Source organism: Camellia sinensis, chromosome 9 (genome assembly GCF_055761805.1).
Source record: "Camellia sinensis isolate YWXY chromosome 9, ASM5576180v1, whole genome shotgun sequence".
Taxonomy (NCBI): Eukaryota; Viridiplantae; Streptophyta; class Magnoliopsida; order Ericales; family Theaceae; genus Camellia; species Camellia sinensis.
The window spans coordinates 182,155,213-182,226,473 of NC_138969.1; the positions used below are offsets into that span (position 1 = coordinate 182,155,213).

A 71,261-nucleotide genomic window follows, 5' to 3' on the forward strand; every position below is an offset into this window, starting at 1 on the left:
TCCACCCACCTCCAGAGGTATCTACACCAGTCTTAGAAATTGAACACGGCATGGAGGACATGTTTATATTAGGTTTCACCCGGCTCGAGTTGTACAAAACATCATGGCTACTAACGAGGGGATATATGTCAGTGCTCAAGCGGTATACCTCATGAACAAATTCCAACACATCCCCGGGATGGGGTTAGGAAGGAGCGGCCGGAAGAGCGTTGCAGCATTGGCCGAAGTGCCACATAACCCTCATACCTTTGGCTTGGGTTATCTGCCCACCAAGGAGGATTGGGTAAGGAAAGGAAAGGAAATGGCTGGAAGAGCCAGAGCGAAACAGATGGGGAAGCCTTTTGAGTTGATGCACCGGCCCATCTAGGGTACCCTAAACGGACGCTTCGTCCAGGAGGGGGAAGATTTTCCATTCTGTGGTTTTTCGGAGCCATGGCTGAACGTGGAGAGGAAGCACGTACCGGGATTCGAGATTTTCTTTGACCTACAATTATCTGGGGACGATGTTGCCGAAGAGCAGACAGGCTCGACAGTCGAGGTTGAGCATAGTGGGGAAATGGAGTCTGAGGACACCGAACTTGAAATGGGGGTAGCACTGGCATGTCTACTTTCAGCTCCTTCGATCGAACGGAAGTGCTTGGGGGATGACTTCTCGATGTCCATGATCGGGAATGAAATGGCTGGGGGCCTACCATCAACCATTTTGGATGCATCCATCACACCCTCTCTCGTTTGGCAATATGAAGAGGGATTTTTGTCCAGCAGCACCAGGTCAGGTAGTGAGCCGGAATCTGATTCCACCGAGTCTCGTAAGTCGGAATCAGGTTCCAGCTCGACTAAGTCTGAGTCCGGTATTCCTGGGGGTGATAACCCGGATGCCACAGTCCTGTCCAGGTCGTCTTTTCCTTTCTCCTTTGAGTCTGTTGTAACAGAAGAATCAGACGGTTTGGAAGTACTTAATGAGAATAATGTGGATGTGGTTTCCGAGTACTTTTCTGTGCCTTTGATATACTGCTTAAATCAGGACTTTCAAAATTTTGACGAAAATGACGAGGGAGAAATTCCTCCGGTTTTGCAACGATTAATTGATCAAGAGCAGGAAAGATTTGTTAAACCTTTAGTTGATGAAATCACTACTGTGAATATTGGTACTGAGAAGGACCCGCGACTGGTCCAGATCGGGTCCACGTTGTCTTCGGAGGAATGCGAGCGCTTAGTCGCTTTATTAAAAGATTTCAAAGATGTTTTCGCGTGGTCCTACGAAGACATGCCTGGAATCGATCCTGAGATTGTACAGCACCGGATCCCTCTTGACCCCGAGGCCCGACCTGTCAAACAGAAACTCAGAAGAATTTGCCCTGACTGGGCCATCAAGATTAAGGAAGAGGTCACCAAGCAAATCGATGCAGGTTTCCTGCTGGTATCCGAATACCCAACTTGGTTGGCCAACAGTGTTCCAGTGCCGAAGAAAGATGGCAGAATCCGAGTATGCGTGGATTTCAGGGATTTGAACAGAGCTAGTCCAAAGAACGACTTCCCCTTACCACATATTGACGAGTTGGTGGATTTCACAGCGGGGCATGCTTTGCTTTCGTTTATGGATGGCTTCTCAGGCTACAATCCGATAGTGATGGCACCAGAAGATCGGGAAAAAACTGCCTTCACCACCCCGTGGGGGACATACTGCTACAGAGTGATGCCGTTTGGGTTGAAGAATGCTGGAGCTACATATCAACGGGCCACGACCACAATATTGCATGACATGATCCACAAAGAGGTTGAGGTGTACGTGGACGACATGATTGTCAAGTCCAAAGAAAGGGAGGGCCACTACACCGCCTTGCAAAAGTTCTTTCAAAGGACCAGAGAATTCTAGTTGCTGCTGAATCCTCAGAAGTGTACGTTCGGTGTCACAGCAGGGAAAATGCTAGGGTTTCTTATTACACAGAGAGGTATCGAAGTCGACCCTTCCAAAATCAAGGCCATCCTAGAAATGCCACCACCAAGGACTGAAAAGGAGGTGCGAGGCTTTCTAGGTAAAGTGCAATTCATAAGACGGTTTATCTCAAAATTAACCTTGACTTGTGAACCACTTTTTGGTTTTCTGAAGAAAGGAAAGAAATTCCAATGGGACGGCCGATGCCATGCTACTTTTGAACAAGTCAAGAAATACTTACAGAACCCACCCGTGTTGTCACCACCAGAACCGGGAAGACCGTTGATATTGTACCTTTCGGTAACCAAGACCACAATGGGCTGCATGCTCGCGCAAGAATCAGAGGACAAAGTGGAGAGAGCCATCTACTATCTGAGCAAGAAGATGCTAGAGTATGAGACTCACTACACACCATTGGAAAAGGCTTGCTTAGCTTTGGTATGGGCTACCAGGAAGCTGCAACACTACCTCTTAGCTCACTCCGTAATGTTGGTTTCACGACTCGATCCCATCAAATATCTTTTCGAGAAACCAGCACTTATGGGTAGGCTAGCTCGTTGGTTGCTGTTGCTTTCCGAATTCGATCTGAAATATGTGACGCGCAAGTCAGTCAAAGGAAGAGCAGTAGCAGAATTCTTAGCCGACCATCCAGTTGAAGGGGGCAAAGCAATTGAGTACTCATTCCCAGACGAGGCCATTTTGCATATCGACGATGAAACTTGGACGATGTACTTTGACGGAGCGTCAAACCAGTACGGGTATGGAATAGGGGTGTTACTGATAGCACCCGACAATTCCCGTATCCCTCTAGCATTCAAACTCTGATTCAAAGTCTCGAACAACGAAGCAAAATATGAGGCATGTATTGCCGGTCCAGAAGCAGCCCTGGAACTAGGGGTAAGACGGTTGGACGTCATCGGGGACTCGAACCTTGTCGTGTCTCAAGCAAAAGGAGACTGGAAAGTCAAAGAAGAAAAAATGATGATGTATCACCGGACCTTGGACTTCTTAATTCCTCGGTTTGAGAAGCTAAATTTTTCTCATCTACTAAGAGAGAACAACAGGTTCGCAGATTCTTTAGCAACTCTATCTTCCATGATAGACATCCTGTCCGGAGTCCGGATGCATCCAGTCATCATTGACCAGAAATTTGCGCCAGCCTACGAGTCGATCGCCGCCATAGATGAGGTTCAGGATGAAAACCCCTGGTATTACGACATTTGGAACTTCTTGGAGAAGGAAATGTATCCACCAGAGGCAAACGCCAAGGATAAAAGGGCAATTAGAAGAATGGTTGTTCAGTTCATCATCTGCGGGGGTAAGCTGTATAAGAGAGGTCACCTGGGAATGCATAAGCTATGTGTAGAAGCTGATGAATCAAAGCGCCTGATGGAGGCCATCCACGGAGGAGAATGTGGGGCACATATGAATGGGGTAATGCTAGCACGGAAGATCCTCAGACAGGGTTACTACTGGTCCACCATGGAGGAAGATTGTATCGGCTTTGTTCGGCGATGCCACAAATGTCAGATCCATTCTAATCGCATGAACATTCTGCCGTCGAAGTTGTACAATATGACTTCGCCATGGCCATTTTCAGTTTGGGGGATCGATGTGATCGGGGCTGTTACTCCGAACGGGTCGAATGGGCATGAGTTTATCCTGGTCGCGATAGATTACTTTATGAAGTGGGTCAAGGCCCAATCTTACGAGGTGTTGAAGGCTTCACATGTTGCGAAATTCATCAGAAACGACATCGTCTGCCGCTATGGGGTCCCAAACGAGATTATTTTAGACAATGGTTCCCATTTCAAGAAGGAGGTGATTGATTTGTTAAAGAAATACAATGTGGCTTTTCATAAGTCGTCCACATACCGGCCGCAGACCAACGGAGCAGTTGAGGCCGCCAACAAGAACATCAAGCACATACTGCAGAAGATGGTGGAAACCTACCGGGACTGGCCAGATAAGTTGCCGTTTGCTCTGTGGGGCTACCGGACTTCAATTAGAACTTCTACTGGAGCGACTCCGTATTCATTAGTCTATGGGATGGAGGCCGTTCTACCTATCGAAATTGAGGTTCCGTCATTACGAGTATTGGCTAAGTGTCAAATAGCCGAAGCGGATTGGCAGTAGAGCAGATTCGAGGAACTCATGCTCTTTGATGAGAGAAGACTGAAAGCATTGTACCATGTTCAAGGTTATCAGCGCAGAATTGCCCGGGCTTTCAACAAGAAGGTTAAGTCCAGGAATTTGAAAGAAGGAGATTTGGTACTCAAGGATAACCGAGCTCCCATCCATGACCCAAGGGGCAAGTTCAGACCCAATTGGACTGGTCCCTACATCATTAAGTCTATTTGGTCGGGTGGAGCTGTCGTTCTGATGGACCTAGATGGCCTAGAGTTCTCCCAACCAATTAACATGGACAAGTTGAAGAAATATTATCCCTGAGAGGCTCGCTAGGCCGAAAACCCGAAAGGGCAACCTAGGCAAAAGTTAGAGCATTGAAAAAATTGGAAAATATAAAAACTGAGCTCGCAAGGTTGAAAACCCGCAAAGGGCGGCCTTGGCAAAAGTTAGAGCGTAAAAGGAGAGTGAAAATACTCGAGTGAACCTAAGCCTGAACTACGTAAGGCTTGATTCCCATCTTTAGGATACGTAGGCAACTTCATCTTGGAGTTCAGCCATAAACACTTCCCCGATCAACTTTGTTCATTTGATCGTCTCGGCCATCTTTGTCTATTTAGCATTCAAGAGTTCGGTTATGATCTCCGGTGCAGTGCTCTTCAGACAAGGGCAACTTTCTGTTGCTGCGCAGTGCTGCGGTACTCTTTAAACTAGGGGTAACTTTCCAGTTGCTGGGATCCGGGGTTGTGCACCTCAGTGACTGATTTCAGACATGTCCAGTTCTAATCCATATCGAAAATGGTTTTGAAAAGTTTTAAAAAAAGTTGACTTTGTTCAAAATTAATCTTTTTACAACTTAGACCATTTTTGAACCAAAGCGGAGAATTTTCAGTACCCACAACCTTCAATTTCATTGATTTCAATACAGAGTTCTCCTGCTCTTGCATACAAATTGAAGTTACTTTTTATTACATTCATAAAGAAAACTTGAAAGTTCTAATAAAGCAATAAATCCAGGGCATAGCTAAGTCAGATGTTCCTACGCCCCCTCCTAGAGCTGGTCGAAGCCTCTGATACCAAAGTGGGCCCTTCCTGTGCCTCTTCATTGAGCCAATCCAAGCACTCATCAGATAAGGTGCAACTGAAAGTGGGAGCAGGGGCCAGGAGCTCTCTAATCCTCCATGCTTTGGCATACCGGGCAAGTTGTGCACCTCGAACCGGGGATGCAGCAGGATACTCTATCCCCTCTGGTGGGCAAGTCTAATCATGACCAAACTGGCGCCAAAACCGGAACGGAAAGTAGAACACACAGTGAGTCAGACCAATCAACTGGATCCCGGTCTGCCGAGACATGCTATAGCTCATTGCCGGAAGATTGAGCCAAGGACAGCGCCAAGCAATGCGATCTGCAGACAAATTGCACATCCAGTCGAACCACCATCCCTCATCAAGGGCATCAACTAGTCCTTGTCGGAAGAAGTAGTCGCGAGCTGAGTAGGCTGGGCAAGAGTCCACAACCTGCAATTTATCCATCAACCATAGCTGGGGAGGGATGAAAAATGAGAGAATAAAGAATAGAGAGATGTACGATAAGAGAAAAGTAAGAAAAGGGTTTTGTGAGAAAAACCGAGCCTGAGGGCCGAGTGATGTGAGAAAGGTATATGTGAGAAATGGTGGGAAACATTACCTGCAGCAGTAGTGGACTCCCCACGAATCTGGTCGTCTCTCGGCGATAGAAAGCATCCAAGCCCATCAGCGTCTCGGCCAATGTCATGGAAATGCAGCTCTTTCCTTCTTTCAAGCCTTGAGCAACTTCAATCAGACGAATGCTAGATCCGCTAAAGCCCGGGGCAAACAGAAAATGAAATAGCATGCACAAACAGAGGGCGTGTCGCCGGAAGCCTTGCCAATGATGGTCGCCGCGGTTACCGGCATCGAAAAACCGATAGATCAAGCTGGGAATGTCCAGCATTCCGTCATAAATCAGAGACCGAGCATCACGCATAGTGAGTCCACACATTCGCCCTAAGGCTTGGACATGGCCAAAATTAAGATGGGGCAGGATCTCCTCGTCACGCTCAGATTCCAGTAAAGCTCGGAAATCTTCGAAGGTAGGATACACTTCTTGCCCGCTAAAGGTAAAGACATGTGTCACCGGATTCCAAAACCTTGCCGCCACATGGAGAAATGGGAGGTGTAACGAGGTACGACCCAGAGTGAATAGTGCGTTTATGCCGAAACCCCGAAAATTCAGCTTTTCCGAGCCATCCAAGTTGTTAATCCAAGTTGTGAGATTTTAGGCAAGAAACGCTTCCATTTGGGGCAAATCAGTGTTGAATTGGGAAGAACCACGAAGCTGAGGCCTTTTTTGTAGAAGATAAGGTTGAGTGAAGGACAGATGTCAACATTCTGTTGATTCTAACAATTCACAGCCGGCCGACCAAATATAGTGCCGATCGGCCACCACTTTTGGCCAATTGATAAGAGTTTCTGGCCGATGGCCATTTCTCACGGCCGATGGCCTTTATCTCTGGCCGGTGGTCTTCCTCCTTGTTGTCTGAGCTGTTTATGCTGAGGATTGGGGAATTCCACCACCTCCAATGCCCTCCGGTGATCGATTCTCACGGAGTCACGCCTATTTGCTTATCGAGTTATTGTACATTTGCTTATTGAGTTGTATGTCACTCTCTTCAAGTCTTTGATTTGCTTATCGAGTTGTACTCACGCTTGTTTGGTTATATCGAGTCTCTCTGTTTTGCTTATCGAGTTGTAAATCGGCTCACCACCTGATTATTACGATGCAAATGCTTAATTTTAAAACGAATCTCATTCACATTGTTACGTGATGCCACGCGATGCGATGCATAGAACGTACAAATGCAACACCTTTTTGAACAAAATAGTAGTTTCATTCCCATCACATGCTTTACAAAAATATGCAGTTTTGAGAAAAAGTAAAACCTGCCTGAGGCAGTGCAATGTGCTTAGACTACCAGTAAAAAGGAAAGTAAAGCAAAAAGAAGGAGCAAGGCAGCAAAGTATCAGGATTGATGCCGGTAACCCCTCCCTTGTGGTCAATACATCTCTCGCGTCCTTGTTTAGATCAATTGTATGGTTCGGCACCTTCATTTCTCGAGGCAGTGCAAGGAAGTACACCTTCGGAACATTCATAGATCTCCGAGTTGACCTCAAGTTATGTTTTCTATGAACAATGCTCTGTACATACGAGAAACATCCCTTCCCGTATCCTTTATGTATCTTATGAGCTTCACGAATCCTTTCAGTCATATTGTGTTGCAGTACTTTGCATTTCAGCATCATGAATAGCTCGTCTTTGTTCAATTTCAAAGTTTTTACACACATTGTGTGCATACGTGCATTGCTTTACTTACATGTGTTCAAGTTCCTTTTTATACACATTGCTTGCGTAGACCGCATGCTTTACTTACATGTGTTCAAGTTCCTTTTTATACACATTGCTTGCGTAGACCGCATGCTTTACTTACATGTGTTCAAATTCCTTTTTATACACATTACTTGCGTAGACCGCATGCTTTACTTACATGTGTTCAAGTTCCTTTTTATACACATTGCTTGCGTAGACCGCATGCTTTACTTACATGTGTTCAAATTCCTTTTTATACGCATTGCTTGCGTAGACCGCATGCTTTACTTACATGTGTTCAAGTTCCTTTTTATACACATTGCTTGCGTAGACTGCATGCTTTACTTACATGTGTTCAAGTTCCTTTCCATACACATTGCTTGCGTAGACACGCATACTTTACTTACATGTGTTCAAATTTCTTCATACACATTGTGCACGTTGTCACGTGTTCTTTACTTATATGTGTTTGTGCCTTCACAGCATTGTTATGCGCTCCACTCGACTTGCGTTGTCATGCACTTTCGATTGCACTATTAGGCGTGTTGATAACAATATTGTACCTGTTAAGTTTGCTTTCTTTGCAGGCATGATATTGTATGTACGGTTCATTTGAGGCTGGTGCAACCAGACGAACCAGACAGGTACTGTATTCTCCGAGTGAGACGTATCGAGAATTGCATAATTCTCTTACATCCTTTCTGCATTGTAGTGTAGTTTGGTGTATGCTAGCTTAAAACGGTCGCATGTTATGCTTCGTTACAGCTTTCTTTGCATGATTATAAGTTATGCTCAGCTTTGTGCATTGTCTTGCATTCTGCCCCTGCCCTCGGGCACATATCTTTATCTGCAGCTTGTATGCCTTGTCTAAGTCTTCGGCCTGGTCAAAAATGGGTCGTCTCTGGGCTTTGACAATCACTCTCGTCATTGTTATGACTTTCGAGTTCTGTCAAAGAGGGGCAACTGTAGACACCCCATTTTTGACCGTCCTCAAGACTTGGACATCACTGCTCGAACACTTGGTGATTACTCATGTTTGTGTTTCGTTTTGAGTTCCCGGAGGTCTCGGCTACGCGCCTTGCCTCAGGATCTCTTAACTCGACTGTTCTGTGTTTGGTTTTGCACCAAACACTTGTGTTTTTGCTTCTGAGGGTAGAAAGTAGCTTGTTAGCTACCCCTGACACCCACCGGCCTTGGTTTGAGGCCACCGGCTATGTTTTGAGGCTACCAGCCATTAGCGAATTATATCATTGGCTAGTCGGCATTAAGTATGGCCGGCCGGCAATCTGTTTGGCCGGTAATCTCCTTTTTTGGCCGGTAACACCTTTTTACGTTTTTCAAGCATGGTGCATGCCAGCTATGCCAGCTGGAATGCACCAAACCTACGCCGGGGCATACATGTGGCTGTTTTGCCCCTTTTGCCCCCTTTTGGTCAAAGCTTCTTGAGGAAGCTTGACCCTTTGGCAAAGCTTCCTCAAGAAGCTTGCCAGCTACCCTAGCTTCCTCAGGAAGCCTTGCCCCCTTTGACTCTTTTTTGTTTAGCTTCTTCGTGAAGCTTCAAAGCTTTCCCTTGTCTATATAAGAGCCACTCCTCCTCCTTTGTTAAGGTTGAGCAAAAAAAACAGAGCTATACACATATATATCTGATATATATCATCCTCTCTCTCTATATCTCCCTCTCTCTCTCTTCATTTTGTGTGGTTTCAGGGCCTAAAGTGTGTGTGTGTTCTTAGTTTTGCACACAAACACACACTACTACACCATACTTCAAATTTGAGAGGCTTTGAGGTTTTGGACTGGTTTTGATCAAAAGAAGAAGGTTGCACTTGCTGTTCATCAAGGGTTCTTCAAGGGTAACTCCTTTACTTTAGATTCCCCAATCTTGCACTAGACTTTTGCCTATCTTGCTCATTGTTTTAGACTTTGTGTATAACTGAAAAAAAAGGCTTGTATTTGCATGCTCAAGATATCTTGTTAAGGTTGTTTTGGCATTGGGGGTCGACCTCCCCCTCTTAGGCCTTGTTTGGCCCCTTTTCGAGCTTCCTTTATTAAGTTTTGATTTCTTTGGTGTATTAGTCTTCTCACCATTGAAATCCAGTGGATTTTTAGTGGTGAAGAAGGGGGTTTGAGGTCTTGCATAGGGAAGGGACACCCCTCTCCCTTGGTCTCTCCTTTTGTTCATGTTTTGGCTCATAAGGGTAGCATGTATGCCTAGCTTTGTTTGGATTAATTCCAGAGGTTATTTGGTGTTTATTTAGCATGTTTTACCTCTGTTCCATGTTGGTTTGTTGGTCCCTCTCATGCTTAATACACTGGCTTTGTATTCCCCCATTTTGCCTAGAAATGCATCTAACCATTAGACCATCATGCTTGCATATTCTTGCCTAGCTTTGTGAAGCTTTTGGTCATGATTTATCATGATTGAGGTCTGTTGGGTGCTGGTTTGGTCGTAGTTGATATGTTTTGTATAGCCCCTTTGCATTCTAGCATGTTGGCATCAGGTGTGTGAGTCATGAGCATGCTTGAGTTGGGTTGTTTCAGTTGATTTGGAGTCATTTCACATGCCATTTCAGTCCCTAATCCATGCTTGTATGCTTGCATTCATCATCATTTTCATGCTTTGAAGGGTTGTTCTTTTGTGCCTTGGAAATGGTCATTGTGCATGCCTATGTGTTTAGACATTAGGCTGCCATATCAGTGGGTTTTGAGGGCCCTTTTTGCATGCTAAAACTCTGTTTTGTATTGAAAAATTCATGCCATGTTTGCTTGGGGAAGGTGTTGAGTAATGCTCCCTTTTGTGGCCTTGAATGCCCTTGTTTTGGACTCATTCCTTGGCGTGTTTTGACCATGATCTATGTATGCTTTAGTCTTGTTTTGGAGTCCCTTGGGACTGTTTTATGTCATTTTGATCCTTTAAGGTTTGGTTGACATAGCTTTGGTTTGCCCCCCCTTTATTGGCTTCAAGTGTTGGTCATTGTTGCATGCCTTGCTTGCATGTTTTGTTTGATTTGGCAGCATTCTCTATTCAATTTCAGAGCTTAGCATGTTGATTTAATGCCCATATATATCGCCTTTAAGTATGCTTAGAGTTGTCCCCTTTTATGCTTACGTGAAGGACCTTGATGTGTGCATGCTTGCATGCATCATTTGTGCTCTTGTGCATCCTCTTAGGCCACTGTTTTGGGGGTGGACTGAGGTCCTCTCATTTCATTATAAGTCCATCTTTGCATATTTTGCATGTTGCATTGCATTGGTTGCATGCTTACATTGTATCATTTTTGCATGTTTGCATGTTGTTTAGTTAATGGCATTACATAGTCTTGCTGTATGCTTGCTATGTCCATATTGCATTAGTCTAGCTTGCAGGATTAGATAGTGTCATGTTGCATTAGCTTAGCACGTTCATGTTACCTTGCATGAGTTGCATCACTTTGCATTGTATATTGCATCCATGCATTACATTTTGCTTGGTTTGGGGTGTCAAACCAAGTATGAGGATTGAGAAGTGTTCATATTCCAAGTGATGTAACACGTCTCAACCCTCGGTCGTCAATCCCCTTGACCTCAACATGATAGGGTGTTGGCATTCATCTCTTTTGGTTGCATGCATTTACATCAAGTTGCAAACTTGGCCTCTTAGGCCATCATGCATCAAAATGCATTGTTGATGGCCCGAGGGTCGAGGGTCATGCTCCCTTGAGTCCCTTGCATGATTGGGAGTGTACCCATGCTCACATTTGCTTGAGAATTCCATGCCATACACTGCTTGCCCTCTGTTGCTGTCAACTGCAGGTTTCAGCAGGAGGATTTGGCCGGCCGGCAGTGTTGAGTGCCGACCGGCAAAGAATTTTGGCCGAGAGCACAATATTTAGCCGATAACCTCATTCCCATGGCCGGTGGCCTTTTGAGCTGGCCGGTGGCACTCCACTGCACTCAGAATGAAGTTCAGAGCAGTTCTGGAGACTTTCATAAATTTCAGAGAGGTGAGGCAGTGTAAACGGAGGCAACAGTGCTATGGCAGCGAGTTTCCGGGCGAGACGAATCAAGCATGCATCATCTACGCATCCCGAAGCGGGCTATGGCCACCTTCTTTCTGCATTTAATTTGTTAATTAATTAGAAATTCTGTAATAATAAATTTAGTATTATTTATTCGGATTGTAATATTTATTCGGACCCTCCGAGCGAGGGCAATTGTGTAATAAGTGCGCGTGAGTGTGTGTATGTCTCCCAACCCCACGTCTTTCTTCCCTTTTATTTACTAGCTTTCGATGTTTAGCCTAGGGCATGTTTCAATTAGCATACAGTATAATAGCATGCGTGCATCATTCATTAGTCTTGCATGCACCAGGCTTGGTACATCATACTAACTGCATAAGTATTTCAAATCTAACTTGAATACATGCTACTTGTGCACTTTTACATATCATCTATAGACTAGCCGAGCCTACTCTAGTGACATTCCGTATGCGTTGCATTAGCCGCTTATCATAGACTTGGATCATGCATTGATTGCTAACATGTTTTTGTTTTGGCTCGGAGTACTAGGTAAGAATTTATGCTTTAGCATACCGCATGCGTGTGAGTGTTTCCATAATAGTATGATTACCATGAGGCTAGATGCTTATGTGATATAAACTGCTTGAATGCATGTGGGTGAAGGTTGGATTGTTTGAGTTGGAACAACTCGTTTAAGTCCGTGTTTTAGCCTACTTACGAGTAGCAAATTTCAAACTATTTTTCAAACAAATGGATATGCAATGCTTCGTTCCAATTCAGGCGATTTGGTCTATACTTGTTTGCTATGCGCATAACGTAGTAATCCTAGGCTAATAACCGGAATAAGAACACATAAACGTTTTCAAAATCGGATATCACGGTTAGTAGAGGCTATTCTTCGGATCGGGCGAGAGGGGGTGCTCATAGCTGACCTTCCCCAATCGTACCTAAGCTCCCGGCCGAGGCAACTTTGGTGATGACGGACACGTGGCCTTTGGCACCGAGTCAGGGTTTCCTAAATTCCCCCATAAAAAATATTTACGTGGCGACTCTGTATCTGGCAAAGCAGTCCATGTTTGGCACTTCTTTCAAAAATCTGTTTCTCAAAACGATTTGCCGGATTTGGACTCTTTGGTTCAGATTAAGAACCGTGACAATTTGAGAGTCCTGAACTGTAATGAACCCAAAACGAACGGAACCGGGGGGGGACTCGCCCTCCCGGGGCGTTCGGGCGCGTCTACAGATTGATATAACAAATATGTGTATCTATTGTGAAGTACAGAAGTGTTTTGATATGAGTGTTATCTCATTTGAAAATGAATTGTGGATAAAGAAATTTTTTTAATATGAGATGTAATCTCATTTAAATTGTTTGGCCAGGTTTTGAGCCATGTTTATAAATCAAAATTTGTTAAGTAAAGGAAAGTAAAATGAACATGGACATATTTGTCATGGGATTGGATGGTGTTGTAAGTTGGTTGACTAGTGTTAACATTTATCGAATGCTCATGTTTTAGTCATTGTTCATATTATGTTTAGCATATCTCTACTGGGCGTTGGCTCACCCTATATGGGACATCATTTTCAGGTGCAGGTGATATGCCGCCTCCAAGGACTTAGCTTGGGAGGTTTTAGAAGCTGAAGGCTTACTTTTGTAATTATTTTGTTTATTACATGTAATCCAAGCCAAGGGCTTATTTTGTGTTTTGAGTTAGTACTCTCCTTTTTGTAACCAAGTGTTGGCTTGGAAAGTTGTAAGCCTGTAGAGCATTTACTTTTGTTGTCAAAATGTAATACCTTTGGGTTAAATACTCTGATGAATGGAAATATGTTTATTCCCCTTATATTTATGGACGTCACGAATGTATGATTTATGGGTTTATTTTGAGGGCGTTACATAAGCAAAAGTGCAAGATAAGTTCTTTGGCCCTTGGCCTTTCTATATTGCTTAACCAAGAACTGGTTCCACAGTGCTTATTAATGCTAAAAGAATAGGCAAGAACCATATTCTAATCATATGTCATTGCAAAGATCCCTTCAAAGGAAATTTCATTTGTTGGAAACTCTAAAAGCATACCTCTAGGATTCTTGAAGTGAACAAATATCAACTATGCTTGAATATAAGGTATAAGACTGGCTTCGAAGCCAATTACCTACTTTCAAAGCTAAGCTAAGTGTTTGAAAACTGGCTTCGAAGCCAACAAACCATTTTTGAAGCCAAGCTAGGTGTTTGAAATGTGTTTCCCTCCTTCATAAGATATCCACATACTGGTTCGAAGATAGTTTTCTTCGTTATGTTCTCAGAGATTTTAAAATAAAAGCCTTGATCGCACATGGGTTAGAACTTAGGTTCGTTTAACCCGTTATATTAAATGGGTAACTTTGGACAAAAAGATTTAAAACCCCCTCTTCTCATGCTTTATCTACACGCTTGTCCAAAGTTTCCCTTTCACTCATGTTGCACTCATCTGCAGCTATTTGCCCTTCCGCTCACTTTCTTCTTTTAATCCCTCGCTAATGGCTTCTTCTTCCAAAATACCATTCGTCAAGTGTGTGAGCCCATCTGTGGCCTTAAGGAGAATCATTAACGAGAAATGTGACAAATACAAAGCCGGTAAACGTTGTGCTATCGATGGGCACATCTTTATTCCCCGTCATCATGCTCAATGTGAGTTTGTTCTTGGTCCTATTTTCAGAGAAGCTCTTGCACAACTCCCTGCTCTGTACCCGTGCTCAGAGGATCAATGTCTCATTATCAATGCCTCCTTTATGGGGGTGGCCTTGATTGGAGAAGTTGGAAAATGAACCGTCCCATCGTTGCTGGCCCACATTGAGGCCCGAATGAGAGGAATGGTACGACCGAGTTGTTCCTGCCAGGATAGTGGACCTCCAAGAACTCTGTCTCTTCGACACCCTTCGACTAGCTAGGTTTTCCATTCCTGAAGACCCTTTTCTCATACTTGCTGCACTTTGTTTTTCAAACCCAACTTTCAAATTTTTTCAATTTCGGTGTGGCATGATAGCACCCACTGTCCTTGATATGTGCCATCTTCAAGGGTTATCATCCGCTGGTACTCCTTTTGGTCCTGATTATCCTGATCTTAATGTTCCCTTCTCTATTCCCCCTCTGATCTCTTCCTTTAGTGATTTTGTGAAGTCTGAGAATAAAAAGGAAGGTCTTGTGACCAATTGGGAGTTCTTTTCTTTTCTCTTATATTGGTCCTGTAGATTTTTATTTTGTACCTCCACACAGAGGATTATGCCTGAATTTTCCCCTCTTGCCAAGGTTCTTGCTTCGGCTAAGAAGATAGCTTTATCTCCTTATGTACTGGGTCATGTATATAGAGCTTGCTCTCAGTTTTGTGAGAAACCTCTAGATGCCAACCAAGGAGAACTAGTCTGGGTGCTGCAACTATGGCTTTTTGCTTACTTCACTGACTTACATTCTAGGTGCTTGAGATTCATGGTGCAAGGCCCTACTACTTATGGAATGAAGTATGCCAGAGTTTCACTCTACCCTTCTAGCTTTGCTTATTACCTCACTTTCTTCCATCAAATCCTAGCTTCCTCTCTTTCCACTTTCTTTCGCCATTTTGTTGCTAACATAGGGCCATGAATGGCTGAGGACTTTCCTGGCTGGCAGCACCTGGTCCAACCTCATTCATACAGATATGTGGGCCTCAATTCTGATTCCAAAGGAGCTCTACCTTGGTACCTTGAATTTTTGAGCTTATAAATGTATTGCTGAACCCTACTGCCCTGCCCAATTTGCTATGCAATTTGGGCTTACTCAAGGAATTCTTGTCTCTCTCTTCAGCCAAACTAACCCCAATCTTGCAACCAGAGAACTAAAAGTGCCGAAAACCAGGTTGGATGAGGCAACTTCCAAGTTGGCACAAGACTTGGTCGAATTCAGGTTCACTCCATTCATTTCACACGACACTGCATTGAGGAGGTATCACAATTGGTGGATAGCTAATATGGAGGTGCTCCTAGCTATCTCTCATCGTGATCTGTTGGTAGGGATAGATGTGCCCTCTTAAGCTAAGTCCAAAGAGACTAGGACCACTGCCTCTATTGCCCCTGTTATCTCAGTTCCTACTCCTGTTATCTCAGTGCCTGCTCCTGTTGCCTCACATTTTCCTCCAAGAATTACTAGGGCTACTTTGAAGAAAGGTATGCATTTCTGTTTTCCTTTTCTCTATTTTTGATGCCTTGCTTATTTACTTATAGCTTCTATTCTTGGTGCAGGAGCTCCACAAAGAGACTCTCCTCAAAGAGCTCAAGCTTTGAACATCCTTAAAGGCAAGTAGCAACAACAGAAGAATAGAAAACTTTTGCTTGATCCTGAAGAAGAGGCACCTAAAACTCTTGCAGAAGAGGGGGAAACAAAAAAAGAAACACCATTGAAGAGGTAGAAGAAAAAGACATTCTCTCCTGTTGAGCTTACTGTAGACTCTACCCATGAGGCAAATGCCAAAGTAGCGGAGAAAAAACAATCCAAGGAGATTATTGTCTTCCAGAGGTCAAACAAGAGGAGGTAGCAGCAGATACAAAGAGATGAAGCTACTACTGTTGATGCATTACAAAAGGAGACTATAAGGAAGAAGTAAACTGCTAAGCATTATGTCCTTCGTAGCTCTCCAACCGTCACTTCTGCAGCAGGTAATCTTCCTTAGTGCCTTTTGATAATTTCCTTTCCAGGATTTTAGCATAGAATTAACATTTACTCTTTGTTTTTTGATATATAGCAACAATCATTCCAATTACCCCTCCTTCGACACTAGCTTCCTCTACTTTGCCTATAGATGAAGGAGCCTCCCTAACTTCTGCAAAGCTAGAAGCGACCTCAAAAGGGAAAAGGAAGGCTAACACTGAAGTGTCAGTGAGTGTAGAACCCATTTAGATGATGCTCCCACTTCCCAGCTCTATGCTCCCCATGCTCTATTCCCTTCCTTCTTTGAAGCAAAGCCTCTCACCTTCCTTTTGCCCAGGCCTAACTCCATATTTGCCCCATCTATCTTTCATTTCATCTCATTTTACTCCTCCTATAGTCCTGGCTGCCCCTCTATCACTTGAGAGAACTCCAGTTGTCACTTTATCTTTAGTGGTAGCTGGTACCCCCAAAGAAGGCACTGGTGGCTTTCCTTCTCTACCATCTAGCTCCAATCCCTTTTCTCTAGACTTGTTGGTAGCCAGGACCATGGACACTACTGGGAAATCCTTTGTTCCTTCTCTTATCCCAATGTTTCCATCTCTTCCATCAACTAGTGACTCCTCTGTCTCTATGCTAATAATGCCAGAGGAAGAGATGGACATCTTCGAGGCTCAATTGGCCAGTTTATTTGGCATATCTTCACCCATCCAAGCACCAAGCAATGAGACTGAGCCATTGGTCCTTGCTGATTTTCTTCTGGAGATCATTGAGAGCTCTTCCACTACTACCCAAGCCTCCTTGCCTCGGGTGGACTTGGGCACCTACTTGGACCTACTGTAATCATTCTCAAGGATTCCATTTGATGCCTTACAAAAGCCTATCATTAAAAATGGTTTCCTTAAGTGCTACAAAGTTTTCGAGCAGTCCAACATGGCCTTCTTAAGCCACCTATCCCAAGTAGCAGCTACTTTAGATTTCTATGTCAATATCTACCAGATGGCCAGAGCTGCAGAGCAGAAACTGCTAAAAGATAAGGAGTTCGTCTTCCATATACATGCTGAGGTGTTTGAATTAAAGGGACAACATTCTTATGCCTTCCAATTTCGAACCCAACTCTTGGAGAAGAAAGCCCAACTGGAAGAGGACCTATTAGTAGTCAAGCTAGCTTTGGATCGAAATGCTAAAAGCTGCAAATTACTAACCAAGGGCTAACTGACAGAAGGCAGGACATGGCTACAGCCATTTAGTTGTTCCCATCCCTTAGAAGTATAGTATCAATTGTAAGAGAACAACTGAAACATTGTACTAATTTTTGGGTCAATTCGTGGCTGCATGTACTTAACTCCTTATGAAATGAAAAACCTTTTATTATCTATCTGAGTGTCTCATGCTCTTTTATTATTCTTGTTTAGCACTTTCTACACTCCTTGTGTCTCCCACACAGTTGGATAATAAGGCTTCAAGTATCTGCCATTAATTTTCTTAGGATGCTCATAACCATTTAGATTTCTCAGATGGTAGGCTCCCCCAGGCAAGACTCTGTGAACTTGATATGGTCCTTCCCAATTAGGTGACCATTTGTCAAATTTATGGCTCTTGATGCCTATTAGAAGTATTGTCTTCCATTCCAAGTCACCTTTATCAAAGCTGATGTGCTTAACTTTCTTGTTATAGCTTCTAGCTGCCTTTTTCTTTTGAAAATGGATATTGTTTAATGCCAAAATTATGGCCTTATCCACATGTTCTATCTCCAAGAACATGCTTTGATGATATTGCTCAGTAGTTAACTGGCCTTGGCATTTTACCCTTAAGGACCTAATGTTAATTTCTACAAGCAACACTGCATCATGTCCATATACTAAGACATAAGGAGTGATCCTTGTACTTGACCTTGGAGAAGTCCTATAAGCCCACAGCACATCTAACAACAAGTTATGCTAATCCCTGGGGTTGTCTTCCACAACTCTTTGTATCCATTTTTTCAAGAATTTGTTAGATGATTCAACGTGACCATTTGCTTGTGCATAATAAGGGGTGGAATTAATAAGACTAATCCCAAATTCTGCTGCGAAAGATTTCACCATCTTTCCATCAAACACAATCTCATTATCTACAGTTATGGTTTGTGGGATGCCAAATCTATGGATTAATTCTTTAATGAATCCAATAACTTCAGTCTGATCTACAGCCTTATAAGGCTTAGCTTCGACCCATTTAGTGAAGTAATCTATGGCCACGAGAATGATGCAATGATGCTTCGAAGAGGGTGGATATATTTTTCCTATCATATCTATTGCCCATCCTCTAAATGGCCATGGATTTATCACTGCATGCAAATCAGTTATTGGCACGTGTCTTATCATGCCATGCTTTTAGCATGCTTGACATCCATTTGCATATTCTATGCAATCCTCAAGGATGGTTGGCGAATAATAGGAATGCCTTCGAAGCAACCATCTCATCTTCATACCAAGCGGGCACCACAAATACCTTCATACACTTCCACCATAGTAGTCAATGCTTCTTTTGGCCCTAAACACTCCAATAGCAATCCATCTGCTCCCCTTTTGTAAAGAGCATTACCATATACTATACATTGTATGGATTTTAATGTAATTTTTCTACTGGCCTTCGAAGAAGGGCCAGTTAAATATTGAATGATTGGATGTCTCCAATCATCCTCTTCTAAGTTATTGGTTAACTGCTACCATGATACCCCTTTTAGCCAAAGGTAGTATTAACTTTTGATATGTTGCTTGACTTATGTCCACTTGGGTATCCCCATTTTCTTCTGAAATTCAAGGCCTTCTGAGCTACATTATTGGCCTTATGATTCATGAATCTTAAGATATAAGTCACATTGGCTATCTGAAATTGAGAAAACAAATGCAATGCAACAACATTATATGACAACATGCTTGCACTTTGACATTTGAAAATTCCTTTTACTTGGTTGATTACCAATTGGGAATCCCCAAATATATCAACTACATAAGCCTGTAATCCAATAAGTATCTCAAATCCCATTATTAAAGCTTCATATTCAGCTTGGTTATTGAAACAAGTAGTTTCATCAACTCTGAAACCATGTGTGGTTTCTACCCCCTGTGGTGACTTAATTACAACACCAATTCCAACCAGATCATTGTCTTTTCATCCATCAAACCACATTTGCCATGGCTCAACATTAACCATACCAAGATCCATTATCACTTGGCCTTCTGTTTGATATGGATGATCTTCCAGAAAGTTAGCCAAAACCTGTCCTTTTACTGCTTTTTGGGGGACATATTTTAGATGAAACTCTGAAAGAGCTAATATCCATTTGCTAGTTCTTTCTCTTAGCATAGGTCTAGATAACATGTATTTAACCAAGTCCGTGGTTACAATTACCAAGACAACAGTAGACAAAAGATATTATCTTAATTTCATTGCTGCAAAGTACAATGCGAGGCACAACTTTTTTATAGCTGAGTATTTATATTCACAAGAATTTAAAAACCTACTAAGTTAATAAACTGCTTGTTCCTTGCCTTCTTCATTGTCCTGAGCTAGAAAAACTGCCAATGAATCTTCTGCTGCATCAATGTATAACTTCAAGGGTTTATCTCTCCTTAGTGGCATCAACACTGAAGTCGTGGCCAAGTAGGCTTTAATTCCTTTGAAAGCAGTTTGATGCTCTGTTATCTACACAAACTCTTCTTCATTTTTTAGCTTTAACAAAGAAGAAAATACTTTAGTTTTCTCGACAGTGTAAGAAATAAATCTTTGAAGGAAATTAACCTGACCAAGGAATTTTTGTAATTCTTTCTTACTTAATAAAGGTTTGGCCTCAATGATGGTTTTGGCTTTATTCTGATCAATTTGTATTCATTTCTTGTGCACTACATATCCCAAGAAGTTTCCAGCTGATATACCAAAAGTACATTTGAGGGTTTAAGTTTCAACTTGAACTTTCTCATTATTTCGAAGGCTGCTGTCAAATTAATTAGGTATTCCTCCATAGATTGGGACTTTACAACAATATCATCAATATAACACTGTAGGTATCCTCCAATGAGGACATCAAAAATAGTATTCATTGCCCTCTGATATGTTGCCCTAGCATTCTGTAAACCAAATGGCATTTTAACCCATTTGAATGTGCCAATATTTCCAGGACACCTAAATGCTGTCATATGGACATCCTCTTCTGCAATACAGATCTAGTTGTAACCAAAATGCCCATCTATCATAGACAAAATCCTGTGCCCTACTGAACTATCCACCAACAGATCAACTATAGGCATGGGGTATTCATCTTTTGGAGTTGCCAAATTTAGATTCCTAAAATCGATGCACACCCTCATTTTTCCATTCTTTTTAACCACAGGCACAATATTAGACAACCATTCAACATACCTAGCTGTTCTAATGAAGCCTGCCTTAAGGAGCCTAAGAATCTCCTCTTTCACTTTTTAAACCACTTCAAAGCTCATCCGTCTTAGTTTCTGCTTGTGTGGCTTGAAATTAGGCCTTATAAGGAGCCTATGTTCCACTAATGACCTGTCCAATCCAGGCAGTTCATTATAAGACCACGCAAAACAATCCTTATATTTCTTTGGGACCACCAACAACTGGTTCCTGTCAATGAGACTTAGCCAAGCACTGATGTAGGTCGGCTGCTGCACAGAACCTTTCCCTAAGTTAACTTCTTCCAAAAGGTCCTGCACTTGAGCACTTACTGATGCTTCCCCTTTGACTTCTTTTACCTTCGAAGTAATCTTTTCATTTTGTTCTGCTCCCACTTTTCCTGGTTCAACATCTTTGTTTTCTTCCTCATAGACAAAATCTATCCATAAGGCTTCTTCTTCCTGTATCTCCTAGACTTTTGTTTCAATGTCCAATGAGCAGTATTTACCCAGAGCCAAAAATCTAGCCTTTTGTTGCTCTTGATTACAGCCAATCACCATGGCTTCTATCTCTTGTTCCTACACCTTCTGGACTATTTGACTTTACGTCCAATACTGAAAACTTGATTAAAGCCAAGGGTCTAGCTTTTTGGTCTCGATCTTCTTGCCTACAACCAGACAGCGTTGTCATCTTTAGTGATGAACCCTTCATCAGCATTCTCCTGAGCTAAGTGCTTCAGGTGTGCTACTTCCTCATCAACCGTCACTTCAGTTGTTCCATCAGGCTTCCTCAGTACACTGAGTGGTACAACCCCTTCAGTGTATAGCTTGGCCTTAGCAAAATCAACACAAGTAATAAAAGGTTGGAAATCGGCATTGATTTCCTCTATTTTCCCATTGGAGAGAGTTACCATCATCTTCTGATGTAGAGAGGAAGGCATACACTTGTTGGTGTGGATCCAATCCCTGCCAAGCAAAGCATTATACTTGGCATTACTGTCTATAACAAAGAACTCTATAATGTAATCTCCGGTTCCCACACTCTGGTTGATGGGCAAAATTCCCTGAGCTATTTGTTTATCCCCAGCAAAACCAACAATGGTTGTGCTGGTTGGGATCAACCTAGGGTTTCTTTTCCCCAACTTCTTCAAAGAGGACCTTGGAAGCAGGTTCACTATTGCACCATTGTCCACTAACACTCTATTCATTTGTATCCCATCGAAGTAAGCCTTGATATACAGGGGCTTAACGTGCTGGGTCATAGATGTTGTGGGGTGTTGTGGGGTACTCGAAGGGGTATAAGAGGTTAAGGCTTACCTCTTCACTTTTTTCATCAGTTTCTATTAGCTTGGCCACTTTTGACTCATCTTGAATCATGTTGGCCTGTAAATCTTCACTAGAAATTGGAATGAGGTCATCTTCCTAACCTTCTTGGTTTTCATTTTCAGCTTGGAATTCATGTGGCAGTATATATACCATGTTTACTAGTACTGGAGGGAATAAGCCAAACTGTACCACTGGTTGCGATTGCTCTCCTCCCGCTTGAGTCTGCTCTGAAGCTTGGGAGGCATTCTCCATATTACACTCTGGTACCTTAGTACTGGTGGTTTCTTTCGAAACAATTCATTTGTGATATGCTCATGTTGGCTTTTTGACCAAGAAGGTCTGTTCAGCCATGAAAGCTTCGAACATTTCATCTTCAGCCAATTCCCTCCCTTGGCCTAGTTCAACTTCTCCTTCTGTCTTATTTTCAAGACCTACTAGGCTAGATCTTTCTTCGGCTTTCAGTTCATCATGAACTTTAGCCAACTCCTCTCTACTGGCACCCTCTTTGATTTTAAGAGTAGGCCTTGAACCTTCTCCTTCTTCTATTTGGCCCTTTGACTGTGCCAAAGAAGTACTCTCTCCACTTTCTTTCAGGTCTCTCTGATATTGAGTGTACCTTCGCTGGATCTTTCTCCTTTGGGACCTGGAAATCATTGGAACTGTGTCTGGCTCCCTTATTTTTAGGTTTTTGAGCAAAATCCAATTATTTGGAGCCACCAAAGGAGGCTTGATCATCATTCCCTTGTCTCTAAAAGTCTTTTTTTGTGCTGGTATGACTTTAGGTTTGCTCTGCATGCAAACCAATCTGGAACCCTAAGGACCCATGAACACACTGCTCTAGCTGCTGGGCCTACTACCCCTATATTCACAACTGTCTTCGAAGCAGTTCTTAGAGGCCAATCACTAGGCTTGGTTCCCTGTCTTGAGCCAAATTTAGGCCTCCCTTCCGGCTAATTGCCCACCCTGTGATAGTTAGGTGGCCTGGTTTCATACAAGGGCCTCTTTACCTTTAACTGCATCCTGGTGTCTAGTGAGCCAACCAAGGATGAATGTTGTCTGAGACCAATTGGATATGGCCTTCTGTTGTAGGTGCTGGCTGGCTTTCAATCCCTCTGCACATCTTTATAATACTGTTTCCCATCAACTGAGAGCCCCTTCATCCATTTGTAACTCATCCTGCATCTAGGACGCATCCTCTGCACTACAACTGCTTTAAGGGAGTCATCATCCAATATCACTTCACTAGAGCCATTCCTTTGGCCTGTAAAGTTCTGTCCATTGACTGTGAACTTTTGGTGTCCTTCTTGAAAGTAGCCTAGCTAGCCACATACATCTGCATAGTGACTTCCTCCAATTCCTTTAAGGATAGGTTTTGGAAATCTGGCATGTCAACATTAGCTGCAACCTCCCCAATCTCTGGGAACAGTTTGATGTCAATTCCCATGGCTTTCTCAATCTTGGTTGGAAACTTTAGCCTCCCCTTCCGAATCTATTTTGGATCCTGTCTCAGAAAACAATACAGTTTTTAGTTAAGTGAGACCAAGAATTGTGCCATTTACAGTACAGTTTTCCTTTAAGTTCTTCAGCGGTAGGGATCTTAACTCCCTTTGATAACTTTAGGAAATTTGCTACAAGTAAATGATCAAAAATGTCATCTGCTTTTGTTAAGTCAAAAGAATACTTCCTATGAAGGTCTTTCTTTTTAAACTGTTGGTATATTGTACTGTCTTTCTAAATTAATATCTCACAGGTCATAGGTTCTTTTCCTATGATCTCTGTTCCATCAATTTCATAGTTAGGGTCTCTATAGTAGGTCTTATATGATGAATTACTTCGATCTTGTTCTTCCTCAAGTAAAGTTTCATATCTGGACACTTTATAGGTTAATTCTACTAAGTCTCGAAACTCAGTTGAATCAAACTTCTTTCAAAGTCCAACTCCAACCCAATTTGAGCCAATCTTACAAATCATGCTCGAGTAGCATGACCCTACATTTGTTTTGTGCCCTTTTAAATCTGGCAATAAACTGAGCAAGCTTCTCATCAGGCTTTTGGCTCAATCTTGCTAAGTCTGCCATGGAAACCTCAGGTTTTGTTTGAAAAAATTGGGCATGAAAAACTTCTTCCATCTGCTGCCAAGTTTGAATAGAGCCAGGTGTAAGGTTTATATACCATACGAAGGCTGCTCCAGTTAAAGAGTTTGGAAAGAGTCTCAGTTTCATGTAATCATTATTGGCAAACTCACTACACTGGCCTGTAAACCTAGCAATGTGTTCTACTATTGACTGGTTTCATTCCCATAAAAGAGGGCAAAATCTAGTATTCTAAACCCCCTTGGACATTCATGTACCCTATCCACCCACTCTGGGTAAGGTTTTCTATATACTAGAGTCTGAACCCCCCAAGTTATAGGTATACACATTTCTCTAATAATATCAGCAATTTGGTTCCTTGAAACCATATTTTGTGTTGGTTGAACCACTACTGGAGAAACAAACACAGGGTTTAGAGGAACTCCATGTGCCCAAAGGCCTCTTAGTCCATATATAGATACATTCAAGACTGGTTGTCCTTGTTGTACTGGTTGCTGTTGGAGGTATGGCTATTCTCTTAGAATCTGTCCTAGGAAAGGCCCTACGAAAGGTGCTACAGGAGGAGGAACACGTGTTGCTTCTCTTCTAACCGCATGAAATCCTTTCAAGCCCCAGGTGCAAATTCAAACACAGGATTAGTGAAACCCCGTGTGCCAGGTATGGCTTCGAACATAGCATTTGAAAACATTCTCATACCATTCCCTTGTGTTGGCCCAGATCCACCAATTTGTATGGTTTCACTGGTGGGTAGTGGTACATTTTGGTTTGCTGGTGGTCTCGAAGGAGTTTCGTCCCATGACTGAGGCATATGTGACATTCTCTCATGGTTTTGATTACTAGTCTGACCATTAGTTTGTCCATTATTTTGCATAGGCCGTTTGTCTCAAGCTAATCTATGCTGAAGAGAATTCTCATTCTCTTTAGCTTGTCTTGCAACAGTTGGTTGATGAGAGTTCATTTGATCTAAAAAGGATGTTGCCCATCTTTCCATTGTATACATTAGTTGCTGTCCCATGGCATCTACCAAACCTCCCTATGGATTTATTGGTTGGGTAGAAAGGACAGTTGAAGGTCCAGTTTCATGGCCCTATCTAGTATGTTGGACGTGTGTTCTATATTCTAAAGTACTGGTCTGTTCGACCATTTGCGGAGGATCTGATGGAATAGATGCATTGATTACATTATCCTCTAGGTTAGGCACTTCTACCTCTACTTCCACACCTTCTTCCAGGCTTTCATTTTCTCCTCTTGCTCTACGTTTAGCCATTTTTAATAGTCCCGCCGGGCGTGCCAAAAATATATGTTGGCTTTTTTGGCTTTTGAAGGTTAATAGTGTACATTTAAGCATGCCAGCAAGGATCAATCAGTCCTTACAGAATTTTAATTGCCAACCAATTATCAGACGGCTGTGTTAAAGTTCTTTCAGCCTTAATGAAGAGGACTTTTACTGGTGGCTTATTTTAAGAGAAATTTATAAGAAATAATTAAGTACAGAACAATTCAGAAACTGAATTTCATTGAGTAAATAGGAACTTACAATGAAATGACCCAGCCTTGAAAAGGTTTACAATAACGACTACTTGAAACTACTCCTAGGAAATGAAGGGCAATACATGAATTCAAGTGCTGAAAATGTAAAGAACCGGAAATGTAAAAATTGGAAGGAAATAAGAAGTAAATAAACTGATTTTTTGGATCTGGGTCTGGGTCCTCCATTCTTGGGCCTTCTCCTCTATTTATACTTTCCAATGGTAACCGTTGAAATGGACTTCCAACCGTCGAAATGCACTTCCACGATCTCTAGTTATGCCCCTGAACAATTTGCTCCCACAATGCTTTCTTTGCAATTAGGCTTCCCTCTTTAATTTAAATTTGAATTGTGAGTAACCGTTGAGCTACGCCACTTCGCGCCTTCTAACTGCTTCCATACAACGTAGACCCATCATTACCAATATGACTTGCCACGTGTCTGTTGTTGGTTGGAGACTTGCATTAAAGCCCTAAATTATCCTTTTCAAGCCACTTGTTAAGCTGTGATTGGCATGTACAAAATATGTAGCCAACAATATCTTAAATTAAATGTATCGTACGATACATTTACGATATGTGATGTGATATACGATACGCAATACATAATGCGATACGTATGTTATACTTAAATTTCTTTAGCAAATTTGAATAAAAAATATTCAAATTAGTTTCTGTAAATTATTATTGTCAAAAAATTTCATTAACTTATTAGGAAAAAGCTATTTCTGAGATGAGAATGATACTTTTTAGTTTATTTTTGGGTAAATTACACTTTGTGCCCCTACACTTTACACAAAATTTCACTTTAGTCCCTACACATCAAATTGTAACACTTAACCCCCAGCACTTTTGATCAAGTGTCACATTGTCCCTTCGGTTAATACTTTCTTTTTTCTAATAAGTTAATGTAATTTACCTGACGGCTGACGTTGCTGGCCTGAAGATGGTCCGTGTTCACAAGGGATCTTGTTCTTCCCCCAGCCATATTATTTCTTTTATTTGAGGGTTAATAAAACTACCTATATAATGTAAGTTCATTTTTTTGAATAATTAACCCTGAGCCATATTATTGATTGTATTTGTGGTTTGTTCGTTTGTTTTTTATTCAAACAACAATGAAAAATAATGCAGGGGCACACTACAAGAAAAAGCACCTTTGGCGACTAAATTTTTAGTCGCCAAAAGTCCGTTTTTAGTCGCCAAAAGTCGACTTTTTACTTTCCCCGACTGATTTTTTTAGTCGCTGGTTTTGTCGCGTATAGATGGTCGGCAGAGGTATTGGCGACTAAAACTTTTTTAGTCGCCAAAAAGCAGCACTTTCGCGAACAACATTTTAGTCGCCAATACTCACTGAATAGCCGACTAATCCATTTAGTCGCCAAAATAAAGACTTTTGGCGACTAACAATTTTAGTCGCCAAAGGTGCTTCCATGAAAAAAAAAAATTACCAACTTTTTTGCTTATTCTGAGATTCAAACCACAGACCTTCTACTTTGTACACCTTTACCAACACACTCCCTCCACTATGCCACCACAAGATCACATGAATATATATGCAATATATATTATTTATATAGTATATTGACCCGTATTAATTTAAAACTATATATATAAATATAATTATTTTTATTCAATATTAATTTATGTAAAAAATAAATTAATTATTAAAAAAAAAAGGGGAGCCACTTTTGGCGACTAAAGTTTTTTTTAGTCGCCAAAAACCTTAGTTTTGGCTACTACCAATAATTTAGTCGCTAAAAAAATTAATTTCCGTCTAAAAATAACCACTTTCGGCGACTAAACTGATTTTTAGTAGCCAAAACCGCCACTTTTGCCGACTAAACTCAATTTTAGTCGCCAATTGTCCACTTTTAGCTACTAAAAATTTTTTTAGTAGCCAAAAACCTTTACATTTGGCTACAACATTTTTTTTTTGTCGGTAAAACACCTACAATCGGCGACCAAACCATTTTTTAGTCGCCAAAGCCTATGCTTTTGGCTACTAATCTTTTTTAGTCGCCAAAAACCTTCACCTTTGGCTACTAAAATTGTTTTAGTCGCTAAAACCCATGTAATCAGCGACTAATCTGATTTTTAGTCACCAAAAGTCTTCACTTTTGGCTACTAATTCAATTTTAGTCGCCAATTGTCCTACTTTCAGTGACGAAATTTACATTTTTGGTCACCAAAACTGCTTTTTGTTGTAGTGGCAGGCCAACCTAAAATTTAAAGACTTAACTCTGTTAGGCCCATGGACTTTTATTGGTTAACAGACTATGTTTGGGGTTGGGTTTGGTTGACGAATTCTAGATTTCTAAAGATCAACGTGTTATGGACCCTAATCTGGGCGTATTTTGGATTTTAATTCAAAATTATTATTTTTAAGGAAAATCAAAGTTCATTTGAAAAAGACTAAAAAATATATATGATTTAATAACATAATGGATATAATTTTTTACTAATAAAGTTTACTTTTTATGTTTTGCTATTGAATTTAAAATTTCAAGTGTGTTTGGTTTAAATTTTTTGGATTAAGTTTTTTGAAAACTGAGTTTCTTGGTTTACATATTTTTTTATTTTTAGTGAATATTTTTAAAATTTTAAACATTTTTGTTTACTTTTTTTTTTAGATGCATCTTACTTAGATGTATCTTAAAAGTAAAAAATTTGTGAAAAAATATTTTAAAAAATTAATAAATACATAAAAATATAAAAAATGTACTGAATTCTTGTTTTTTTTTTTTTTGTATTTTTGGTATTTAGTGAATTTTTAAAATATTTTCTTCACAAATTTTTTACTTTTTAGGTATATTTATGTTAGGTATGTCTAAAAAGTAAAAAAAAAATGCTTAAAATATTAAAAATATTAAGTAAAAAGAAAAAAATACGGAAAATAAGAAAGTAGAATTTTCTGAAAAGTGTTTTTGGAAAAATGTAACCTAGCAAAGTGTTGTTTTGATGCTCTTTAAAATTTGGAATCTCCAAAAAATATAGTGAAAGGACCTCACGATATACCTTTTCAAATTCAACGGGACTTAATAGTTTACAAGAAAATTCATGAGACTTTTTTGTACATACTTTTCTAGGATGGAACTTTTGAGTAAATTTCCTTTGGTTGTTTCTAAAATTTGATTCTTCTAATGATGGTGAGCAACTCCAACAGTACTTTTTAGTTTTTACTAGTTTCAGTGTAAAAAAATGTACACTTTATTTTATACGCTTCTTTTTTCTTTTCTTTTTCTCAAAACTTATCATCTTTACAAACCGTATTAATTAACATAGCCTGATGTCGCTGTGATGAAGTGTATTATTTTCTGTAAAGTTCTCTGGATATTTTTTCTATTTAAAAGTGTGCATTCTATCATCTGCCGCCCACATAACGCAATTAAGTTCGAATTTGTATCTAGACAGCCAAGTTACCCTAGATATGAACATGGATAGAATTTGATACAGTTGTTTATGGAGAGTTTGGTGGGTGGGTGATTGTGTATATCCAAGATTCAATCTATAAAGGTGGATATACCCGACCTTAGAGAGATCCCTCGATTAATAGCAAAACATACTTTGCCTAAAGATATATATATATTTAAATACTGGAATCCATGATCATTGCTTCTCAAGATTTCCATTTTTTTTTTTTGGGGGGGGGGGGGGGGGGGGGGTGTGAATATCAAGATTACCATTTTGACACTATGAATCTTTCCACTTCAAAAAGGATATATGTATGTAGGTATGTATGTATCAGCAATTCTATTAGCACTGACTTCTCTATCCTGTTTTTGCTTTGCAGAGCTGAACGAATCTCATTTTGTTCACTCTAATATCAACATCGTCTGTATTGGAATGTTGATATTGATGTGAATTTCTGACTTACCCCGCATATTTATCCAAAAATATTAGAACCATTGCCTCCAAACGAGTGGAAAATAAATTGGTGGATTTAAAAAAAAGAAAACAAAACATAAACAAATACATAGGATTACTCAATCAATACACTTGTCAGTCCATGAATCTTTATAGAGAACTAAAAAAAGAAGAATTTAATAGTAAAAAATAGTCTGAAAAAGTTAACTCGTTAACAGAGAGTTCATTAACATATGGTGAGGACTGGGTTGATTTCAAGACTAGTCGACCAACACAAAATGCTGGTTTTGTTGGTTGAGGAAGTGCCATTGTATCACTTGCTAGCATAATAACTACAGATGACATGGTCGGTCTATCTGCTGGATCTTCCTGGATGCACAACAATCCAATGTGGATGCACTTCAACACTTCGTCTACAACACTAGATTGCACCAGTAATGGGTCCATCAATACCAATCCTCGACCTTCAGACGATAATTTCCATGCTCGTGACATTGTAGCAAGTAATGCAATTAAAATCAATCAATGTTTCTTCAAAATGCCTCTTTCTTTAAAGACAGTGAGATAACTAAAAGCAATTGTTTAGCTAGGAACATACAAAAGTGAGGAGGCTGTAACCATGCTCAGAAAGATATAAGGCGCTGTTCTTTCTTCCACTTATTACCTCCAACAAGAGAACTCCATAACTAAAAACATCTGACTTAATAGAAAATAGTCCTTCCATAGCATACTTTGGAGCCATGTATCCACTATTACAGCTAAAAGCATCACAAATACTATCAAGAGAGTGACTAGACAAAATAAAATGACTGATTATGTATGTATACGTGTGTATAAAAAAAGAAGAGGGTTACTATGTTCCAACTACTCTATTTGTGTTGGCTTCAGTTCGATTTCCCCCAAAAAATCTAGCCATTCCAAAAGTCTGATATCTTGGGATTCATCTCATGATTTAGCAAAATGTTGCTAGCTTTAAGATCTCTATGAATTATTCTGAGACAGGAATCCTCATGCAGGTATAGAAGGTCCCGAGCAATTCCATTAATAATAAAAAGGTGTCTCCTCCAGCCTAGTTGCGCACTTTATTTGAATCTAGAAAGAAAACAAACAAGCAGTCAAGTTGATTACAATCTTTAGTAATTCATTTTTAGCTTTTATTTGGTTGCAAGTGACCAGGATTTAAAAGGGTCCGGACCAAAGAGAAAGACATCTAGGCTTTTGTTGGGTATGTACTCGTAGATGAGGAGTGACTATCATCTCCCTCCAAGCAACAACCCAACAGTCTAACAAGATTCCTATGTTGTAGTCTTGCAATTAAAATAACTTCATTCTTGAACTATTGTAATCCTTGGCCAGAACTTCTTGAGAGTCTCTTAACTGCTATTTCCTTGCTATCTGATAATATACCCTGCAAACATTTTCAAGTCATGCAACAATCTTTAATGAGAAATGGCTACATTAATGCCTATTTATGGTTGTGTTGGTTCTTTAAATTTAACCATGTATTGTCAATCACCTAGTGCACCATGTTACCCGTACATGTGACAAACTATGATTTATATCCTTCAAAGATTATTGTCAGCACCATAAGTACCTTGTAAACTGGACCAAATCCACCTTCTCCAAGCTTATTTTCTTCGGAAAAATGTTTTGTAATTGCACGTATAAGATCTAACTGGATTGAAGGAAAGTCTTGTGATTTGGTGTGCTTGTCACCTAGCAATTTTTCACTGTTGTAGTCATCACAAAATTGTCCTCCCAAGTCGAGTAATTGGACTTCTTGGCTGTTTTGCTCTTACAGGAAAAAGAAGAATAAATTGACACATTGGGTTGTAAACATGTAATAGGATTGTGGCAGTGACTAAAAGAATGTAGTTACCTTTCTTTGCTCTTTTCCTTCTCCTTTGGTAGTAGATACAAGCACCAAGTAGAGATAGCACTAGGAATGCTGACAGACTTATGCTGATACTGACTGTAATTGTTTTTCCTTTCCAACCTTCTATAAACAAATGGTATAATTTTAGCCACTATTTAAATTATGCCCATTTTCATTCAATTTGTTTTAATGGAAACATTTTTTTGAAAGGAAAAAAATATTCACTTTTTTTTTTGCATTTGGACCTTATCATATTATAAACAAAAGCTTTCATTCACAACATAAATAATGTGTAGAGTAATTAAAAAATTAACATTGAACTTTTATACCACGAGCACATGTGGGTGGATCGTACCAGGAATAGAAACCACAAGCCCCAGCCGCGTGTGTTCAACCGTGAGTGGAATCGCACCAGCAGGGTGAATCTCCTTGCCGTAATCGCAGCAATTGGGGGGGGGGGTCGATTTTGCCCTAATCTTCACGATTGAGGCTTATATTGGTGGGTTGCGGTGAATGACAGCGTTTTGGGCCGCCTTTTGGCACCCAAAACGATTCTCCGTTATCTTACATGAACGTAGATGGATGGGGTACACATTGAAACATGGATGAAATTTCAGGATTTAATTTGTCAAAATTGAAATATTAAGATTTAAAATGTAAAATACACGATACCTTAAGGGTTTTTTTTTTAATTAATCCAATTGTTTTTTAATTTTTTTTATTTTTATTTTCTGATAATACACTAGTTACTAGTGATTGTGTGGTGGGCAGTACTGACAACATCAGCGGTAGTGGAAAAAAATGCCAATAACACCCAACATTAAAAAATTAACCAGTCTAGCTGTAAAAAATTTAAAAAAATGGGATATGGATAATGTTGAGGAAATCATGGTCACAACCAAGATCAAATGAAACATCAAATCTATAAAATGATTAATATGAAACATGGGATATGGATAATGTTGAGGAAATCATGGGCATGTTGAGAAAATCGTACGCTTAGGTTATCTCTTTGGCTCCGTTTATTTTCAGAGGTAGAATGGAGGGGATTAATAGTGAGGAGATTGTTAGTGAGGGTATTAAGTAAAATTGTATAGTTGTTAGTGTAGGGATTGTTAAATTATTTTTATATAAAATAAATATAAAATAATAAAACAAATAAAAAAAATACAAAAACATTAAACATTAATGTTTTAAAAAAAAATGCCCAACATGTAAAAAAAATTTAAAAATAAAAATAAAATAAAAAATTCCCAGAAAAAAATAAAACAAATAAAATAATGATTTGTACTTAACAAAAAATACAAAAAAATAAACATGAATGTTCAAAAAACATGTCCGACATGTAAAAAATAAAATAAATAATAAATAAAAATAAAAAAATTTCTAGTCCGCTGGACTATTTTTCTAATATCAAGTCTTAGAGGCTTATCCGAATCCCCTTGGGGAGGCCCATCCTAATTCGGAGCTCACTATCCATCCACTCCTCATCTCTCAAAACAAACACAATATTAGTGGGTCCCACCTCACTACCAATCCCAATCCCCCCTCTAACTCTCCAAACAAATAGGGCCTTTATCTCGTGTGGCTAAGTCTATAAATAGGCCAAGACAGATACAAAGAGGCATCAATCAATCAATCAATCATCAACCACTCACAAATCATGAAGAATTATTTAGGAGTAGTTTAAGTTAGCCATTTTTAGGAGTAGCCTAAGTGATAGTTTTCCAACCTCCATATTTCTTCTTTTTGTCAATTGCTGTATTTATTCAATTCTTTGTTCTTGTTTAAAGTTCTTGTAACTAGTGACAAGTGACAATTTATTCGAATTAATACATATTATGTTCTGTTTCATGTCTTCTTTATTTAATTACCTCCAAGGAAGTCATTAATCTGTTTAAGGCATGGAATTCAACCACAAAGCCTAATCTTCTTGTGTTTATTTAAAATTTGTTTAAGTCTGTCGATCAATCATTGTCGATTGGGCTTAAACTAAATTTTTACCAATATAAATTAGCACGCCCAATGGGACCATTCCAACTTGGAGTAATGTCAATGAAGAAGCAGACTAATGCCTATGAAATCATGCCTTCAAGTGGCATGTTTACATCTTGTGAGCCCGCAGATGCAAACCGCTAATGGAGTGGCAGTGTTTCCATAGATATAGATCATCAGTGGAATGCCTCATATTCTGAAAATTGTCAGTGTTATGGTAGTGGTTCTACCGTTTATTGCCAATATAATGGCCACTCATTTATGAAGAGCCAAAGTATGTGACTCGACGGGTTAACACACTAAGACATGAAGATAATACGACTTTGGAGAATTTTCATAGGCCATTAATGGCTAAAATTAAAAAAACAACCCCATCTCTCAAAAAATATTGAGAATTCTAATGATAAAGGTTCACTTGGGGGGCATGATCTTTTGCTGAATGTGGCCAAAAGTGACAAGCCATTAATGGCTAAAAAAGAAGAACAACCACTTCTCTAAAAAAATGTTAAAATTTCATCACAAAATGATAATGAAAGTTCACTTAGGGAGCATGATTTTAAGCCAAAAGTGGCAGAAAATTATGAACTTGGGGGGCATGATTTTAAGCAAAAAATGACTGAAAATTATGAACAACCCATGTTAGTTGAATATGAATTTTTTGGCATTGTTCAAAGTGTCAAAATTTAATTTTTCATAACATTCAATTATGTGACTTTTGGGATCCAACATCCACTTTGGATATGTGGATCACACCAAAAATTAATTTTCATGACATGGTTTGAAAAGCAACAATAGTTGAAAAATGCTATATGCAGTGAATTCTCTTTGATTAGCCAAAATGTGACTAACATAGAATTGTTTTATTATAAAAATATAGGATGTGATTCTTTGTTATGTCACTCGACATATGGAGTGTTCGCCAATCGACAGTGATAGATTAAAAATTACTATGGATGTAATATAACTCTTCAAGAATTTGAATTATTTGCACTATAAAATATTTTCTGTCGAATGTGGTAAACTGCCTTATAAATCATTTAATTGGATTTCATTCTTCAATCCATTTAAATGAGGGGGCATTGTTTACACCACATTTTATTCTTCTATCGATTGTGGCCTATTAATTATGGCGAAGTTCGATTATGGTTTGTCGATTGAAATCATAAACTATTTTCACAAAATAACCTTGACCACATTTGTTTTTATTATTATTATTTCTGTCGACAGACATTCTAACGTGGCGTGACAGATGTGTTAAGGACATGATATGATGACATGTTAAATGGAGGGCTAGAGAGTTAGCAATTGCAGCAATTTGAAAGTTGCTGAGATCAAGGAGCCAAGATCAAATGAAACACCAAATCTGTAAAATGATTCCTATCAAACATGGGATATGGATAATGTTGAGGAAATCATGGGCTTATTGAGGAAATCGTGGGCTTAGGTTATCTCTTTCTCTCATGTAGCTATGTCATTCACCAAGCTCCGTGACAATACCGCACACTCATTTAAGTGAGCATGCAAGGCTAAGAGTCCAATCACATAAACCAACAATGTAAAATACTCAAATTAAATCTTTAATTATCATAATGCCAAAATCCATAAAAATAAATAATTCTTATCATATGAAATTGTCCACCAAGTCCACTAATATAATCCACTAACAAAATAATAATCAAAGTACTTAAATCATAGTCGTACTCTCGACACTCCCATAAGTAAAAACCCCACGCGGCTCTACTCCTCAGAATTTGAAAAAAAAAAAATAAGGGTGAGTTAGACAGCCCAGTAAATAACCAACCATCATTGTTAGCTGGATTAAGTATACAAAAAAAATAAAATAAATAGTCAATAACCAATAAATATATTCTTGCTACAATTCAATAAATAAACAATTATTTTGTAAGATGGTTTCATTGTTGAAAATAAACAATGTAGCAATACATTCTAATTGAAAAGACAATGAGATAATTCGAAGAAATTTCGTTGTCAGAATCGATGGTTCAATCATGCGATTCACAAAACTCAAGTCTTGGTGACTACGGTCAGTTAGCCCGTGACAAGGCCCAAAACCACACCTAGGCTGGTGGTGAAGCCCCAAAAGAAACTAGTTTATGTGCCAATAAATAACCCCCATTGGCTAGGGTCCAAATATAGCGATCCCGGTTTTCTCTCCTTTGGTTGTTGTATTCCAGACTTAGGTTCCGTGGTGTTGGTTGTTGTATGTATCTTGTTTTCACCCTTCAATTCTATATATTTGAGTTTTAGGATGTGTTGGGCAGGTTTGTAACAAGTTGGTTGTGATTGGGAACAAATGGTTGCTGCCCAGATTTTGGTGCCTTTGCTCGAGCGAGGCTTTTGTCTCTCAAGAGAGCTCTGTGTTTTAGCTCCTTCGCTCAGGCCAGGTTTCCTTCGCTCAAACGAGAGTTGGGTGTTATGTCTGGTGGCTCGAGCGAGAAGTCTTGCGCTCGAGCTTGCGTCTGCGTCCAGTTCTGGACCTGAGAGTTGCATTTCTTGGCTCAAGCGAGCGAGCTGTATGTTTTGGGTTTCTTCGCTCGAGCGAGCTTTTCTTCACTCGAGCGTGCTTCTAGGTTGCAGACCTGAAGCTTCGAATTGTTGGCTCGAGCGAGGCTTTCTGTGCTCGAGCGAGGTTTCTTTGTGTCTAGTTGCTCAAGCGACCATTCCTTCGCTCGAGCGAGCCTCGAATATATCAGTAGGCAGCAACAGGTTACACTTCATTTTTTCATCTCCTTCTTTACACAAACCCTAGATCCAGCTGCTCCCTCTCTCTCTCCATACCTTCTCTCTACAAATCCATCTAGCTCTGGTGTGTTTCTACCCTAATCCCTTTGTAAGAAGTGTGGAGCTTGGTGTGGGCTTCGTTTCAATCCGAAAAAGTTGGTGTTTGGAGCATCTCGAGTTTTCACCTTCATCTCCTTTGAGTCTTTTCTCTTGAGGTAGGGATACCCTATTCTATCTTATGAGTTTTGTCATAAATTTTAGTCATTTTGATTGAATGGTGAGTTATGGTAATTTTGGAAAAGTTAGGGTTTGATTTGTAATTTATAAAAGAGGGGTTTTGTGTTTTAAAGCTCCATATGCATATAAGGCTTTGGGAATATGAGTTTGTGAGTCAAATTAGTGGATTTTGGTCTTAGCATCCATATTTGAGAAAAAGGGAAAATGTCCTAATTAATGTGATAAATTAATTTGCATAATTAATTTGGGAAAAGTATGAAATTATGAAATTGAGTTGAAAATCATGAAATTGGGAAGTTATGGAATTGAATGGTGTAGTTGGATGAATTAATCACTCACCTATGAAAATGTTGATATTTTATCTGTTTGATAAATTTATTATCTGTTTAGAGATAACTACTTTGGGCTATCGGTGGAGGATAGTCTTGATTGTTGTAGACACTGTATGTTGATTAGGGAAAACTGAAACTAATCACATTGAATATGACAGTTGAAATAATACATCGAATATGTGTATTGATTGATCATTGCATATGATAAGTGGTTATATGCATTGTATATGTATGTGCGTGAGAGGAGATAGGGGATGTACTCCATGGTTTGGGAGGAGATAGGGGATGGACTCTCAAACCTGTTTGGGAGGAGATAGGGGATGGACTCCATTGGTAATTGAAGTATGGAATTGTTTTAATTTGAGTTGTAGTCTCATGTAAATTGTGAATAAAGGAAGTGTTTTTAATATGAGTTATAGTCTCATTTAATTGCTTGGCCAGGTTCTGAGCCATGTTTATGAATCAAAGTTGTTTAAGTGAAGGAAAGTGGAATGAAAAATGAATGTATCTATTGTTGAATTGAAAAGCGTTGTAAGTTGGTTTATAAGTGTTAACCATCTATCAAATGCTAATGTTTTAGTCATTTCTCATACTTGGTTTAGTATATCTCTACTGGGCTTTGGCTCACCCTATATGGGACATCATTTTCATGTTCAGGTGATATGCCACCTCCAAGGACGTAGCTTGGGAGGCTTTGAGACTGATAGAACTTTTTGTTGTTCTCTTTTGGTATTATATGTAAATTCAAGCCAAGGGCTTAAAGTGTATTTGAGTTAGTACTCTCGTTTCTTGTAACCAAGTGTTGGCTTGAAAAGTTGTAAGCCCGTAGGGCATTTACTTTTGTTGTCAACATGTAATACTTTTGTAATGAATACTCTGATGAATGGAAATATGTTTTATTCTCTTATGTCTATGCATGTCAAGAATGTGGGTTTATAAGTATTATTTTGAGGGCGTTACACCAAATCATAGTTAGACTAGAGTGATGTTCAAAATTCAAACAATACACAACTTTTAAATAAAATATTCGATATTTTCAGAATAAACATATGGTACAATTTTCAGAATAGTTTCACAGAATATTCAAATAATTTTCATAATAATGTTCGATATTGTTTTATACTTGACCCATATTTTATTTTAAGAGACCATGAAGGCTATAAAATAAATATTTATAATTTTAAATGATTCAATAGGAATAAAAATGAACCAATAGTGATAGAGGGTTACTTACCTCAAATAGCTAAAATAATATTTCCCAAGCTAATGTCAAATTACAAAGATCAACCTCAATCTCACATACCTAATAAAATATTACACCATATAAACAATTATTGTTTATCACCATGATGCATCCATCATTCTTTTCTTTATAAAAGAATAAGCTAATCCTATAGTCTATCAGTAGTTTCCAAACCCCAGCACCGAAATAGAGTCACTACGACTTGGACAATTTCTTTCAAAACTTACATTATTCTATTGTTGTTTATAAACATGTATAAATTTGTAACCACTTGCGGTCAATCTTGTATCCCACAAACACATCACCATTGAACTTAACCCATCACATATCAATCGCAAAATACAAACCATCCAAACAGAATGCAAAATACGCTCTAAAGTCCGGCGAAATCAACACCCCCGACATGGACTACATCAATATAATTATTTAATCATATATGCCCATACAAATCATCCATTGATATATTAAAACTAAATTTATAAATAGGTATACAGTAAAATAAATCTTACCTCTAAGAGATGATTAGATCAAAATCACCACTCTATGAATCTTCTCTTTTTCTTTTTCTTTTTTTTCTTTTTTTTACTTTTCAAACCCTTGAGCAGCAACCTCCAAAAACGATTCACGAGGCCTCTGTTTTCGCTAGACTTAAAGCCAAGATGTTGGCTTAATAACCTAGTTTCTCAAAAATATAAAATTACCCATCTAAGTTATAGAAATTAGAATACCATCTCGTGACTAATTCCTTGATATTACTAAATGACTCATATAAATTAATTTCATTACTAATCTATCCCATAAAATTATTCTACACATAACTTGGGTTTTACAGGCTAAGCCTATAAATAGGCCAAGAGAGATACAAAGAGGCATCAATTAATCAATCATCAACCACTCACAGATCGTGAAGAATTATTTAGGAATAGTTTAAGTTAGCCATTTTTAGGAGTAGCTTAAGTGATAGTTTTCCCACCTTTATTTCTCTTCTTTCTGTCGATTGCTATATTCATTCAATTCTTTGTTCTTATTTAAAGTTCTTGTAACTAGTGACAAGTGACAATTTATTCGAATTAATTCATATTCTGTTCTGTTCCATTTCTTCTGTATTTAATTGCCTCCAAGGAAGTCCTTAATCTGTTTAAGGCACGGAATTCAACCACAAAGCCTGATCTTCTTGTGTTTGTTTAAAATTTATTCAAGTTTGTTGATCAATCACTGTCGATTGGGCTTAAACCAAATTTTTACCAACACTACCCATAGCGTAATTTGTGGTATTTGTTAAGCACATAGTGTATAGGTGTTTGGGTTGTGCCATGATCAAAGAGTGTTGAATAACAAGCAGGAGAGAAAAAAATAGAGGAATCATAGTTCCTGATGAGGTAGAGAGAACAACTACAGGCATCATTCTTTTCCTTTCCAACTTTTACATAAGAGCAAAAATTGCTGATAATCGTAACATTTTTAATTTAATACATTTGTCACCAAAAACATAGACAACAATTGTGTTTTTAAAAATAGACCTTTCATTTTTTGGTGACTAACATAATGAATTGAATATGCTATGATTATCAGATCGTCCTAATTTTTATTTTATTTTTTTTGACTGATATACATGAAATGCCTAATAAAATGAATGGTTCAAATCATCAAAACAAAACCTGTGATAGACCCAAGGAACTGAACAGAGCCCTTCAATCGGGATTAAGTATTGGAGGGGATCCACTCCCTATTTTTAATAGAGAAATGAATTGTCATTACTTTTAGCATTGGACCGGTACAAACCACTTTTCCCATTGGTGACAACTATATGAATTATCATATATTACATATATTTCTTTCTATGTTACAAAAATTATTTCAATTTACAATCACAACACACAACAAAAATCACAGTAAGTGACAACCTTTTAGCATTCACTGCGGGGATATGCTAGAAACAGTGACTTGATTTTTTACAGAAGGATCTGCGGATGAAGATGGTTCGCTATGAGCAAACTTGCCAACAGAAAATGCAGGTTGATTTGGTTCAGGAAGTGTTGCTGATTCATTTCCCAATAGAACCACCACAGATGACATATTTGGTCTATCTTTCGGATCTTCTTGGACGCATAGAAGCCCAATATGGATACATCTTACAACTTTTGCCACAGGGCATGACCCCGCCAACAATGGATCTAAAAATTCTAGTTCTTTTCCATTGCTCCATAGTCGCCATGCCTATAAAATCACATTGTTTTAATTTGAATGAGTAGTTGTCACATTCTAGTTATTTGAGTATTTGTAGTTGAAGAGGGGGTTGAAAACACATACATAAGCAAGGAGTGTCTGAGCATGTTCTGTAAGGTAAAAGCCACTGTTTCTTTGCCCACTAATGATCTCGAGCAAGATCACTCCGTAACTGAAAACATCAGATTTTACAGAGAATAGTCCACCCATTGCATACTCGGGAGCCATGTATCCACTGTATCAAATACGATCATTATTTTATCTTATTTTCAATTAAAATATGTAGTTTTAGTGAAAGATAAAGGAAAGAGCAAGGGTTTAAACAGCAATGGGTCACTATTGGTATTGGTCGCGGTCGATGTCAGGTGTAGCGAACAATACGTATTAAATCATCAACAGCCAAAATAGCTTTATAGAGCTTTATATATAGTAGTCATATCAACTTTTGAACCGATATGTATTGGGAGTTGGTTAATGTTGGTGTAATTTTTATTCATCCCTATTGGAAGGGCTGAAAACTAATAAATATCAACCAATATTTAAAACTATGAGAAAGAATAGACTTACTATGTTCCTACAACTCTTTTGGTGTTAGCTATATTTTGGTTTTCACCAAAAATTCTCGCCATTCCGAAATCTGATATCTTAGCGACCATTTCTTGGTCCAATAGAACATTATTAGGCTTTAGATCCCTGTGTATGATTTTAAGCCTCGAGTCTTCGTGCAAATAAAGTAGTGCTCGAGCAATCCCAAGAATAATGTTCAGGCGTATATCCCAATGAAGTTTTGCACGCTTCTCTGAATCTGAAATTGTATATAAAATTAAAGCTACCTGAGATAATAATTTTTTTGTTCATTTTCTTAGCTATACCGAGCTGTAAGAAAGCCTATAAATTAAAGATACAAGAACAAACCAAATATGAAGAGATCAAGGCTTTTGTTGGGCATGTATTCATATATGAGCAACTTTTCTTCTCCCTCTATGCCACAACCCACAAGCCTCACAAGGTTTCTATGTTGAAGTTTTGCTATTAGTATGACTTCGTTCTTGAACTCCTCTAATCCTTGCCATGATTTCCTCGACAGCCTTTTGACCGCTATTTCCTTGCCATCACACAAGATACCCTACAAATTTCAGTTAAATATTTATTGATCAAAAAGGATAAAAGACTACAAGTTTGTATAATATCAATTGATATGATATGTATTAAGATTTTGGACAACTAATATATTAGCTGTTACGACCATATCACTGATACAAATACGTGTCCCCGATACTATTGTTTAAAACCATCTGGAAGACTACGGGATTGATCACATTAACAAGGAAAAAGTTGTTACCTTGTAAACAGTGCCGAACCCACCTTGTCCGAGCTTATTTGTATCAGAAAAGTTTCTTGTGGCTGCCTTTATGGTAGCCAACTCCATGAAAGGCAGATCCTGAGAACTGACAAATTCACCTTCTTGATTAATGTCAACACTAGGTGGGTTTGCCAATTCTTGTAACAATGCACTTTGGCTTTTTTCCTCATCTGCAGGGCAGCAGACTCTTCTGTTAATGGTAGTTATTTCATTGATATGGTGTGGTTTGCCTATTTGAGAGTAAAATTATAAACCAAATGGCGGATTGGCGGATAACCAAATTGCGGTATGGACAGTTTGGGGCAGATTGAAGGATTGAAAAATATTCTTAACCAATTATCAAGCATTTGCATAATATATAACACTAATTTACATAATATTTTCATATATAAAACACAAACTAATTTTACATATTATTATTCATATATATAACTATTAATTGGTAACAAATTAAAAAAATCTCTCTCATACTCATTTTTACTTTGATATTTTATTAGAGGTTAAAAAAAATATATGTATTAACTATAGTAGAGCAAAACGGTTTTGAAGGTAGATTATATATTTTAATGCTTAATCTGGGGTTAGCGGATAGAACAGTACGGATTGGTATGGTTTTTACGAATTGGGCAGTATTTTACACAATCCTAGACATGGGAATGTAGCGTGTTGGTAATTAAACATTTGGACAACAATAAGTCTCAAAATACATAAACAAAATGCAAAACCAGACACAGAAAACGCATTTTTGTGTCTGATTTTGTGTTTGGTTTCTGTGTTTTTAAACTTGCTGTTTTGTAAATTTACCCTTTCGTGTTCGGTTGCTTCGCTGATGCCAAATAACATAGCAACCAGCAACAAGACCTGCGAGCACAAATGTTGTTGGACTGGTAACTAGCATAGCCACCTTAATCTTCTTTCTGTTCCCTGTTTGTTTAGGAAAAAGATCTATGTATTCAATTTCAGTTCATATATTGTATACACTAATGACAATAAACATGTTTGGCAAATTGTTTTGGCGAGGTTTTATTGAAAACACCCTGTTTAGGAAATTTTTTTAAAATCATTTTGGCCCAAAATTGAAACCATATGACAGTTATTTGTGCAAAGTAGTCAAATGATTTTAGACAAACAATATGGTTTTCTTGTTTTCAAGTATATGGCAACAGTCAATAACATAGACAAAGTAGCTATTTTAAATTCAATTTTCTTACCATTGACAGTAGGTTCGTGGTAAAATGGGTATAGCTGAAACCTCATGTTGCAGTTTCTGCTTAAAATAGTACCGCCTTGGCGATCATCACAGCACCCATCAAGGTCTCCAAATTCAGAATTCAAACAAACTCTACAGTCTCTTCGAGAGATGTCTCTTGTGCACTGGACAAGCCCATAAATCGTTTCATTCGTAGAAATTTTGGTTTTACCAGTAGCAAACATGAGGTTAGAAGGATTGAATGCAGCTTGATTGGAGAGTTTATTCATGAAATCCTTCAAAACTACAACAAAACCAACACTGTCCGATATATTTTTCTCATCTTTATTCGAGTCAGGATACATTCCAGTATAGCCGTCCCAGGAATAGAAAGGCCGGTATGAGTACTGAACTTGACAGAATTCATGCCATATAATTGCATTTTGGGTTGGACACACTGTCATGATCTCCTGGCTTGCATTCTGAACGCAATCCCGACACACTTCAGCAGTGACATCCCCTCTGCAAAGTGCTTGCCCATAAACTTGATCAGTACTGTTTCCAAATACAGTATTCTTGAAGCCTTGACTTCGAGGAGTGTTCGACCATAGAGACTCAAGAAGTCTCTTGAGATTGTTCCCAAATGGGCTATTTTGCGTGTAATTAGCGGGACTAACATCACAAGATATGAAATTAGGTTCTGCACGAACAGCGGTGGAGATCACAAACAGAGACACCATTAAGAAAATTATTGCTGAAAGTGCATCTTTGTCAATCTTCCTCATATGAGATCTCATTTGTGCCTACTTTACCCAAAAAAGCTTGAAAGATAAGATAGTAATCGGACAACGATAGGAGAAGAGTCACAGAACCAGACACAGAATATATACTCTGTGCCCGGTTTTGTGGCCGATTTTTGTATTTGTAGCAGAACTATAGGAGAAGATAAGCGTTGGATTGAAAAAGCCCGTCAACAAGTTTTCAACCGGACAACCAATAATTTTCTCAGTAACTTCATAACCGCAATCAATTTGTCTGGATTCTGAAGATCATTGACGATTACATGGAGCTGTTTATGGGTTGAAAAAAATACTAACAATAAGAGTTTTGGAACTTTGAAAAATCATGGCCAGCAATAAAAATAATTGATCAACTAACATAGATGGATAGACTGTGAATAATAAGTTAATAAACTGTTCAAAGAATGCATATATATTTTCATATGATGTTTCAAGTTTTGGCTTTTAACACAAATTAACTACATTGTATTAAGTACCACTAGTAGGGTACTAATACTGAGAATTTGTTCAGCTAGAAAGCGCCGATACAGATATGGGATATGAATACGGTACAATACGTACGGATACGAAAATACAATAAAATCTAAAAAAGTAGGGTACGGATACAGTGAGAATACATTTTGTAAAAAATATATTTCTGTAATTTTTTCGAGCATGAGTTCTTTTATTTACTTAATATCAAATGTTGATTCAGAACATATCAAATCCTAAAGCAAGCTATAAAAACAATTATATTAATTCAGAATATCAATGTCAATTTTTGCTTGTTCCTCTTCATGAGAGAGTGGCATAGAGGTATTTTTGTGAAGATAAAGGTAGAAAGAAAAAAAAAAAGAAAGAGACATGATCGACCTTTGGAAATCAATGATGTTGTTTCATTTTAGTTTTTTATTTTATTTTATTTTATTTTTTGTCTTTATAGAGGCTAAGGTTCCTTCATTTGTACTTCGTTTGATCATTCCATAAGTGCTTAAAAAGTGGCATATGTTTGGTATTTTTTACTTGCATTAAACTTCTTTTAAAATTTGACCTCTATTAAAATCTGTAAGAAAATTATGTTTCCGCCCCCTACCATATCCCGAACATATCCTTCCCATATCTTGAACGTATCCATCCCGTATCCGAAATTAAAAAAATAAAAAAATAATTTTCGGATACTCTTCAGCCGTATCCAATATGTATCCGGCCATATCGGACACATGTCCATATCCGAAAAGTATCCCATACTTGACCTTTTTTAGAGTATCCATGCTTCATAGTGGTTCAGTGGCTTGGTTTTTCAATTGAATATTTAGAAGTCATTATCTATGGGGCAGTTAGCCAGAATTCAAAATTCTTACAGGAAATTAAGAATTATTATGCATCAGTTAGCTTGGTTGAGCCAACAAAAGAAAAAATAGAAAAATTACATATAAAGAAGAGAGAGAGAGAGAGAGAGAGAGAGAGAGAGAGAGCAAAACAAAAAAAATAAATCAAAACAAACAAAATCTGGGTTCGACTTGGAAGGGTGTAAGTCAAAATATTTCAAAAAAATATTACAAAGATTTGAATTGAGATAAGTAATAGGTTGTTCAAACTTGGTTTCAAAACTTAACGAGTTTCAACATATTTAAATTTGAATTGTTAACAAAACGAGATAATTTTAGATAACTTTTAAATATATCGAACACGAGTCAAGTTCAACATTCCTCTCAAAATCACAGAGCAGGAGGCCAAAGTCGGAAAATTTAATAAAAAATTCAACATCACAGAGCAAGTGACAATGTGATTAAAAGTCACTAGAAAAAACCAAATTTTATAAAAGCAAGCACTACAAAAAATTTAAAAAACTATCAACAAAATTCTTTTTGGCGTTTCTTCTTTATTTTTTATAACACTATGAAAAGTTGGTGTGGAGAAAGTTCGGAGTGAATTTTAATACTAGGAGAGTTGTTGAGAAACTACTATATTTTCTTTCATTTGACTACAAGGTCAAGGGTTTACGGATTTAAATCTTTTCAATTGTAAGAATTTCTCTCCATTAAGTTATAGCCGCCAACTACTGAAAAAAAGAAGAAAAGGAACCTGTTTGGTTCTTTGAATTCAATTTTTAGAAAAAATTGGACTTTTCTGTTTGGTTATCCAAAAGGGAAATTTACCAATAAATCCCATTTCACAAACTATTAAACCAATTAGTCCCAACTTTATTCTTTTGTTCGGATAAGTCCTATCAGTGGGGAAGTTTATTTCTTGTTAATCCTATTTTTCATATTTAGTGTAACTGTGTGGACGATTTTACCCATTATTGTTTTGTTTCCATATACTGTTGGTGCCATCAATGTGATCCCTCACTTCACCATCACTTCACCATCTCCCACATTATAACTCTTCCTCCCTTCTGTCTGCAATCATCAACACTGAACATCATCGCCAAACTCTCTCTCTCTCTCTCCTCCTTTTCCTCTTCATCTTCTTAGGAGTCCCTCTCCTCTGTCCACCGCATCTCCTCTAACGACGGCACTCCTCAGTTCACTGCCTCCTCCTCGCCTACTTCAAGATCCACCACCAGAACCATTGCCCCCCTCTCTCTCAGATCGTGAAACCCTAGGCGGCGATCCATTCATCGCACTATTAGGTCCTACTCCGTAACCGCCTCTGTTACTCCTCCTCCCTTGCCGTTGTCGGAGATGAGGATTGGCGATGGAGAAGATGAATCGAGATCGGAACACGAGGTTGTGATCGATTTACGCGCGGATTTGAAGGGAATTTTGAGATTGAATGCTTGTGTGTAGGGTTTTGAATAAGATTGCTTCGTAATGGTGGAGTTTGAGGATGAAGAAATGAAGAAATTGAGGGATACCGTTAATTTGTTTTTGGAGATTTTGTGGAATTTGCGGATTTCCGAAGATCGAGAAGCGTGTAATCGAGTGTATATAGGTCTGTGTGTATGTATATATATATATATATCTATTGTGTGTGTGTGTCTGCCCCTCGTAATGTATGTGTGTATCTGTGTGTGTGTGTATCTGTGTGTGTGTGTGTATCTCTGTGTGTGTGTGTATGTATCTGTGTGTGTGTGTATCTGTGTGTGTGTGTATCTGTGTGTGTGTGTGTGTGTGTGTGTGTATGTATCTGTGTGTGTGTGTATCTGTGTATTTGTGAGCAACGGTTAGATGAGGGTAATTACGTCCCTCACAATTAAATGGGACTAAACAGTTTACTAGAATAAAAATGGGACCAATTGGTTCATAAGTTTACATTTTGAGATTTATTGGTAAATCTCCCTATCCAAAAACTAAATAAAAAAATTTCAAAATCGTGGATTTTCTGGATGCACTTTGACTTTCTGGATACACTTTGGTCGGTGTCGATCTGACTTCTAGTTTGTTATTTTTATTTATTTTAGGAACATTTGTACATATAGAAGTCTTAATTTATGAACTTATACTCTATTAAGTTTTAATTAAGATTTTTTTAGATATTTAAGTCCCATTAAATTTTTAATAATCAGAATTATTCTTCAAATAATAATTGTTCATCATTTATGATTATCTTTAAAGGAACATGATGATTTGACATTTATTTTGATTTTCAAAATTTTAAAATACGAACTTTCATATTGAAAAAACTCAAAAAACATTATATGCAAAAAATAAAAATAAAAAAACTAATTAGTGTGTTTTGTTTCAGTTTTTTGAATTCAGTTTTTTGAAATTGAGTTTTTTGTTTTTCATATTTTTTGTTTTTGTTTTTGCTTTTAGTGAATATTTTTAAAATTTTAAGCATTTTTTTTTTACTTTTTTAGATGCACCTTACTTAGATGTATCTAAATAGTAAGATATTTGTAACAAAATATTTTAAACAATTAAAAAAATACACAAAAATATGAAAAATGTATTGAATTTTTGTGTTTTTTTAATATTTTTGGTATTCAGTGAATTTTGTAAAGATTTTTTCACAAATATTATACTTTTTAAGTGTATTTATGTTAGGTATGTGTAAAAATTTAAAAAAAAAAAATTGTTTAAAATATAAAAAAAAATTCAGTGAAAACAAAAAAATACGAAAAACGAAAAAGTAGAAATTTCTGAAAAGTGAATTTTAAAAACTGAAACCAACCAGTGTGATATTTTGTTTTTTGAAAAAAAAAATTAAAAAACTAAATTATTTTTTATGCAAGATTAAAAATTTTGTGTCTATAAAGGAGTATGAAGATGGAACATTGATGTGCAAAACTAAAAAAAAAAAAAAAAATTAAAAAAAACTGATAATGTTCTAAGTTTTAAAATTGAAAAAAACTAATGATGTTCTCAGTTTTATTAGATAATTGAATCAAACCAATAAGTAGAAAGACAAAAACGTTTAATCTCATGCTCTGTTTTTTTTATCAATTAGTGAAACAATTATTTGAAATATTACTATGCAAAATTGATAATGTTCTTAGTTTTAAAATTAAGAAAAACTGATGATATTCTCAGTTTTACTAAATATGACTTATTGGTTCAAAAAATTTTAGATAGGATTTGAGTTACCATAACATTTATAAATAAGACTTTTAGGTAATTAACTTTTTATTTTATTGCTTAATGGTTGGTTGTTGTAGCTTGTTAAACCCAAAATCCAAAATCCATGTCTCATTGTATTTTGGAGGGAATTTTGAATTGTTGTCCCAAAATTAAAAAAATTGGAACAACCAAACAATGATCCATTTTCTAAAAATACTTTTTAAAACAAAATTTTGAAAATTAATCCAGAAAAGTGAAACCAAAAAATTGGAACAACCAAACAATGATCCATTTTCTAAAAACACTTTTTAGAACAAAATTTTGAAAATTAACCCAAAAAAGTGAAATACTTGATCCCAATCTCCAATTTGGTTCATATAATTTGAAATTGAACAATTTTGTCCATGCACATTAAGTCTAGTTTCAATTTAATTATTCCATTCAAGATGGAGGTTAAAATTGGTTATGTGTCTAAAAAAATTAACAGAAATTTGGACATAAAATCAATTTGAAACTAGACTTTACATTGTTCAAATAGAAATAATAGAGACCAAATGAAATTTGAGTCAAAGTATGAGATTCTTAACTATCCTCCTATAAAATAATAAAATTACTAAAATTGTTAGTTAAAATATATTACTGTCATTATTAAAAAGGAAAACAATTGAGGCCTCGAATGTGGCTCGAAAAAGTTTTTTTTTTTTTCTTTGAAACTGAGTTGGTTTGGTTGTTTTTATTATTTTATTTATTTATTTATTTGTTGGGTTGTGTTAGTTTGATTGTTTTTATTTATTTATTTATTTATTTGTTAAGCTGTTGTGATTTTTTTTTTTTTTAAAGGATGGTTATGCGTAGGGGTGGGTTTAAAGTTTAGGATTTAAGGTTTAGGTTTTTATTTTATTCGAGTCCTTCTGATTTGAAATAAAAATATAGTAAAGACTCGTACAAAACTATATGGGTTGGGTTGTGTTAGTTTGGTTGTTTTTATTTATTTATTTATTTGTTGGGTTGTTGTAATTTTTTTTTTTTTTTTTAGGATGATTATGTGTAGGGGTGGGTTTAGAGTTTAGGATTTAAGGTTTAGGTTTTTATTTCTTACGAGTCTTTCTGATTTGAAATAAAAATATAGTAAGGAATCGTACAAAATTATATGGAATTAACAAATTTTAACCAACAGTCTAACTGATCAGTCAATTTTATCACCCAATCAATCTAACCCAACTATTTTTTTTTTTCTATTTGTTGAGCTATGTTGGTTTTTTTTTTTATTTTATTTATTTGGTAGGCTGTGTTGGTTTGATTTTTTTTTTTTTATTAGGTTTTAGGATACACATAAAAACCCTTTCAAAAAAAAAAACAAAACAAAACAAAAAACCAAACCAAACCAACATAAAACAAAACCAAAAAAAAAAAAAATCTTTTCGAGGCAAATTCGCGCCTCCCTTTCGAGGCCTTTAGCACGGTTGTATTAAAAATTATTAATTGAGTTAAGGAGAACTTATATGTAGGTCTTAATAGGTAAACTTATTATCCAATAGGTCCTATGATAATTAATGGTGTTTTCATCAAACCCTGTTAAAAAATGTCAGTAATTGTTAATTTTCAATGACAGTTTAAATTTTTTTTTTTCCAAAAAAATGTCACTAATTATAAGTTTTAGTGACAGTTTAAAAAATGTTATAAAAAATATTTTTAATTTTTAATTTTTAGTGACAGTTTGTAAAATTCGTCACAGAAAAATATTACTAATTGTAAGTTTTAGCAACAATTTATAAAAATCATGACAAAAAAAGTCATTAATTGTCAATTTTTAGTAAGAGTGCTTGCAAATATGTTTTTAACGGTTCGGTTTGTGGTTTGGACCCCCTTGCATATCTGCGGTTTGGGAAAAATTGAACTCGCAACAGCCCGTAGTGCGGATAGGATTCGCGAATGTGCGGGCGGTTTGCGGAATGGGGCTTTTCATTTAAAAATTTATTTTTTGGCTTGTTTTTTCCCATTTTTTAAATATTCTTTGTGGGCCATTTCCCCTCATTTTTTTAAATATTATTTTGGGCCATAAAATCACATATTGCTTATCATGAAATCATTATTTTCCAAATGAGTTATCTTAAAGCCTATCTATCCAATTTACTTTCAGAAGGAAACAGACCATAAGCACAGGTCAGGATCAGTCAATTGACTCACATTTATTTTGAAATAGTTGTTTTAATAAAAATGAGACAAACATCTCTTCTGAAAAAATGATTTTAGGGTTTGCTGAACTCACTAACTAATGAAAAACAAGAAGCATAACCATGAATAAGCCATTTTACTCCACACTTGCAATGCAAAACAAGTTGCAAAATATTTGTTTACTTGCAAGTGAGTAAGAGAAGAGAAGATTAGGGTTACACACTTACATAACTTACAAGAAAATCTAATGATCTAGATTTAAAAAATAAATATATATACAAATGCGGGGGGTGAGAGTGGGTGTGGGTAAAATCCGCGACTCGCCCGCAACCCGCAAAACAAGAAAAATCCTAACCTACATCCGACCTTAACGATTATGTGAAACCGCCCAAATAGGTGCGCGTGGTTCGGATTGGGCGGCTTCGCAGGTCAGATAACCGTATCCCCAGCCCCATTTTTTAGCGACATATGCAAAAATTGTCATAAAAAATTATTTTTAGCAATGATTTTACTAGAACTCATTTTCAATAAGACTTGATGGGAATTAAGTCCAACTATTAGGACCTATTGGTAGTTTACCCTGTTAGGGAAAATAGATGATTTCCCACAAGTAAATCAATCAATGGAAATAAAAACTAATACGAAAAAATTAAATGACCAACGACATAAGAATTTTTACATGGTTTCCTCAATGTGAGGTACGTCTACGGGATCGAAATCCGATTCCACTATCAACCAAAGGTTTTCAAATGATTACAAATGAGACACGAATGATCTCACAAACCACCATTAGGTGAATTCTAAATGATCATAACATAATTAAGAGGAAAGACCTCACCAAATAGATGAACAAATTATCTTTGAAACAGAGTTAAAGAAGACCCAAAATAATGAACCAAGTAGCCACCACAGAAACCCTTCAAAGTAGAATCGAAGTTGTCAAGATGCCCAAACACAGTGAAGCAAAGCAAAATACACAACCACTATGCCAATGAAACCACCAATTGACCTTTCACGAACTATGCTGCCACACAAACCAAAACCCACTAAAATTAATCACCAATTGAATTTGTAGCATCCATAACACTTCAGAAGAACAAAACAATATATATATATATATATAAATATTTTTTGATTCTTGAACTTCTTATCAAAGCCCTAACTGTTACCAAATAGATTATTAAATACCCATGGGGCCTCCAAAAGTCAGGTGTAATATATAAAATATATTATAACTAACACCAAACCAAAATTAAAATTCTTTTAATAAACCAATTGGGTCCCATACTCTACTAAGGAGGTATACCCAACAATTCTCCCCCTACCGACTTAGGTGGAGACAACAACCATACCTGCCAAAGTTCGACACTTCAAATGATTGTCCCTCGACAGAGTCTTAGTCAACATATTTGAAATATTATCATCAGTGCGAACTTTTTCGAGTTGTAACAATTTCGAATCTAACACATCACAATTCAATTGATATCTCACATCAATGTGTTTTGATCTCGAATGAAAAGTGAATTTTTACTCAAATGAATATCACTTTGACTATCACAATAAAGCACATATCATTCTTGCTTCAAACCCAACTCTTGAAAATATTTCTTCAACCATAACTCTTATTTGCAAGCTTCTATAATGGCGATAAATTCAATTTCTTTTTTTTGAGAGAGCAACATATTTTCTAATTTAGATTGCCATGCCACAGCTCCCCCTACAAAATTCATCAAATACCCCAAAGTAGATTTCCTAGAATCAACATCATCGGCCATGTTGAAATCTGTGAACCCATCAAGCATCGACTTGCCATTCCCAAAACACAAACACACCTTCGAGCTCCCTCAATGATACCTTAGAATATATTTCACCGCTGCCCAATGTTCTTTACCCAGATTAAAGAGAAAACAACACACCAACGGAGTGAGCAATATTCGGCCTTGTACAAACCATAGTGTACATCAAAGAACCAACTGCTAAAGCATAAGGAATTTTCAACATCTCTTCCTTGTCTTTCTCACTTATAGGACATTGATTCGAACTAAGCTTAAAGTGATTCGCAAGTGGACAACCAACCAGCTTTGCTTTATCGATGTTGAACCTCTCAAGAACTTTCTCAATGTAACTTTCTTGAGACAACCAAATCAATTGCTTTTTGCGACCAGGAACAATTTTTATATCAAGTATTTTCTTTGTCGGCCCCAAATCTTTCATAGCAAAGGACTAACTTAACTCTAACTTCAACTTGTTCATCATGATAGAATCTTGACCTACAATTAACATGTCATCAACATAAAGCAAAAGAATAATAAATTTGCCATCTGGAAATTTTTTCACAAACATACAATGGTCCGAAGTGGTTTTAGAAAAGCCATTATTCATCATGAAAGAGTCAAATTTTTTGTACTATTTTCGTGGCGTTTTCTTGAGACCATACAAACTTTTTTTCAATTTGTAAACAAATTTCTCTTTCCTTTTTTCCCCAAAACCCTCCGGTTGCTCCATGTAAATTTCTTCTTCAAGATCATCATGAAGAAATGCAGTCTTCACATCAAGTTGTTCAACTTCAAGGTTCATATTTGCAACCATGCCAAGTACAACAGAAGACATCTTCATAACTAACGAGAAATTTTATCAAAGTCAACACCTTTCTTTTGCTCAAAGCCTTTCACAACAAGGTGTTCCTTGTACCTTAGATTCTTGCCATCATTATTCAATTTGAAGACCCACTTATTTTTCAGAACTTTCCTCCCCTTAGGCAACTTTACCAAATCATAAGTGTGGTTTTCAAGTAAGGAATTCATTTCCTCTTCCATGGCCTTTTTCCAATCATCTTTCTTTGCATGCTCAATTGCTTCTTGGTAGATCTTGGGCTCCCTTGATCGGAAATCAACATAAATTCATTGGAAGGATACTTTCTCAAAGGTTGTCGGTCCCTTGTAGATTTCCTCAACTCAAGTTGTGGTGGCAGTTCTTGAGTTGGATGCTTTTCCTCAATTTCTAGCTTAACTTCATTATGATTAGTATCATCCTCCACATCTTCAATATGTGGCTGCACATTTTTCCCATTTTCATCATCCACCGAAAATGAAGGAGATGGATCCATGTCAATGAGATCACTAGTTTTTTGCTTCGATTGATCACCTTTGCCAAAGTCTTTAATTGTTTGGTCTTTAAGAAACAAACATCACAACTTCACATAACTTTCTTGTCGACTGGATCCCACAATCTATAACCAAATCCATCACACCCATAGCCAAGAAAAATGCATTGTCTTGACTTGTTATCAAGCTTAGACCTCTCATCCTTTGGAACGTAAACAAAGGCTTAGCAACCAAACACTCTAAAGTGCTCAAAAGACACATCTTTGTCGGTCCAAACTCTTTCGGGAACATTACCATTCAAAGGATAGGAATGAGACAAATTGATCACGTCAACTGTTGTCCTCATTACCTCACCCCAAAAGGATCTTGACAATTTAGCATGTAAAAGCAGACACCTTATTCTTTCCACAATGGTGCGGCTCATCCCCTCGGCAACACTATTTTGTCGAGAAGCCTTCTTAACTGTCTTTTGATGCTGAACCTTGGTTGCAACAATATTTATCAAATAGTCCAATGTATTCACCACCATTGTCTATTCGGATGCACTTCAATTTTTATCTAGTTTTTCTTTCAATCATGGCCTAAAATGCTTAAACATATCTAGAACTTGATATTTAGTTTTTAGTACAAAAGCCCAAACTTTCCTTGAATAATCATCAATGAAAGTAACAAAATAAAGTGAACATCTATGTGTTTTAACTTTTAAAGGACCACAAACATCCGAATGAATCAACTCCAAAACATTTTCTTTTTTAAAAGTAATATTTTTATGAAAAGAAACTTTATGTTGTTTGCTCGCAAAGCAATGAACACAAGTTTTAAAATGCGTATCTTTTAAACCTGGTAGAAGCTCTTTCTTGAACAAAACTTGTAGTCCCTTTTCACTCATGTGTCCAAGCTGTTTGTGCCACAATTTGGTTGAAGTATCATCCTCAAGTGCATTGATAACATCTTTACAAATTTTTTCTTGCATCGAATAAAGTGTGTGAGTCTTCTTGCACTTAGCCACTACCAAAGAACCCTTGGTGAGCTTCCATTTTCCATCACCAAATTTGTTGTAGCCTTCATCATCTAGTTTCCCGGTAAAAATCAAATTAAGACGAATTTCTGAAACATGCCTCACATTTTTAAGCAACAACTTACAATCCAAATTTGCTTCCAAGCAAACATCACCCATGCCAATAATCTTGGACACACCTTCATTACCCATTCGAACACACCCATTATCTCCTTTGGTGTAGGTAGTGAAAAAATCAACTCGAGAAGTCACATGAAAAGAAACACCAGAATCAATCACCCAATTGCTTTCTTGGCCCACAAAATTGACACAATCATCTTCACAAACGACCATGAGATCACCATTGGTAGTAACTGCCATTGTATCGTTTTGTTTCTTATCCACACTTTTGTCACGTCTTTTCTCCTTGTTCTTGAGCTTTCAGCATTATTGCTCCATGTGCCCTTTCTCATGGCAATAATGGTACTCAATGTCTTTATTTGAAAAAGACCATCTCTTGATTTGTCACGGCTTTGATCACGACCATGAAGAGTCTTACTCCTCCCCTTTGTTTTTCTTCGGCCTCTCAAAACAAATGCCTCCGAATGAGAAGAACCCGTTGATTTTCTTGTAGTTTCTTTATTTAACAAGATACTAGTGACTTGACTCATCGTGACGAGAGCCGAATTACTAACCGTTACAACCAAAATCTCCCAACTTTTGGGCAAAAAACTAAGTAGTATCAAAGCCTGCAACTCATCATCAAAAAAATTTTTCATAGAAGCAAGTTGGTTAATAATAGTCTCTATTTCATTCAAATATTCCAGAATAGGGTTACCATCTTTATATTTTAAATTAATCAACTTTTGAAATAGAAAAGCTTTATTTGTGGTTGATTTTCTGTCATAAAGACCTTCTAACTTTTTTCATAAATCATGTGCCAAAGTTTCAGTAGCAACATGATGAAACACACTGTCATCAATCCATTGACGGATAACACCAACGACTTTTCGATTAAGCCTCTTTCATTCATCATCTTTCATACCATCGGGTTTGCCATGATCACCTTTAATAGGTCCATAAAAATCTTTACAAAATAATAGTTCTTCTATTTTAGTTTTCCAAGTTACCCAATTGCTTCTATTGAAGCTAGACGTACTACCCACATTCCACTCCATTGATTTACACAAATAAATATATCCAAATAAACCGTAAGCTCTAATACCAATTGCTAGGGAAAATATATGATTTTTCACAAGTAAATCAATCAATGAAAAAAAAACTAATGCGAAAAAATTAAATCAACAATGACACAAGTTTTTTTACATGGTGCCCTCAATGTGAAGTATGTCCACGAGATCGAAATTCGATTCCACTGTCAACCAAAGGTTTTCAAACGATTACAAACGAGACATGAATGGTCTCACAAACCACCCTTAGGTGAATTCCAAATAATCACAAAATAACTAAAAATAAAAAGATCACACCAAATAGATGAACAAATTATCTTCGAAATTATAGCGATTTCGGTTTTGACTCGACCCTTGTTGTACCCCGGACTAGGGTTTGATGGTTTCACATTGTTGTTCATAGCTTACTTCCCTTGTATCTCCTTAAGTTTGACTTTTGGGTTGTAGTGGTTGTGTTTAGAACAAGTTGGTTGCGTAGTTTGCAAATCTTTGTTGCCTAGAATTTTCCTTCATCGCTCGAGTGGCACTTCATGCGCTCGAGCGGGCTTTGTGAACTTTCAGTACTTTTGCATGTCTGCAAAACTACTGGGAGGATGTATTCTACGCTCGAGCGGTATTTCCTACACTCGAGCAGGTGGGCGCTCAAGCGACCATTTCTTGTGCTCAAGCATTGGTCTATCCTCTGCAAAACTACTGGATGTGTGTATTCTGCGCTCAAGCGGCCATTCTTGAGCTCGAGTGGAACAACTTATTGTGTCTGCCACTCGAGCGTCAACTCTTGCGCTCGAGCGGACTGTGCGTATACCAGTTCGCAGCAGCCTACCTTTTCATTACTTTTTTATCTCTTTTCTCTCAAAAACCCTAGATTAGGACTCTCTCTCTCTCTCTTTCTCTCTCTCTCTCTCTATGTGTAAAACTCTCAGTCTCTCTACATTTTCACCTAGATCTAGTGATCTCTCTACCCGTGTGCCTTTTTTAAAAAGGTAGAGCACGTAATGGACTCTCTTTTCATCCGAACAAAAGTGTGTTTCGGTGTCTTTGAAGTCTTCCCTTTGCTTTGCTTGTCTTCTCACTTTGAGGTAGGGACCTTGTACACTTTTCTATGAGTTTTAACTTAAATATTTTTTGGCACGTAAGAAACATTGGGATTTGAGGTGATTTTTTAACAAACCTAGGATTTGGGTTAAAATCAAAAGAGGGTTTTTGAATGTAAGTGTTGGAAATGGATGTGGGAGTAGTTATGTGTTTGTGGAGTGTTAAAGTGGTTGATTTTGGTGTTTGGGATAAGATTGGGAAAAAAAGAATTTTTGCCCTAAAATGTCTTGAATAATTATTTTTTATAAATAATGAAATTGGTATTGGGAATATGAAATTGGATGGATGTTTATGTAAATGGTGTGAACCAGATATGTATTACCTCGTACTTATGGAAAATTTTGGATAATTTATTTGTTTTAAAGATTGTATATCTGTTTAGAAATATCTATTTTAGGCTATCGGTGGAGTATAGCCATGATTGTTGTAGCAATTGCATAAGGATTAGGCGAATTGAGACTAATCTCTTGATCGTTATCACTGAATATGATTATGATGTGCATACATTGTATATGTATGATATTTTATGGTTTTGGAAAAGAGTTGTAAAAGATTTTGTCACTGGACATTGAACACATGCATATTACTCATATCTTTGTTAAGATTCATATGTTGTGATAAATTGTCTCTACTGGGTTTTGGCTCACCCTACTTGGGAAACCATTTTCAGGTGCTGGTGACATGCCTCCGCCAAGGACCTTGCTTGGGAGGACTGTGGAGCTGAGAGCTCACTTTTGTTTATTTGTATTTATTTTTGCACAAGCTTAGGGCTTTCTTTGTATTGAGCTTCTGGCTCATTTTGTTGTGACCAAGCATCATCTTGGAAAGTTGTAAGCCCGTAGGACATTTATTTCGTTGATCATTTAGTTTGGTGTCATATGCTATAGATTCAAGATAGAGCTTATGAATGTATAATGCATGTGTCCCTTTTGTAAATTTACTCTGATTAATGAAAGCCTAATACTCTGTTTATGTTATTTTGAATTAGTCTTTACTGTTGTATTGTTGTAATATTTTCGGGGCGTTTCAACTTCGTATCATAATGTACCGGGTTTGAATACTTTGGGTACGTAGGAAGTGGTTAGCACCACAATGGGTTTGTCTAACTTGCTAGAGACTTTAGTACGAACGATATGTGCTTATATGATAACATGCTTATGTGATTATATGAGTATAGAACTTAATTCTAGGATGTTGATTGAGTCTATGGGTTTCTAGAAGTCCTATTAGAAGAGCGCTTGATTACTGCTATTTCTAATTGGAACTCTGGCAACTTCGCGGGATGGTCATTATCCGGGAACGAAATTCGTATGTGTTTATGTGACTACGTGCTTATATGGAGTGAATTACCATTGTCCCCCGCATTAGGACGTGAGTGAATTAGCTTCAACACATTTGTGATTGTGCTAATCTTTTTTGTTACCTTCATTAGGATGTCAGGATATGGACGTGGTGGTAGGCGTGGTAGGCCTAGATGGTTGGAGATGCCAACACCGGATGATATTCCGGCACAAGAGAAGGGTGTTGGTCAGGCCAATATGGCAGAACTAGTTGGTCAACAGGCCATGGGTGCCTTAACCCGCGAAATGGCTAGAGCATTGAGGAAATCTATGGACATTCTTAAGGCTAAGAATCAAGTCCAGGCCCAAGTAGTTGAGTCTAGGCCCAAGTAGCTGAGGCAGGGCCATCTTTTCTGAACAGTTATTTTTCCAGTTGAATCCAGATGAGTTTTTAGGTGATCCCAAGGAGCCACTGAAAGTGGATGAGTGGCTAAAGCAGACGTTGAAGATATTTGAGATGCTTAACATCGAAGATGGAGGTTTGAAGGTGACCTTGGCATCCTTCCAGCTGAAGGGAGATGCAAGTCAATGGTGGAAGTATGCGCGCGGGCGCATTGGAGTGACTTGGGAGGCTTTCGTTGACGCCTTCCAGGACAAGTTCTTGCCTCTCATTGTTAGTAAGAAGTTGAGGGATTAGTTTTCAGGGAGAAGTGGTTAGGGAGATTTTACTTGTTACAAATGTGGTTAGTTGGGTCACAAGTTTGTAGCTTGCCCGCAGCTAGGAGGAGGGCAGCGAGCAGCATCGTCATTGGCTCGTCTTTAGAGCTAGAGTTAGGGGAGAGGCCAGCCACTCAGTGGTTACCAGTGTGGACAGGCGGGGCACCTGAAAAGGTTTTGTTTTCAGTTGGGTAGCACACCTAGTGCGTCTGGTTTGAGATAGACATAGAGTCACCAGCTGGCACAGTCAACACAGGCCTCAAGGGCCAATCAAGGAGCCTCTTCAACTCAGTCAGTGCATCGGGCTTAGGCTCCAAGGGGTGAGCAAGTTGAGCAGAGACTGATAGGGCGTGTGTATGCTGTTACCGCGCTAGATCTAGTACCAGCTCCTTCGATAGTGAGAGGTATCTTCTTGTTTTACAATTCAGTTGCTAATGTGTTGATTGATACGGGTGCATCCCATTCATTTATCTCGTCCGCATTTGCATCAATTTTGGGGTTAGAGTTGGCTCAGTTAGCATCTTCTATCTGTGTAGAGTCACCTTTCGGTGGTGAGGTGATTTTGAAACAGGGGTGTCGGGGTTGTGACATAGAGGTTGTCGATCGTCGACTTTCATTTGCATTTGTATTGATTGATATGTCTAGCTTTGACGTCATTTTGGGTATGGACTAGTTGTCTTCATATCGGGCTGTTATAGATTGCTACCGTTAGAGGGTTACTGTATGTACCTTGAGCGGTGATTGCTTTTACTTCTTGGGGGACCGGGTGGATAGAGTCTTATCACCGATATATGATCTGTGTGGTAGGAGTGAGCTTAGTTTCCTTATTGCTAACTTCCAGAGTACTAAGTGTGATGAAGTCCGAGTTAAGTTGCCAAGGGTAGTTTGTGAATACCCGAATGTTTTTCTAGATGACCTTACCGATTTACCACGTCATTAAGAGATCAAGTTCTCTATTGATTTAGTGTCTGGTACGACGCCGATTTCTATGGCACCCTATATATTTGCACCTACTGAGTTGAGTGAGTTGTGCTTTGCGACTTTGTATAGATTATCGGAAGTTAAACTAGGTAATTGTCAATAACAAGTACCCAATGCCTCGTATAGATGATTTGTTTGATCAGTTGAAGGGTTCTAGTTGCTTTTCTAAGATTTTATCACTAGTTGAGGGTAAGGGAGGAGGATATTTCGAAGACAGCATTCCGTACGCGGTATGGCCATTACAAGTTTCTAGTGATGCCCTTTGGGCTCACTAATGCACCAACTGTGTTTATGGACTTGATGAACCGGATTTTTTGTGAGTTCCTAGATCATTTTGTGGTCGTTTTTGTGGACGGCATCTTGATTTACTCACCCTCTAAGGAGGAGCATAAGGAACACTTACAAATAGACTTGAGTTACTTAGAGCCCACAAACTGTATGCTAAGTTTGGAAAGTGCGAATTCTGGCTAAGAGAAGTTAAGTTCTTAGGCCATGTACTATTCGAGGAAGGGGTGACTGTAGATTCATCCAAGATAGAGGCAGTGCAAGATTGGGAGCCACCTAAGAATGCTTTCGAGATCCGTAGTTTCTTGGGGTTGGCCAAGTATTACCGTAGATTTGTGAAATATTTCTTTAGGCTAGCTTCACCGCTAACTAGACTGACAAGGAAAGGGATTAAGTTTGTGTGGAGTGAGACTTGTGAGAAATCTTTTCAAGAGCTTAAGGTTAGGCTTACCACTACTCCAATATTGATTATTCCGGAGAGGGATTTGGGCTATTCGGTGTATTGTGATGCCTTACGAAAGGATTGGGTTGTGTTTTGATGCAAGAGAGAAATGTAGTAGCCTATGGCTCGTGACAGTTAAAAACACATGAGAGGAACTGCCCTACTTACGATCTAGAGTTAGCGGCGGTGATCTTTGCCTTAAAGATTTGGAGACATTGCCTATATCGTAAGAAGTTCGAGGTATTTTCTGATCATGAGAGTCTAAAATATCTGTTTACACAAAAGACTTGAATCTAAGGCAGAGGAGGTGGATGGAGTTTATAGAGGATTATGACTTTGAGCTACATTACCATCCGGGAAAGGCCAATGTTGTGGCCGATGCTTTGAGTAGAAAATCTATTAGCAGCGTAGCTTGTATTGCCATCCGAGAATGGGAGATGTTAGGTGCTATTAGGGAGTTCGACTTGCATCTTGGCGAGTCCATTCAGTCTGCTGCCTTGTTTTCTGTACTTACACAACCTATACTTGTGAACCGAGTGATAGAAGCACAGAAGGGTGACGTTGAGGTAGAATTGCTCCGGGAGAAGATCTGGGAAGGTGGAGAAAGGCTTGAATGTATACCACAACCTAAATGTGAGATACTGTGACTGTTTGTTCGTACCAGAGTCTTGCCGAGAGGAAGTACTCCGAGAGTTTCACTATTCACGTCTTGCAGTGCATCCGAGAGACACAAAGATGTATCACGATCTTAGTCGCCAATTTTGGTGGAGTGGTATGAAGAAGGATGTAGTCGTGTTTGTATCGAGGTGCCTTACTTGTCAACAAGTGAAGGCCGAACATCAGAGGCTAGGGGGTTTGTTGCAACCCTTGCCTATAGCCGAGTGGAAATGAGAGCATGTCATGATGGATTTTGTTATGGGCCTTTCGAGGACTCAACGGGGTAGTGATGTCATTTGGGTGGTAGTTGACTGGTTAACTAAGTCGGTGCACTTTATACCTATGCGCGTAAGTGACTGGGTAGATTTTCTTGTCGACCTGTACATTAGGGTCATAGTGAGGTTGCACGGGGTCCCTGTGACAATTGTCTCAGACAGAGATCCGTATTTTACGGCTCAATTGTGGCGGAGCCTACAGAGTGCCTTGGGCACTAGGTTGATTTTTAGCACCACGTACCACCCTCAGACGGACGGGTAGTCCGAGCGTACTATTCAGATCCTTGAGAATATGCTTTGAGGTTGTGTCCTTGACTTTAAGGGTTCATGGGAAAGGCACTTGCCCTTAGTGGAGTTCACCTATAACAATAGTTGCCAGTCGAGTATTGGTATGGCACCATTTGAGGCCTTGTATGGTTGACTATGTAGATCCCCCATGTGTTAGGCCGAGGTGGGTGATGTACTTATGTTGGGTCCAAAATTGGTCTGAGAAACAACGGAGAAAGTTGAACTTATCCGTAAGAGGTTGGCTACAGCCTAGAGTCGCTAGAAGAGTTATGCCGACCGTAGAAGGAGACCATTGTCCTTTGAGGTGGGAGATCATGTCTTTTTAAAGATATCACCTAGGAGGGGTTTAATGAGGTTTGGAAAGAGTGGGAAGTTGTTCCCTCGATTCATTGGGTCTTTCAAGATCCTAGAGCGGATCGGGGAGGTAGCTTATCATTTGGCCTTGTCGCCACAGTTTTCCGAGGTTCATGATGTGTTTCATATTAGCATACTTCGGAAGTATGAGCCGGATCCATCGCATGTGTTGGATTGGACCGACTTAGAGGTAGATGAGGATGCCTCGTATGAGAAGAGACTAGTGAGAGTCTTGGATGCTCGGGACCAAGTCTTGCGAGACAAGACAATTCCCTTGGTTAAAGTATTGTGGAAGCTTCACGGGGTTGAGGAAGCAACTTGGGATTGTAAGTTAACAGTCTGTGAGAAATATTTGGACCTATTTGTTGATGTTTGAACGTGTAATGGAATTTTGTTATGTTGATAAAATATGAAAACATTGTATATATTTTGGATAGATGAGAACATTGTATATGTCTTGGTTATGTGGAAATGTTGTATACATTACTTATATTTTGGAAATGCAAGTTTATTATAAACATTGTATATGTTTTGGGAAAATATGAATTGTATATTCAATACTGAGAAATTATTTATCTTGTTGATGAGAATGGATGACCGCAGAGTGGGTCATGAAGATAGAATTGATTACTTATCACCATTGTAATTGGAAATGCAAGTTTATTATAAACATTGTATATGTTTTGGGAAAATATGAATTGTATATTCAATACTGAGAAATTATTTATCTTGTTGATGAGAATAGTTGACTGGAGAGTGGGTCATGAAGATAGAATTGATTGGTTATCACCATTGTAATTGGTTTAAGCATAACTGTAAAACTTGATTTGAATTTCGGGGACAAAATTCTTTAGGGAGGGAAGGTTATAGCGATTCCGGTTTTGACCCGACCCTTGTTGTACCCCGGACTCGGGTTTGATGGTTTCACATTGTTGTTTACAGTTTATTTCCCTTGTATCTCCTTAAGTTTGACTTTTGGGTTGTAGTTATTATGTTTGGAACAGGTTAGCTGCTTAGTTTTCAAACCTTTGTTGCCCAGAATTTTGCTTCTTTGCTCGAGCGGTACTTCTTGCGCTCGAGCAGGCTTTGTGAACTTTTAGTACTTTTGCAGGTCTGCAAAACTACTGGGAGGATATATTCTACGCTCAAGCGGTGTTTCCTACGCTCGAGCAGGTGGGCGCTCGAGCGACCATTTCTTGCGCTCGAGTGTTGGTCTATCCTTTGCAAAACTACTGGATATGTGTATTTTACGCTCAAGCGGCCATTCTTGTGTTCAAATGAAACAACTTATTGTGTCTGCCGCTCGAGCGGACTATGCGTATATATCAGCTCTGTGCGTATATCAGCTCTCAGCAACCTACTTTTTCGTCACTTTTTCATCTCTTTTCTCTCAAAAACCCTAGATTGGTACTCTCTCTCTCTCTCTCTCTCTCTCTCTCTAAAACTCCTATTCTGTCTACATTTTCACCTAGATCTGGTGATCTCTATACCCGTGTGCCTTTGTTAAAAAGGTAGAGCACGTCATGGGCTCTCTTTTCATTTAAACAAAATTCGGTTTCGGTGTCTTTGAAGTCTCCCATTTGCTTTGCTCGTCTTCTCACTTTGAGGTAGGGACCTTCTACACTCTTCTATGAGTTTTAACTTAAATATTTTTTGATACGTAAGAAACATTTGGATTTGAGGTGATTTTCAAACAAACCTAGGGTTTGGGTTAAAATCAAAAAAGGGTTTTTGAATGTAAGTATTGGAAATGGATATGGGAGTAGTTTTGAGCTCGTGTAGTGTTAAAGTGGTTGATTTTGGTGTTTGGGATGAGATTGGGAAAAAGAGAATTTTTTCCCTAAAATGTCTTGAATAATTATTTTGTATAAATAATGAAATTGGTATTGGAAATATGAAATTAGATGGATGTTCATGTAAATGGTGGAACCAGATATGTATTACCTCGTACTTATGGAAAAAATTGGATAATTCATCTATTGTAAAGATTGTATATCTGTTTAGAAATATCTGTTTTGAGTTATCGGTGGAGGATAGCAATGATTGTTGTAGCAATTGCATGAGGATTAGGCGAATTGAGACTAATCTCTTGATCATTATCATTGATTATGATTATGATGTGCATATATTGTATATGTATGATATTTGGGAAGAGAAAGGAGATGTACTCCATGTTTAGGAGAAAGGGGATGCACTCCATTAAATTAAGTTGGCTTGTGTGTCCAACGTGAAAGTTTGAAAATCACGCGTATACATGGGTGCCGATTCCCGCGGATGAAATTCCGTAAAATGGCAAGTGAATATATTTGCATGATAATTATGTTAGTTGGAAACCTGTGAGGTGCATTCTTTGTTTGATCGATTAAATGAAGTGGGTATATCTAGTAAATCGGGATATAATGAATTGAGATGTAAGTTTTGTATAACATGGTTTTGGAAAAGAGTTGTGAAAGATTTTGTTAATGGACATTGAACACATGCATATTACTTATATCTTTGTTAAGATTCATATATTGTAATAGATTGTCTCTACTGGGCTTTGGCTCACCCTACTTGGGAAACCATTTTCAGGTGCTGATGACATGCCTCCACCAAGGACCTAGCTTGGGAGGACTATGGAGCTGAGAGCTCACTTTTGTTTATTTGTATTTATTTTTGCACAAGCCTAGGGCTTTCTTTGTATTGAGCTTCTGGCTCGTTTTGTTGTGACCAAGCATCGTCTTGGAAAGTTGTAAGCCCGTAGGGCATTTACTTTGTTGATCATTTAGTTTGGTGTCACATGCTATAGATTCAGGTTAGAGCTTATGAATGTGTAATGCATGTGTCCCTTTTGTAAATTTACTCTAATTAATTTAAGCCTAATACTCTATTTATATCATTTTGTATTAGTCTTTATTGTTGTATTATTGTATTATTTTTGGGGCGTTACAGAAATAGAGTTGAGGAAGACCCAAAATAATGAACCAAACAGCCACCATAGAAAACCTTTCAAAGTGGAATTGAAGTTGTCAAAATGCCCAAACACAACGAAGTAAAGCAAAATATACAGCCATTATGCCAATGAAACCACCAATTGAACTTTCACCAACTATGCTGCCACACAAACCAGAACCCACTGAAATTAATCACCAATTGAATTTGTTGCAGCCACAGCACTTCGGAAGAACAAAACAATATATATATATATTGTTGATTTTTGAACTTTTTATCAAAGTCCTAACTGTTATCAAACATATTATTAAATACCCATTGAGCCTCCAAAAGTCAGATATAATATATAAAATATATGATAACCAACACCAAACCAAATCAAAATTCTTTTAAGAAACCAATTAGGATCCATACTCTACTCAGGAGGTATACCCAACATACCCCTAGTTTGTGACGATTTTTTGCATATGTTTTGCTGTAACAAATTTTTCAAACTGCCGTTGAAAGTTGAAAATTAGTGATTTTTTTTTTTAAATTGTCACCACAACTTATAATTAATGACATTTTTTGTGACAATTTTTAAACTGTCGCTGAAAATTAACAATTGGTGACCTTCTTTTAATAATGTTTAGTGAAAATAACATTAAGTCTTTGTTTGGCATTGATTTTTTTAGTTGGCTTTTTTGTGTTACGACTTTTTTAGCCTGACTTTTTTTATCCTTGTTTGGTTTGTCTTGGCTTTTTTGGCTTTTTAAACTTTTGTGAGAGAAAAAGTGTAATGATTATAGTTTGGATGTGACATTTTGTCTTATTGACTTATGTAGCTAATTTTGTCTTTTTTGTAATTTTTTGGCCAAAAATCTAAAACTAAATGAAACTTAATTATCATGGGTCTATTTTGGACAATAAATCCACCTTATAGTTTTGGTTGTTGATAATGTGAAACCATGATGTTCTGGGGCTAATGTCTGGTCTTACAGTGCACTTTGCATATAAGAAACATCTCATTCACCAGTCTCCATCCTTATGTCAAATACGACGGAAATACGATGAATCAATTACAGGAAAAATTATATATATATATATATATATATAAAATAAAAAAACTGATTGATAGTTACTTGTTTACTACTCATTGACAACAACAAATAATAATAATAATAATAAACTCCGTGTTTGTTGGCCTCTCATATTGTAGTCAATTGTTTAATCACAAAAAAAAAATTCTGAATGCTACTGGATTATGTTCATTCAAACAAGTCCAAAAGAAATATTTTTTTTTCCTATTTAAGTATCAATAATAATTTTTAATATTTTATTTTCATTTCGAATAATTTCTTTTTGCCTTTTTGTGATGCAAAATTATTATTTAACAAACTTCTCTGATTGAGTTTTCTAATTTGTCGTTTTCATTTGATAAAATTGCTAATCTACTAAATTTTTCTTGAGACATAGTTGACTGTAAGTATAATTTTATCAATTTTAATTTTGAAAAAACTTTTTTATCTTGAAGAAACTGTTTTAGATATTTTTAATTTTGTGAACAATGCATGTATGTCGATTAGCATTGCATAATAAAAAAAGACTGAGAAATTTACTCTGAAATTCAAGATAAGAACTGGAAAACGTTTTCAAAATTGCTCTTTCCTCCCTCTCATAATAGATAACTCACCATGAGAAAGACAACAAATAGACAGTGACAATGGCAACTCCCATTGGGGCAATTTTTATTATGTTTATCAAAGTTTTCTCTAACAACTCATAATGATAATTACACTACAACACTGTGAAACCATTAATCCACTCAACTGCATCGATCAACGGGGCATAACAACAGAAATTGTTAATTCATTAACAGAATAATCTTAATCATTTGTTTCATAGTGATCTTTGAATCACCCCGACAGAGAAGGCTGGTCGTTCGGGTTGACCAAGAGTTACAGCTTCACTTTTCAGCATGACCACGACTGATGACATGGTAGGCCTGTCATATGCATCTTCTTGGACGCACAATAAACCAATATGCATATATCTTAAGAACTCGTCAAGATCACAAGACTCCATCAATAATGGATCGATCATTTCCAACCCTTTCCCTTCATTCCATAATTGCCATACCTATAGTATCACCAAGCCAAATACAGTTATTCAAGCAAAAAAACATTCAACAAGACTATCAATTTTGTGTAGTCCAACTCAAGTCAAATAAACTTACAAATGCTATAAGGCTAGGGGCGCGCTTAGTGAGATGGAAAGTAGCATTCCTCCTCCCAGTTATGATCTCAATCAAAAGGACACCAAAGCTGAAAACATCAGACTTAACAGAATATAGTCCTTCCATAGCAAATTCTGGAGCCATGTAACCACTATCCGAAAAGAGAAAGGATTAGAAAGAAATTTGAAATAGGAACAAAAAAATGTTATAAGACAATAAACTCATATGACTGATGAGGTGAAAAAGTGATTGAAAAAACACTAAACTCACTATGTCCCAACAATCCTGGCAGTGTTAGCTGCATCATCACTTCCTCCGAAGATCCTTGCCATTCCAAAGTCTGATATCTTTGGATTCATTTCACTGTCCAGTAACACATTGCTTGGTTTCAAGTCCCTATGAATGATTCTAAGCCGAGAATCCTCATGAAGATATAGCATTCCTCTTGCAATTCCATTGATGATATTCAGACTCCTGCTCCAGTTCATTTGCGCACGCTTCCTAGGATCTAACCAAAAATAAATTTATAGATTAGAAAAAAAAAGCTTTAGAATAAGTTCAATGAAACCTATTCATATTCATATGTCAAATTTGTATAGAAAAATAAAATATTGAAGTTGAAAACTTCATAAAAGAAAAAAATACAAACCAAGAAGGAAGACATCGAGGCTGCCATTGGGCATGTATTCATAGATGAGCAACTTTTCATCTCCATCTATGCAAAAGCCCAGAAGCCTGACAAGATTCTTGTGCTGAAGTTTCAATATTAGTAAAACTTCATTGGTGAATTCATCTAAACCTTGTTCAGATACACTTGAGAGCCTCTTCACAGCAACTTCTTTACCATCAGGTAGTTGCCCCTGAAAAAAATATATCAAGCAATTAAAACGAGAAATCAAGAAAGGAAAAAAAAAAGAAAAAAAGAAGAAGATTAGGATTTCATGTTTGCAGAAAAGAAAAAAGAAAAAAATTGTTATCACCTTATAAACAGGACCAAAACCACCTTGTCCGAGCTTATTTGAATCAGAGAAGTTATCTGTGGCTGCACTTAGAGTTGACAAATCAAAAAAAGGAAAATTCTGAGAGTTCAAGTTGTCCCTTGCTTGAAAATTTTGATGCTGAACATCTATGTTATTGGGGTCCTCAATATCGTATAATTGATCTTCTCGGCTAGAAACTTGTTTTTCCCCTGAAATTTAGAAATAAAAAATAAAAAATAAGATGTTTGGTTTCAGATTTATAAAAGAAAATATGTAATTGAGAGTTGAGGGAAAAAAGAATTTAATTTGTACTAGCTAGAGTCATTACTTGTCTTAGTTTGATTCCTTATGGCAAGACAGTAGCAGACACAAAAACCCAAAAGTACTACCGTTAGAATTGCTGATGCAATTGCAACAATCATCCAATTGTTCCTCCTGCTTGCTTTTGGAATTCAAGAAAAAAGAAATACTAAATTATGTCAAGAAATACTATTTGTAGAACAAATTCCAATATTGGTAAACAAATTTGTTAATACTTACTTTCAAATATCCTCGGGTTTTTAGAAGTCGCGCCTTTATAAAAAGCGTAGAACTCATACCTTAGGTAGCAACTGGGACTAAGAAGTCTAGCACCACGAGACTCAGAACAACAATTTGAAGTGTTTGCTATTGCTATTTCAAGGCATGTATTACAGTCATCTGGAGACAAGTCTGTTGTGCACTGCACGAGAGCATATATTGTTTCAGTGTCTGTAAAGTTCACCACTCCAGTGGCATACATACCATATGAAGGATTGAATGCTGCGAGCCTGCTAAGATTATGCAACGTGTCATTCACGACAGAACTGAACCGGCCTAATTCATCACCTGAAACATTTTGTTTGTTGTCTTTCCAAATGTTTCCTGTCACATCCAAATGCCCAAAGAACGATTCATTGGCGTAGCGCAACTGACAATTTTCCTCCCACACAACCGCTTCGTTTCTGTTTCTGCAAAGCGTTTGGATGTCTTGTGATGCACTTTCTATGCAGTTCTTGCAGTCATCTTTCGATACAAAGTTGTAGCAGAGAAAGAGACCGAAAACTCTGTCTTGGTCATTTCCCGTGGTGGTGTTGTAGAAATTGGAGACAGAAGAATTTGAGGACAAAGAATAAAGAAGGTTTTTGAGATTAGACTGAAATAGATTATTATTTGTAGAAATAGTTGCGTTTGAACAAAATTGATAGGAAGGGGCATCGGCGCGAACAAGATCATGAAGAGGAAAAAAGAAATGATAAAGCAAAAGCAATTTGATTGTTTTTGGAAATGGAAACATGACTCTCTCCTCTTCTTGGGTGCACTGTGATATGAACTATGAAGTCAATCAATTGTCTACAATTTATGTTGTCATGGAGTTTTAAATAAAATACAATTTGAGTTAAAAGGAACTTTTCCTGGTAAGGATTAGGCAAATACCAGACCAATTGAATTACTTTACATGACTATAACAGATGATAAAATAATTTTCATAACGATGGTATTGTTGTCAAGCTACTTGTATTCAATGTTGATTAGTCAATTCTTCTACAAGGGAAGACAGTAGGAAACTGACTTTGTACTATTTTGTAATGGTGATGAAATTTTAGAGAGAAAACCAACAAAGATATTACCAAAACTCTTTCAATTACCTCACTCTCCTTAAAAATGTACATATTGACCCCATAATTCTGTAAATTGTACAAAGGTTCCCCTTCTGAAGGAGGTTTAGAGCGGAGACAGTGATATATTTTTGTAGTTGATCGGTTCAATATGTATGAATTCATAGATGAAGGAAATAATAGTGATATTCACTTAATAGTTGAGGGGTCTTTGGGTAATTAATTTTTTTTTCTGGGAGGTCAAAATTTCTTTGTTAGTTGATATGCATTTTCCTAGAAGGTGCTACAGGAAAAGTTGTGGCATGTTGTTTGGCCAGGTTTGATTGTTTGGATTGGATATAAGGGGATGGGGAGAATTTTTACTCCTAGCAATATACGATGTCATATAATTTGTTGAGGATATAAGATGAATTATACATAATATTAGTTGATTTTCACATGTTTCGTTAGATTATGATATAACAGGGAGAAATCTATATTTTGCACCCTAAAAGGGGCAAATCGTAAGAAAGTTCTGATTTTTTAGGATAAAAGTTATCTATATTTACAGTGTGTTATGACAATTTGTGATAAAAGTTACAAATAAGAAATTTATTGCATGTGGCCAAAGCAAAAATTATACACCTTGTGGTTAATAAAAGATTATTATTAATTTTATTTTTCTATATATATTTTTTTTGTTGAGATGAGAAAAGTTGTGCTATATCCGGGAGTAGTGATATGCAATATCATTTGGGGCTAACCATTAATCCCATTTCAATAATTCGAACTATTCAATTTTTAGCCCATAATGTTTAGATCATCTATGGAAAAAGTTAAATTGATCCGATAATCGTAACCATGTTAATTAATGACATTTATTTGAAAAAAAAAAATGAATGACAAATATTATTTGAAAACTAAATTATTCATTTTTTGAAAGACAAATGCAATAAATTAACATAGTTATATTTATCAGATCAATTTGATTTTTTAAACTACATATTGTGATTTAAAAAATAAACAACTCATATTATCGATTTAGGACTCGTGGTGGGTTTTACGAACCCGAACAACATCGTCCAATCCACTTTGTGAACTAAAAAGAATATGCTCCCTTACATATCCTCAATAAGTATAAAAGTGTACAGAGAACAGTTAGCCTCCGTTTGGGAAGTGGATTGACTTTTTAGCTTTTTTGGCTATTTTAACCCGGGGCTAAAAAGTCTGGTTTGGGAATGGTTTTTTGGCTTTTTTGACTTTTTGGCTTTTTGGTGAGGTGTCTCCATGTTAAAAGACCAAACTGGCCTTCAATTAATTTTCTTTTTTTTTTTCTTTTTCCGTTTGGATTTGGCGGCTTTTTTTTTTTTTGGGTCATTTTAATATTTGTTTATTTGATTACATTAATTTTTTTTTCCTTGTGAATGGTTTTTTCATGTGTTTTTTATTTTGATTTTAATTTTAATTTTATTTTTTTTTTTCCTTTTCTGTAAAATGATAAAAAGTGAGGTTTTATTTTATTGTCCTGTGTATTTTAATTTATTTAAATTTTTTTTTTTGCAAATGGTTTTTTCATGTTTTTTTTTATTATAATTTTAAATTTTTTTAATAATAATAATAATAATAATAATAATAATAATAATAATAATAATAATAATAATAATAATTTTAATTTTAACATAATAACAATAATAATAATTTATTTTAATTTTTTATTTTTATTTTATTGTCCTGTGTATTTTAATTTATTTAATTTTTTTTTTTCAAATGGTTTTTTCATGTGTTTTTTTATTTTAATTTTAAATTTTTATAAAAATAATAATAATAGTAATAATAATAATTTTAACATAATAACAATAATAATAATTTTTACTTTTATTTTTATT

The 71,261-nt window shown here is 37.4% G+C and overlaps 2 protein-coding genes and 1 pseudogene across 2 annotated transcripts; all 3 read right to left on the reverse strand.

Annotated features, from left to right (window-relative positions):
• Window positions 1-29,456: 29,456 nt before the first annotated feature.
• On the reverse strand, window positions 29,457-33,071 carry LOC114287976 (cysteine-rich receptor-like protein kinase 10; annotated as a pseudogene).
• Window positions 33,072-39,645: 6,574 nt separating this feature from the next.
• LOC114258592 (cysteine-rich receptor-like protein kinase 8) lies at window positions 39,646-43,306 on the reverse strand. The gene is made up of 6 exons (XM_082889615.1): window positions 42,532-43,306; window positions 41,300-41,490; window positions 40,873-41,083; window positions 40,525-40,762; window positions 40,042-40,192; window positions 39,646-39,948 (listed from the first exon to the last, which is right to left on the reverse strand). The coding sequence occupies exons 1-6, from the start codon at window positions 43,304-43,306 to the stop codon at window positions 39,646-39,648; spliced, it is 1,869 nt and encodes a 622-aa protein (XP_082745741.1).
• Window positions 43,307-66,261: 22,955 nt separating this feature from the next.
• LOC114287960 (cysteine-rich receptor-like protein kinase 10) lies at window positions 66,262-69,266 on the reverse strand. Its single transcript, XM_028231423.2, has 7 exons — window positions 68,300-69,266; window positions 68,088-68,201; window positions 67,760-67,968; window positions 67,429-67,639; window positions 67,050-67,287; window positions 66,780-66,930; window positions 66,262-66,682 (listed from the first exon to the last, which is right to left on the reverse strand). Exons 1-7 carry the CDS (start codon window positions 69,072-69,074, stop codon window positions 66,443-66,445), a joined length of 1,938 nt encoding a protein of 645 aa, XP_028087224.2. The 5' UTR covers window positions 69,075-69,266; the 3' UTR covers window positions 66,262-66,442.
• Between the last annotated feature and the right edge of the window lie 1,995 nt (window positions 69,267-71,261).

Excerpts from the sequence above, each read along its gene's own strand:
- LOC114258592 (XM_082889615.1), bottom strand. The coding sequence starts at position 43,306 with ATGAGATCTCATATGAGGAAGATTGACAAAGATGCACTTTCAGCAATA. Across the intron at positions 40,193-40,524 it reads AAAAGAGTTGTAGGAACATA|TGGATACATGGCTCCCGAGT; the intron begins GTAAGTCTATTC and ends TATTTGATACAG. Across the intron at positions 39,949-40,041 it reads CTCAGACACTCCTTGCTTAT|GCATGGCGACTATGGAGCAA; the intron begins GTATGTGTTTTC and ends GTGATTTTATAG.
- LOC114287960 (XM_028231423.2), bottom strand. The coding sequence starts at position 69,074 with ATGTTTCCATTTCCAAAAACAATCAAATTGCTTTTGCTTTATCATTTC. Across the intron at positions 67,969-68,087 it reads AAGGAATCAAACTAAGACAA|GGGAAAAACAAGTTTCTAGC; the intron begins GTAATGACTCTA and ends TCTAAATTTCAG. Across the intron at positions 67,640-67,759 it reads GTTTTGGTCCTGTTTATAAG|GGGCAACTACCTGATGGTAA; the intron begins GTGATAACAATT and ends TATTTTTTTCAG.